The sequence below is a fragment of the Vigna unguiculata genome, chromosome 5, assembly GCF_037176805.1.
Source record: "Vigna unguiculata cultivar grain cowpea cultivar isolate G323 ecotype 2 chromosome 5, ASM3717680v1, whole genome shotgun sequence".
In the NCBI taxonomy this organism is placed as follows: domain Eukaryota; kingdom Viridiplantae; phylum Streptophyta; class Magnoliopsida; order Fabales; family Fabaceae; genus Vigna; species Vigna unguiculata.
In genome coordinates this window covers 23,624,615-23,696,703 of record NC_140796.1, presented here as the reverse complement: position 1 = coordinate 23,696,703, position 72,089 = coordinate 23,624,615, and the positions used below count along the sequence as shown (strand labels likewise).

The following is a 72,089-nucleotide window of genomic DNA, read 5'->3' as shown; positions in this document are numbered from 1 at the left end:
AAGTTGTCAAAAAAACAAAGACATTGGAAACTGAAATAATAGTTACACTTTTAATTTTATTTATCTTTTTAGAAATAAATGTCAAAACTTTTGAAGATGATTATCTAATATAATAATAATAACATCAGAACAAAAACTAAAAGTATATAACATTTTTGCCTAATTAAACTACCACATTTTTGCCTATCCATTTTTGCAATCCTACTTGGAACTCGGGGTCGCAGGTTTCTTAGTAGTTGTGCCAGCTTACTCCAGGTCATTTGTTCATGTTTTGTGTTGTTTCAACATCCACAACCTGTTGTAGTAGGTGATTGAGTCTAGTTGGCTCGTAGCAACTCTAACTCTCTCATTCAAAGGCTTTTCTCAAGTTAGTCTTGTATGGCTTGAGTACCACTTCACCTTCCATCATAGCAACCACTTTTCTCACTCAATTCCTTTTCAGCAAATCCAATTTGACCTACTAGCTACAGTACAACTAAGAAAGCAAGTTAGAATTTACCAAATCAAACTATGTTATGCATACAATTCACTAAAAAGAACTAAACATGCAAAAACAAGATTCAAGAGTGTTATGCATCTATGGATCAATTTTTAGACATCTCAAAGTCAGAACAAGTGTATTTTAATGTGCTAAAACTTTCCCAAAAGGTGCCATCTTATTTCGAATTGAAAATCAAAAAGTCAACTTTTTGTCAACTTTTAGTTAATTCTTGCACCAGATGGTCAACTCTGCCATTTGTGATCAATTAGGCTGAATTAGCTTTCTTCCATGGCTTTCCCTGGATACTTGCAACCTTCCTTGATCTTCATATCTGCATAGAACTTAAAAACCTTAAATGTGAATGTTAAGCACACCAAAGGATCAAGAGAAAACCACAATGCAATGCCTTTGGCACATTCTAGCGGTGCATGCTTAGTATTTTCAATGATTTCCTTGATAATTGCATATAGGTGTTTATGGATAATTTTTCTATATATGGATCCTCATTTGATGCATGTCTACATAGTTTGGATAGAGTGCATAACATATCCATTTGAAAATTGTGTGCAAGAGGCACGTTCTTTTTTTAGCCATGCAGGGTTCTACATGCGCTTTATTCAAGATTTCAGCAAGAAGGCCTTCTCGTTGTCCAAATTGATGCAAAAGGCCCTAACTACCACTCCTATTATTCAAACGCTTGATTGGATAACCTAATTTGAGTTTATGTGTGATGCATCCAATTATGCATTGGGGGGGTGGGTTCTCTTAGCTCAAAAGATTGACATGCAATCGAGAATGATATACTATGCCTCTAGGACTTTAGATGTTACCTAAGCAAACTACACAACCACGGAGTAAAAGCTTTTGGCCATTGTGTTTTCTCTTGATAAATTCTGATAATATTTTCTTGGTTCTCCAATTATTGTGTTTATTGACCACACAACTTTAAAGTACCTGTTGAAAAAGGTAGAATCCAAGCCTCGTCTGATTAGATGGATGTTATGGCTATAGGACTTTAACTTAGAGATTCGTTATAAGAGCGGAGCACAAAATTTGGTGGCAGACCACGTCAATCGGAATGAAAGGATTTTGGATGATGTTTCACTAATTTAGGATGACTTTCTCGATGAGAGTTTGTTTACCATTTCTAATTCTTTTCCCCTTTTGGTTTTCAAATATTGTTCATTATCTTGTTACTTCTATTTTCCCTTCCTAGCATCTAAAGCTCAAACTAACAAGATTAAGAGGAATGCTAAATGTTATGTATGGGATGACCCATATATTTGGAAGTTGTCTAGTGACCAAGTTATTAGAAGATGTATTCTAGACTATGAGATTGACTCGACCCTACAATTCTGTCACTCCTCCGCACCTAGCAGACACCTTGGCACTCAGAGGACCGCTCACAAAGTACTTAACTATGGTTTATATTGGCCTACCATATTCAAGTATGCATGGAAGGTTTGTAGCACTTATGAGCAATGTCAAAGAGTAGGTGGATCAATCTCTTGGAGACAATAGATGCCCTGACAACCTATGTTATTCTATCAAGTTTTTTATCTCTAGGGTATAGGTTTCATGTCTTTTCCCTGTCTCTTTTGGCTTCTCCTACATTCTGCTTGTTATTGATTATGTTTCAAAGTGGGTGGAAGCCAATGCCACCAAGACTAACGATGCTCGGGTTGTTATGGATTTTGTTAGATCCAACATATTTTGCAGGTTTGGAGTACCTAGAGCCATTGTTAGTGATTAGGATACCAACTTTTGTAACAGATCCATACAGGCTTTGCTCAAGAAGAATGGGGTTGTGCATAAGTTTTTTACACCCACCACTTTTAAACTAATGCTGCAAGCCGAGATTTCAAATAGAGAGATAAAGGCATCTTGGAAAAGATTGTGCAACAGATTGGAGGATGCTCTTTGGGCACATAAGACTGCTTACAAGGCACCCATAGGGATATCTCCTTATTTGGTTGTCTTTGTTAAAGAATGTCACATTCCTTTGGAGGGAGAGCACCAAGCTTATTAGGCATGAAGTCTTGCAATTTGTCTCTTGATCAAGCTAGGAAGAAAAGGAAGTTGAATTGAATGAATTGGATGAGATCCGTGTGGAAGCCTATAAGAACTCTAAGTTCTACAAGGAAAAGACCATGAAATTCCATGACAATTGATAGCTAGAAAGGAGTTTCTTGTTGGCCAAAAAGTGTTGTTGTATAATTCCAAAGTTGGTCTCATGGGTGTTAAGCTTTGGTCTAGGTGGATTGGCCCTTTTGTTGTATTTAATGTTTTTCCTTATGGTGCAATTGAGATCAAAAGTGCATCCACAAACCAGAGCTTCAAGATTTATTGGCACCGTATGAAGTAATTCTTCAACAATCCTTCTTTGGTGGATATGGTTGTGGGGGAGATCTCCTTGGTTTGCCCTACTTCTCTTCTTCCACCATGACCCATGGAGTTTTCTTTCTCCTTCCTCATTTTGGTTACACTTGTCCAATTACATATGTGGATTTTAATTGCCTGATTTTGTGTTTATGTCATATTGGGACAATGTCTAGTCTAAGTATGGGGGGTGGGGGAGACTATTTTGTGATGTAATTTTTTTGTTTTGTTTTAGGTTTGTCATGTAAATTTTTTGTTATTTTAGGTTTATGTTAATTTTTCATGAAGTTTTGTATTCTGTTTTAGGCACTTACTTCACTCTTGGAGGATATGAGTTGCTTGATGTTTTATATACTGAAATTCTTGTTTTCTACATGTCAAGATTTTTTTTTCAAATATATCTACCCTGTGTGAGGTTTTAAGCCACTCTTTGTTATTTCTTGTGTGTTATTTCTCTTGATTGCTTGCACAAAGGCCTTGGTTTGAATCTTTAGGATACTTCTTGATTCACATGCATGCTTGGAGATGATTTAGGCTATTTTTGTTCTGATGAGCCTATAGCCAAATGAGCCTACCTTGAACTATTCTGTTTAATAGCTCTTTTTTATCCTGTATGCATTATTTTATCATTTTTTTAGCTTATTATAAGCTCTTAGCCTAAAAAACCATGATTAATTCTACCTTAGGAAATTCTAGAGCTTTGGAATTGTTTTGGGAATGGATGCTCAATTAAATTTGGGGGTGTGCATAATGTGTTGGGTCTTGCTTTGCTCATTTGTGTATAATGGCAATGGAATTTGTTTGGAATTATAAAAAAGAAATAAAAAGAAAAAAATGAAAAAAGAAAAGAAAAATAATTTAGGTTTGGCCATTGTGTGAGGATTGAAATTGGAAGTAAGAGAGTTTGGGATTACTTTCATGCTTGATTTGGACTTATTCCCCATTTCTCCTATATATTCTTAGGTTCTTTAACTATTTAGTCATACATTCAACACCTTGTCCTTAATGCTATTACAACCTTTAGAAGTCCTGTTGATACCTATGTGTATGTGCTTTGCTTGTTGATTTTAAAGGCTTGCCAATTCTGTGTGATGCTTGTTTTTCATGGGTTCTTTGAGAGTAAAGAGTAGCCTAAACACTTTAGTGATACACTGAATATCTTGTGAGGTTTTGTTGTTTTCAATTCACCTTTTGAGCATATTTGAGTTACTTTCATGTTTTGAATTGCTTAGATAATGTTTATGGATATCTTGCTTCTTTGACTCTTTGTGTGTTGGATGTGTTCTATCTGTCTGTTTTGTGTTTGTTTGTTTTATGTCATGTGCATGTCTCTCTCTAATTTCTTTATGTTGTCGTTGCTTTGTTTCATGATTTTTCCCAAGAGTGCAAAAAGCTAAGTGTGGCGGTGCTTGATGGTACATTATTTTACCCTATTTTCTTACTTTGTTTTACCTTTCTCTAATTTTAGAACAACAACATTTTCTGCATTTTGTGGCCATTGGAGCACAACCCAACATAGGGTTTTCATTTTACCAACATTGAATCACGTTTTGGAGTTGGGTTCTCCTCTTATTTTCATTTAATCCTTCTTTCCTTACATTTATGTTGCATTTTCATGTCTTTTTGTGTTGCAAGCCCATTCCTATGACTATATCTAAACTTTTAATTGATTTTCTGAGGAGAATGCAATGAAACCTTTGAGGTTTTATTCATCTTTATACATCGGTTTGTTTGTTCTTCATCCTTTAAGCGATGCTTAATGACTAAATGAATTATGGGCAAGATTAATATTTAGAAAGTGTTACTATGTTTTTACAACTTTTGTTTCATGCTTAATGTTTCTGGGTTGTTGTGTTTGATGCTCTCACAAATACTTAATTAGTAGGGTTGATTAATTGTTGTATGCTTTCCTGAATTGCATAATGAAACGCATTTTAATATCTATTGTTGGTTAATTTTGAGTGGATTAAGAGCAAAAAAAAACAAGAATTTTGTGACCTGTGAAAGGTGGAGTTGCATTCAATTCAAGAAGTCAATGCATTTTTATTGGCTGGTTTACTAATTCTGAAGTTGCGTTTTTATTATTCTGTGAAATTGCCAAACCCCCTCCTTGTGTTATAATTGGAACCTTTGAATGATAACATCGGTCATTGTGAGACGACCTTGGGATAACTTCCTCAGTACTATATTTTAAATTGTTTATTTGTTCGTGTACGACCTCGATCATTTATCCTATTGGAGTGTAATGCTTTATATTGAATACAAATATGCTTTATTTGATTGTAAACGTGATGAATATAGTCTTCTTGGCTATTCAAATATGCCAAAGCCAATAAAGTATATAATCCTCATACATGTACTGCAGAAGAAGCCATACATGTGAAATTTAATGATTACAAGCTTGATAAGAAATTATCAGAGCTAGAAGAATGTTCTGGTTTTGACATGCAGGTTATAAAGAATACTACGAAAGAAAATACTATGGATGACCTTGTGTCGTACGCTCCCCCGTAGACTATTCCTCACCAGACGAAAAGGATGTCAATGTTGAAAATGACTCGTTAGAAGGCCACATGCTCTTGGTGAAGAGAAGGAGCCTTCCTCACACATAAAGAAATACCATCCAACTAAAGACATCCTAGGTGACCCCAAGAAAGGAGTCATAATAATGATATCTCAGATTGAGCCTAGAAATATGGATGAAGCATTACAAGATGAAAGTTAGATACAAGCTATGAAGGAGGAATTAGACAAATTCAAAAAGAATTATGTTTGGACATTGGTGAATGCTCCCTAAAATAAAAACATCATTTGAGCCAATTGGTGGAAACCTAATTTCTTGGTGCAACAAAAAGCAAGGAACAATTGCACTATCAACTACTGAAGTAGAATGCATATGAGTATCCAACTTTTGCTCTCAAATCCTATGGATAAAAAATCAATTAGAGGACTACAATTTTCACGAGAGTAAAATCAATTAGGAATCTTGTCTTGCATTATAGGTCAAAACACATTGAATTTAAGCACCACTTCATTAGAGATTATGTTCAAAAGTATATCTTTCGATTTAAAGTTTATCCCAACAATTTATCAATTAGCAGACATGTTTAAAAAATCTTCTAGGCATGACTCTAGTGAATGAATGATTAATGCAATGTGAAAGCAATAACAACATTTTAGTCTATTAAGTATATCTAGTATTAGCTTTTTAGACGCATATAACATATCAGAGGCATATAATTTGTTAGCATATATAGGTGCACAAGACGCATTTAATCACTAGACGCATATAAATTGCATTAAAAGATCACCTGCATATACAACTCTACTACATGCATTCTAAGGTAATTTTCGTAATCCCATGCATTTTAGTCAAGCAATATGCATATTTGGTTATGATATATACTAAATTTCTATTCGATATATATTTCTCACATTGGTTTGAAAAATTTCCTATATCATATTCCCTTTTTTTTAAAACGAAGTGTAGAAAGGTTCTGATTCATTTTCCATTCAGTTTGAATTGTTTATGTATTCCAAAAGATTGAAATGTTGAAAATTGGAAAATCTTTCTTAAAATATCTAAGTTATATCCTTTCCAAAATTCGAACGAATGTCTATTTATTCATATCATTGGTTCAAAGAAAGTCACACCTCTCCTCTTAATCTAGAAATTACTTGTGAAATTGAGTTCCAACACAAATATTGCTACTCTCATAAGAGAAAATCCTATGTGCCATGTCCTTATGACAAGCCCAAAAGAGTCTTAAGTCCTTTATTTCACAATATTTAGCACCTGAATTTGATTCATTTCCACTTAAATTTTTTAAACACCCCTTTTTGGCTAACTCTTCTGCTCCTTTGTAGAAGTTTAGTGCTTTGCTACTTTAAGTTGATTCTTCTAGTCAACATTGTTTCACTTTACTCGTCTGGTGGTGATGACATGCTCCCTAGCCATGGCCAAGCACAGTCAAGAAGAACTAGAGTCATTTATTCAAGGTGAAACAAAGTTCTTATTTTCTTGGCCATCATGGAGCATTTCTACTAGTGTAGGAATTTGTGGACCTTGTACTAAGGGTCAAGTAGTATACGATTTCCTTTTCTAGGCCTTTTATCATGGGTCAAGTAGTGTATGTTTTTGGTCAAACTTTGTCAACAAAAGTCAACACTTGTGGTTTACCCAAATTTATTCCTAGCTTATTTAATCATGAGTGATTAAGGTTTTTATCCTAGCTTGGTGGCTTAGGTGGAGGACGACGTATCACATGAGAAGTTGTGCCTATGTGGCACGCTCCTAATGGAGAGTATTTGCTATAGTTAGTGGCTTTGTGTCATGTTTCAATTGAGGAAGCTTTTTGCAAAGTAATTGCCACTTGGTACTATAAGAGTGAAGAGCTTTTCTATAAGTTATTGGCCACATGTCCTCCTCTCAATGGAAAGGATTTCTAGACTTGTATTCTTGTACCTTTGGTGGCCCAGGTGGGAATTTTAGAAATTTTGTGTCTAGGAATGTTTGGATACAACTTCACCTACAAATAAAGGTGTCTCCCCACATGTATTTTCACTTTGAGATTAGTAATGTTATGTTGCCAAATTAATTTGTGTCATTATACTTGTCTCTAAAGTCAAGGCTAGAGCATTTTATGTGGCCTCCTCTAGCCACTATTCTCTAGAGTTGGCCTAACCTCTTAAGAAAACCATCAAACACCTCCATCCTGACATAAACATCACCAAATTCGAGAGTCATTCCATCCGTCCAGCCATTGCTTTTGTGCCAATCCAATCTTCACAGCCTCACCTTTAAGCTTTGGCATAACCTTGTTTGAGGAGGAGTCTATCAAGTGGTCTTTCTTGTCTTCATTTATTATTTCATTCCTTCTTTGGATTTTTGCTTCGATCTTCACGCTTTAATTCATATATTATCGCTATAACGTAGAAGCGTGCAATTTGATAAGATCTTGAATATAATATAATCTTCATATCTTCTCCTTTGGAATTTATCTCTTTTGGATATATGTTGTATATCTTGTTTTGATTTTTTTCTCATTGCTACTTATTTATTTGAATCTTCTTCAAATGAATTTTTCAAATAATCTTCCTTAAAATCTTTTCAAATAATCTTCCTTATAATCTTTTATTTGTAATATTGACATGTTAAATCTTTTGTATGGTTGAATATATTCTTTGAAGCTGTAATATATTATTTCCTTCTTGAGATCAAAGATAATTTGATATATAAAGTATTGGTATTATCTTCTTTCCAACGGTTATAGTTTATCTATTAAAGGAAATATAGAAAATAGATTATGCAATATCTCAGTAGCAAAACATCGAATATAATCGAATGTAATTAAGATATGGTCAAGTATATGACTCATATATAACCAAAATAATTGTAATCATTTATAAAACTTTTCAATGATCGTTTGACAATTATTTTAATTTCAAAACATAATTTCTTTTATGGAATCCTTTAATTCAAATTTAATTATTAAAAGATAATTTTAAGTGTTGTGATTTCTTTCAATACTTTTGATTCCAAATAATTAGATAAAAATATTAATTCAAATATATTCAATCAATAATAAAATGAAAGAAATAACTTAGCTAAAATGATGTGGCTCTTTCAGACTCTTTTAACACATGTAGTCGTTTGACAACTTATGCGTTCATGAGTCGTCTAACGCCTTGGGTCATCTAACGCCTTAGGTCATCAAACACTTAGGTCGCCTAGTTCAGTCTTTGACTGAGCTCATCTATTCTTCTTTTAGACTTCTTTAATCCAATCTTTATATTTTGCTTTTTTTCACTAATTATGCTTTTGGCAAAACTTGCTTGAAGCTCATTAGCACACGTTAGATAATCAGTTATAAAATCAAAATTTATACAACATCTAATCAGTGTGTCATCTAATCTGTATATAGTATAATGGTTGCTTAATATGGTTTCTCTTAATCTAGTCCTTGTATAAGTATATTGCATAATTTAACACCTAGAGAGCTTTCATATGCAAGACAAAACATATTATGAATAATCACATATCTCTTCATTTTCCTATGTTGTTTGTTATCATCAAAATTAATAAGACATTTCTTCAAACAATATAGTGTTTTGTTATCATAAAAATAATTAGACATTCTTTCTAGAGGACTATCCTATATCGTCTAGTTTCAACACAAACAACTTGCCACAAGTTGCGCTACATTTCTCTTATTTCTAACCATTAGAAAGATCCCTTTAAGTCTTTATATATCTTAATCATGCTAGGATGTATGTTATGACAACTCTTGAGTCCTTCCTCACGAACAATCTTTTTCAACTCTTTATCAACTGGGATGCACACTCTTGCCTTAAATCTCAAGATTCTATCAACTCCTATAAAAAACAATTTTTGTTGATTATGTTCCCAATGCATCTACTACTTTGTTAAAACTAGCATCCATGATTTGTTTCTTCTTTACCAGTTCAAGAAACTCGTTAGTAATGGTTAGTTTCCAAGACTAATCCTCTCTTTAAAAAACTGGGTGCCTAGGTTCAAATCCATGAACTTCTCAAGCAGCTATGCTTTCTTAAGCATTATGAAAGATACTTGTATAACCTTCCTATATAGAGGGTCTTCCATTGTATTCTCACCGCCACTTAGATTCATAGTCATTTAAAAAATTCATCAAACTCATTTGCCTCTTGTTGAGCTCTTTCAGGTCAAGGTACTTGAGGATTTTATGATCATTGAACACCTAGAACTTGGACCCACACAAGTAATGCTTCCACATATTGAGAGTGAGAAACATAATTGCCAATTCTAGAGCATTCATGGGATAGTTCTTTTCATGCACCTTCACCTTTATGCACACTACAACTTTTCCTTGTTGTATTAACACACAACCCAGACCTTCCAACTTCTAAAATTGTCAACACTTGAGTACTAGTCATCCCTTTCTTCAACTCCTGAACACAACTCTCACACTTCTTTGTCCATGTGAAAGGTTGATCCTTGCGAGTTAGTTGTGTCAAGGGCGCCACAATCTTGGATAACCCTTTCGCAAACCTTCTTTAAACCTATCTAAACCCACAAATATCCTTAGATCCATGGTGACATATACCCAGCCATCCCATCTAATAAATAAGAGCTATCCAAAGAGCTAGAGCTTGGATGAAGATCTCAGTTGATAATAAAGTATAAGATTACAATTAGGTCATGTATTAGGCCATGCTTTCAATAAACATATGTCATAGTTGGCAGCATAATGAAAATGGATCATAAAATTCACATAACTATTGAATTAGATCCATTGAGGCCCAAATTCAATAGCTAAGCTGAGAGCTCCATGATACCATGCTTCACATTTAGCATATTTAGCACATGGTACAAAGGTGTGACTTGCCACATGGCTTGTGATGCATGAATCACAGAGAGGAAGTTAGCAAACATGTGCTGAAAATGCAAACTTCCCTTCCTTTCATTGGCCAAGCTTTTGGAGCTTTATTCTCCTATAAAATAAGGCCTCCCCATGTAGAAATCACTCTTCTGGTTAATGAATTATTGTTGAGACCACTCTAGAAAATTATACTTGAGAGTGAACATGGCTAGAGCTTCCTTAGGATCTTCTATAGCCACCTTTCCCCTTGGATTGGCCTCACCTTTGTAGGGTTCTTCCACCACCAGATCTGTTCACCATATTTATACTTGAGAGTGAACTTGGCTAGATCTCCTTCATCCAAGACCTCCTCCTAATTCAAGTTACACCATTATATTTAGTGCCTTAAATCCACAACAATATAATTGTCCAATTTTATTCCATTAACACATGTATAATTCCAATTAAAAGTCATAGGAACCTCACTCGCAATAGACTCAACTAAAATCACAAAACTGTAGCTATTCACGGCCCATCGCCTAGCGGCAAACAGGTGCTGCCAGGCGGTACATCAATATCTGGGAAAACACCCTGGTATTTCTACACCTACGAGAAACATAGTTTCCTAGAAATCGATCCAGCTATCCATATGCGTCAGAATCACACCAATTCACGATTGCCACATGTATACACATCCAATAATATCATACAATTGCAAAATCATCGTAATTGAACTTTGTTCATCAAATTCCAGATTATTCCCCCAAGCCTTAACATGAACTCTTCATGTTTGCACACCAATTAAATCATCATGAAATCATCAATCATAGTAATCATCAATAATTACATAGCATCACACATGCAAACATGAATATGGACTTTGCAAGAGACCCAAAATATCACAAATCCACCAAAACGCAGCAAAATTGAAACAATCGACATTGCGTCGTCGAGCAGATATTCATCACCGCCAGGCGATTCATAGTAGAACCTAGAAAATTGGGTCAAACAAGTTGTGTCGCTTAGTGAGTCTTCATTGCCGCCAGGTGATTTCTGGGCAGAAGCCCAGAAACTATGAAAAACAATATAAAAGAGAGGGATTTTCATGCAATTCTGCCATGGTAAAACACAACACACCCTATATGAATTAAAACAATTTAAAACAACTCCCGTTACCGAGATTTCTTACTTCAAATGCGCTCATATAATCTTTCTTGCACAAACCTCGATCTACCCTTGCTCTTTTAGCAATAAGACTTCCTCTCTAACCCTCTTGCACTCCTTAGATCATATTTCTAGTGCTCTCACAACTCACCCTACACCACCACACACTGTACAACTTTTCCTCACCACAATTCCTCCTTTTTCCTTTCTTTTTCCAGCTCTTAAAAATTCATAAAAAAAAATAAAATGACAATTTAATTGTAAGGTTAATGGCCAATTAACCTGATAGTTTCATCTCCACCAAACAATTAGCATTGCACCTCAAACATTCATGCATAGTTGCAAAACAATTAATTAATTATCACAATAATGGCTTACACAGGACTCAGACCCAAGTCCTCACAACATAACTAAGTACTCTCAACCACTTGAACTAGTATTATTCCTTATTATAATCGATCCAATTAATTGAATTAAATGTGCCCTCATTCCGCCTTTATTGGTAAATTAAATATTTATTTATATTTAATTTTTCTAGGTCTTACAAACAATATAATGGAGATATAAAACAAACCACGCTTATTTTTCAATTTTATCTTTTATATAAATATTATTTCTTTGAATTTAACTGTTCTTTTTAAAAAATAATTTCTTTTAATTGTAAAATACAAAATTAATAAAATCTATTTACAATAAATTTACAAAAACTATTTTAATTTTATAATTATAATAATAGGCACAATTATTTATTCTTTAATTATAATAACTTTATTAATTTATTTTTCAATTTTACACTTTGAATAAATGTTTTTTCTTTAATTACAATAATTATTTTATCAATTATTTCAAGTTATTGTTCCTTTAAATTTAATTTATTTTTAATTAACTATTTTTAATTATAAAGTTATGTATAAAATAAATAAAAACTATACACAATAAAATAAAAAACTATTTTTAATTTTTTTTTATTTTATAATTATACTAACAATAATAATAATAATAATTAATAATAATAATAATAATAATAAATAATAATAATAATAATGATAAGAATAATAATCTATGCTTATATATCAAGAAAATTCCCTTTTTTTCACATTTATTTTTCAATTTTTCCCTTTAAATAAATTTTTAAAATTAAAATAATTATTTTATCAATTTTACCTTTTAATTGATCGTTTCTTTAAAATTTAACTAATTTTCTCAATTTGGACAATTTTTTAAACTTATCCATTTTTTAATTATAGAACTACCTACAAAATAAATAAAAATCATTTACATTAAAGTGTTGAGAATAATCTAAGTGTGAGTCTAAGTCTCACCTCAACTAGAGATGACAAACTTATACACCATATAATATGAAAGACTCATAAATGTAATGTCTCAAAATTTTAAGTTAAAAGTAGTGTTAATCTCTTACAAAAGTTATACATCATGCGTACAACAACAATTTGATAAGTAAACGTCACCATACATTTGAGAGAAAATATAAATCTAAGGGGAGATTGTTCAGAATAATCCAAATGTGAGTCTAAGTCTCACAAATGTCACATCATTTAGACATAACAAAGTAATACACAATATAAGATTAAAGACCCATAAACCTAATGTCTCGAGGTTTTTGGTTAAAAGTGGTACCAATCCCTTATATGAAATAGATGATGGAAATTTCCAAAATATGTGATAGGTGGGATAATATGAGATATTCACATGATTAATTATTTCCATATATGTGGTCCATTTGTCAATTAATTTTATATTTTTTGTATAAATTTTGATACCATAATCCCATATAATTGGTAACAATTTATTATCACAATTACTCTGTGATGGGAAAGAGCTCTATAAATTTCACTTGTGCTTTGGGTCATCAAATATCCTTTCTTCTACAATATACCATATCATCAAAGTTTAGAGAGTGAGGGTTTTAAAATTAAAAAATACATTAAAAGACTATCGTGATAGTAGTAATGGTTAAAGGTTAGCCATTAATCCTTTTAGCACTTTAGCTCGATAATTGGCATCAGAGTAAGGTTAAATACATTTTCCTTGTCTTTAATCTGTCATAGTTATCCTTTTGGATTCTTTATTTGTGTTTGATGTCAGACCTAATATTATGGGTGTTGGGCGTTGTTGTTATGTGTATAAAATATTTCTAACCATCGGCAATGTGGCCCTTCGAGACTTTGCCATAATCACTCTAGGAGTCCAAAATTTGTTTTGTGTACTCATGTAGTGCAGAACGCTATCAATTACTTATGGCAATTGACAATATTTTTTGGATAGTCGGTGTGCAAATTATTTTGAAGTTGAAGATGAATCAAAAATGCACATTGTGTTTTGTTAAAATAATGACAAGTATATAATTTTGTTTTATATCCATATTTTAACGTGAAATATTTTCTTGTGTGATGTTTAAGTCGTGGCTTTTATTTGAATTACTATATGGGTTCATTAAGATGGACATATGATTGTTCCTTTTAAATATATTTGATAAAGATATCCTTCATATAAAATTAAAGAATTGTTTTTATAAGTTTATATACGCAATATATGTTTTTGTACGTACTATCGATTTTTGTACATAATATATGTTTTTATGTATAGTATAAGTGTTTTTGTAGTAATACATGTTCATATAAATTATATGTTGTATATTTAATTTATATAATTAATATTATTATTTATTTTACGTGCATTATAAATAATGTTGATGCAAATATTTATTTTAAATGTTTAAAATGCTTGGAAGGTGGATATAATAAATTAGAGAGTAGTCAGGACATCTCTGATTGATTTATATTTATAATAACATAACAAACATTAATTGTAATTAACTATATGTGATGTGATGAATTTTTACCCACATAATTTTCTTACATATATATGATTAAATAGGATTAAATATTGAATTATATTTCTCAAATTGCGCATGAAAATTGAGAAAATGAACATAGTCTATTAATTTTATCATTTTTGTTATATGATTATAATTGAGTAAGACTTTAACCCACATGGCAAGTTTTATGTCACTAGATTCATTCATTAAGACATGTTCACATTGGTAAAATATAATAGTTTTATCGTTTGGTTGAGTCTAATTGACTAAGATTTTATACCACAAGCAAGTTTTATGACATTATATTCAATCGTTAAGACGTGCATTTACATTGGTAAAACATAATAGTTTTATCATTTAGTTATATAAGTCTAATTGACTAGTAAGACTTTAGCCCACATGCAAATTTTATGTCATTAGATTCATTCATTAAGATGTGTTCCCATTAGTAAAACATAATAGTTTGATCATTTGGTATTTGGTTATATAAGTTTAATTTAGTAAGACTTTAGCTCACAGTCAAGTTTTATGTCATTAGATTCATTCATTATTACATTTTCGCATTGGTTTGGTAAAACATGTTATTTGTTATAGTCTCAAATTATGATGATGAATTTTTAAAACTTGCAATTTCTCAATCTATGAATATTTCAGATATTCATTATGGTATTGTCGAACTAAAAAGGATATAATTATAAGTTTTGGAAGGAGAAAGTTCTTCTCCATTTGGGTTTGATGGACATTGATTATGCTATTAGAACACTAAAATCACTATTATTATTGAGACCAATACTCTAAATGTTGTTGATCTCTATTAAAAGTGGGAGAGGTTAAACTGTCTCTTTGTGACATTAATAAAAACCAACTTTTTTGTTGGTATTCGGGGTTCTGTTGATCAGCATAACAATGTGAAATTTTTACTAAAGGTTATTATTGATGAACAATTCATCACATTTGATAATTCTCTTACCAACACTATTATCATGTATTTTTCATCCTTAAAGCTCACAAAGATTAAGGGAGTTTGTGATCACATCATGTGCATAAGGAACATCGTAACTCAACTGAAAGCCTTTAAGGTTACCATGTCTGATTCCCTTCTAGTACAATATATTTTGTATATTTTGCCCTATAAATATGCTCCTTTTAAAATTTCTTATAACACATATACCGATAAGTGGTTTGTTACACATTGTTGACCATGTGTGTTCAAGAAGAAGAAAGATTAGTAATAGAGGCAGACAAACTGGTAAACTTGAGTACTTCTCTTAAGAATAAGAAGAATCAAGTTAATCAAAAGGGAAAGATGTATGTTAGGCCAGTATAAAGAAGGAGTCCAAGTGTTTCTCCTCTAAAGAAAAGAAAGGAGACATGAAGAAGGTTTTCCCAAAGTTTAAGAATTGGCTAGAATCAATCCATATGGGAAAACACAAGTGATTATATAATTATAAACCATGTTTGTAATACCATATAGGGTATGCAAAACCTAAGGAGACCAACGAGAAGTGAACATTGCATCTAGGAAGCAAGATGAGTTCATATGTGGAGACCATTGGGACATGCAATTTAGTTTTAAGCAATGGTTTTATTTTGTGTTTAGAAAAGGTCTTCAATGTTCCTAGTTTTAGTAAAACTTAATTTCAATTTTGCGTTTTGCACTTTTGGGTGTTTCCCTTAATTTCATAAAATATGGTTTTACTTTTTTGAATAAAATGAAACTCAATGGTCTTTGTGAATTGTGTGATGGTCTTCACTCTATTAAATTACAAATTACACATAGTTCAATGCATCTTTCTATTGGGTTAAAACAATGTTTTGTGTATGAGAATTCTTCTATGTTATGGAACCAAAGATTGAACATATCTCCATTAAGAGAATCAATCGATTAATAAATCATGAAGCACTTAGTACTTTATATTTTGCTGATTTTTAGACTTGTGTGGATTGCATTAAGGGTAAGAAACTAAAAAGTTGAAAAAAGGGGTGCTAAAAAGAATTTAAACCTATTAGAAATAATTCATATATATATATATTTATGGAATATGAGATATTTCATCACCTTTATAAATGATTACTCACAGTATATGTATCTTTATTTACTTGGTTCTAAGGATGAAGCTTTAGATGCCTTTAAAGATTTTAAGACTGAAGTAGAGTTATAGTGCAGAAACTAACTTAAGATTGTGAGATTGGATAGAGGTGGAGAGTATTATAATGAGTGGACAAGCACTTGGTCCATTTGCAAAATTTTTTCAAGAACATGGGATTGTTGCCTGTTAGTGAAAAACCAACACGGTAAGTGCACCGGTCGCACATAGCAAGTAATAAGTATGTTATCGTTCTCTCCCAAGGGACTTGTGCAACACATGATAACTCTCGCAATTCACGACTCAATTAGATACAAAGTTTACACAAACAATATGGAAACTCTTTTTGTATTCTATGAAACAATTGGTGTGCAACAAGAAATTAACATAGTGTATTTACAATTTGTCAAGATTAGACTTCAAGCATTTCATTCTCATGAATTCTAAATCTCAATTCCATATTCATGTTAAAATCAATTCACAAGAATACTCAAATCCTATTCCTAGAGCTTTTGAGCCTGTGATTACTCATCAAGTTTCAATTCCTTGAATCCTCAACAAGTGAAATCATGCATTAGTTTCAAGAATCTAAGATTACTAATGAACCAAGTTCTATTCCTAGATACAAGCATCCATTAGGTATTTAATTTCAAATCTAGATTCTAAAGATGTTTCCCAACACCTTAAGAATCACAAATCAAGCATGGGAACAATCCACATCAAGCATTAAGCAAGGAAATCAAATACTAACATGAATTGGAAAAGCATATAAATTAACAACACAATTTTACACAAGAATTCAATGTTTTACATCTAATCTCAACAAATAGAAATTGCTCTCCATGGTGGAGAACCTAGGGTTTTACAAAATTGAAGAATAGGGAAGAAATTGAAACCATAAAGTAGAAACAATTCCTCTCCCAAGGTTCTTGAATATTGCTCCATGGTTCAATTGCGCCTCCCATTCGCATCTTCGCCTTCAATTTCGTAGCCCATCATCCTCTCCAACCCAAAAGGGGTAAAACCTCCATGGATGAAGAAGGAAACCCAAGAAGGAGAAGGGAGAGTTTCCCAACACCCCTAATAGCCTCCAAGAGTCTTTCCCAAGCACCCAAGGTGTTTCTATTCGTGAAAAATGAGGAATCCCCTAATACTCTCGTAGAAACATGATTAAATAACCATATTCGCGTATTGGGGTCGATATTCTCGCCCAGCGGCTTCACACTCGCCCAGCGAGGCCTAAAATCGACGTTCTCGGACATGCAACTCGCTGGGCGAGCCACATTTTCGCCCAGCGACTCGAATACTGCAGTTCTGGTTTGTCATTTTCGCCCAGCGAGCCACCAGCTCGCCCAGCGAGTGACCCTGGCGCCTAATGATCATTTTTTTTGCCTTCCAAGGGTTGTCCAAGGCAATATATACATATAAGTGAGTCCTTTCTCCATGTTTGCAGTGCTGGACTTGATCTCGGTGCCCCTCGACATGATTATTTGTGTAAAAGTTAATCTTTTATGTCCAATCATGCTTCTTTGAGCTTTAGCTTGTTTTCTTCCACCAGAATTGCTTCCTATTGTTTTATTTCACACACTCATAATAGAGATTAGAAGTAAAAAAAACATAAAACAACTAAAATACGAAACAATGTAAAAACAACATAAACTAGAGGATTAAACAAGATAAAAGTCATGTAGGAGTTGATTTTATTCACAAAACTTAACATCAATAAGAGGTAGAAAACAACGTTATCATTGCCCAAGACACTATGTCTAGTTCTTTGGATCATAATTGTGTGGCAAAAAGAAGAAATTGAAATTTAATGCATATGTTAAGAAGCATGAGAAGTCATGCAAAGCTTCCTAAATTCATGTAGGTTGAAGTACTTAAGATGGTTGTGTATATAGTGAATCGAGTTAAGGTTGTTTTAGGAACACCTTTTGAGCTATTCAAAGGTTGGAAACTCAATTTATGATATATATGCTTTACGGATGCCCATCTGAAGTGACATTTGATAACCCACAAGAAAGGAAAATAGAACATAAGACTATTAGTCGATATTTCATTTGATATGTAGAAAAGTCCAAAGGTTATGGTATTTTATTGCCCACCTTATAGCACTAGAATTGTGGTATCAAAGAATGTAAAATTTCTTGTAAATGACTTAATTAGTGAGAGTGATTTAATTCAAAATAATCATAATAAAGTTCAACTCTCGAAATCAAATGATAGACTAGTAGTCATTGATGCTCCTTTAGTTCAAGAGCGTGTTAGAGAACTAGCTATTTGAGTTCCACAAATTGTTGGAGATAGATCAAGTTGTTGAGAAACTAGTTGAACAACAAGTTTCTCATCAAGGTAGTAAAATAACATTAAGTGTATTTACAAGAATTAGTTAACATTGAAGCCAAAAATGATCTTGAACGGGAACAAATGAAGAATGTTTCATATGTTTCAGTTGTTGGAAGTCTAATGTATGCTCAGGTTTGCACTAGACCTAACATTTCACGATTGGAGTTTTGGAAAGATATTAGAGTAATTCAAGTATTGACCACTATAAACTTGCAAACAAGGTAATCATATATCTTCAAGGATCAAAGGATTTCATGCTCATATATAGACAAACTGGTAGTTTGGAGGTGATAGCTACTTCTATTTATATTTTTTTTTGGTTGCATTTATACCATAAAATTAACACTTGGCTATATTTTTATGCTAACTAGTGAAGTTATATTTTGGAACAGCAAAAAGCAGACCTTGATAGCTACTTCCACTATGGAGGCTAAGTTTGTGTCTCATTTTTACGAAACCTCACATTGCATATGGTTGAAGAGTTTTATATATGAGTTTAGAGTTGTGAATAATAATATAAGCGAAAGTCAGAGTAACCACATTGCCAAAATATCTAGCCATAAGAGAACGTGTTAAGGGGTTATTGAACACCTTAACACTGAGTTGATGATTGTCGATCCTTTAACCAAAGGCATGTCATTAAAGAATTTTAAGGATCATTTAGCGCAAATAGAACTTGGTTCCATGTTGTGACAATCATTAATTTTACTTTCATATCTTATTTTGGTTTTTTCTCATTTTATTGTGAACATATTTCTTTATTTTGAGAAATTTCATTTGACCTAGAATAAACATATGATTTATTCATCATAGTTAAGAGTCTTTGATGAGAGACTTTATATATTGTCATACAGGGGAGATAATACTCATTTTTGGAGGATCTGTCACCACCATGATCTTAGTATTTAGTTTCTTGTATTGATTGATAATGGGATAAATGTACAAAGTTGGAGAATAGTGGAAATTTTCCAAGTATGTGATACGTGGAACAATATAAGATATTCACATGGTTAATTATTTTCATAGATGAGATATTCACATGCTTAATTATTTCCAAAGATGTAATCCATTTGTCAATAAATTTATAATTTTTGTATACATTTTGATACTATAATGTCATATAATTGACAACAATTTATTATTAATTGGCAAAAATTTATTATTACAACTATTATGTGATGGGTAGAGAACTTTATTTATGAATTATTGGTGTTTTTTGTTTTAGATAATCAAATATACTCTCTTTTACACTATACTATACCATCTTTCAAAGTCTAGAGAACGAGGACTTCAAACCAAAAGTCACATTAAATATTCTCCTAAAAATAACAAAAGGTTAATATATTTTTTTTCTCCAATAGTTTTACATTAGAGTGAGATCATATATTTAATCAACTTATTTTCCTAATCAACTTTTTATTGACAAAGCTATTAATTTTATAATAATAATAATAATTTTAATTTGAGAAATATATATATATATATAAAGAGGTAGGTAAAAAAGTAAATGTAAGAAGATATTAAAATTGCTACATTAACGATTTAGAATATTTATTGGCACATTTTAAGCAAGGCACGACCTAATTTAGAACATCTTAACCGACTTTTTTTCCAACACACCAAACATTCCATGATTCTGATCGGTGCAGTTTCTTTGACGGTTTTCTATTTTCATATATTGAAAAACAATTAATTGTTAACTAATATATTAATATTTTAATTATATTTTTACTTTTAACATAAAATAAAAATAAATATTATATATTATTATACAATCAAAATAAGTTATAAAGTGAGTGTTTTTTTTACCGTTTTTCAAAATACGTGGATAAATATATGTTTCGTATCCGTATCTATATCTGTGCGAGTATCAATTATGCAAGTACTTGAATATTTTTCTAATATCCATGGATATCCGCGGATATTTACAAAAGAAATATTTAATATTTAATAAAAAAAATTTAACCATAAATTCAAATAAAAATACAATGTATTACCTTTATACATCTCAAACAAAATGAAAATAACTCATTTAAATTATGTTGAATGACAGTTTACAAATAAATAAAGATTTTTTAAAACCAATTGATAAAAAATATTTATTCAAAATCGACGTGTTAATGTTTTAATAATTTTTTTAATTTAAATTAAAGTATAACAGGTACGGGTATCTATGTGTACAAATACTATGATACCCGTACTCACCTAGTTAATATGTGGATATAAAAACCGTATATGTTATCTACGGGTATCCATTTTCAATATCCATTTTACCTATTGTGGGTTTTACCCATAAATACACGCAATTACGGTTTTTTTTTTTATATCTCTAGTTATTACTTAACTAAGTACCCTTATTGTGTTTTTTCTAAAGTTAAATATTTTTATTAAATAAATGCTCTATAATAAATTTTTTTATAAAGAAGAAATACTGGATTGGGTGAAAAGTGTTTATAAAAGACCTTAAATAAAACACGAAATAGTAAAAACTGAATTATACATATATAAAGGGAACCAAGAAGGATCTCCATTGAAAATGACTTTAGAGAACAATGGGCCTTGACATCCCAAGATTCTATATGGTTGTGAAAATAAAGAGAGAAAAGGTCTTTATTTAATCAATTTTTTTCCCTCTCATTATCTTGACATTCTCGATTTCCCAACTCCCCGTAAGAAAAAAATGGTTGGTACAAATTTTCTCAATTTCGTTGCTTTTAAATATTGTAGTATTTTAAATCTGCTTATCTTGCTAATCATTGATGTAGCAGCTATAAAACTATTTGTTCAATTTTCGTTGTTGAAAAATCTTCATTCATTGCTATAATAGCTCACTGGTTTACCCGCTTTCTTTTAATTTTTAAAAGAAACATAATATTCAAATAAGATATAGAAAGAAACATAACATATAAAATATAGCATATAATGTATGATTTCTTTTAAAAATATATTATTTTGTCTCCTGGTACTAATGTTATTATCAATCATTTTCGATCTAAAATGTTTGAAAAAACTATACCTCTTATACCAGTGCAGGAAAGGAATTTGGCAGTGGTTATTTTTAATATTCCGTACCGATTCCCGAACCGAAACATATTGGGACGAGGCCAAAAGGGGAGGGCTTTTGGCCTTGAGTGTGAACCGAAGCCATTGATCAACCTTCTACCTCGGTTCAACTTGAGCTGAAGCCATATATCTCCATGTTTCTACTTTGGTTCAAGCTGACCCGAAGCCACATATACAACCTTCTACTTCGGTTATCCTACAACCGAGGCCATATATGTCACTAAATTTTTAATTTATTTAAAAATTCGATGAGCTTTTGGCCTCTGTTTTGGTTTGAACCGAGGCCATATACCACCTTTTTGCCTTGGTTACGGTAAGAACCGAGGCTTAAGATACTATTTTTTTTAATATATTTTCTGTTTTATGGTTATTCCCACATTTAAACCTGCATAATTTTTTTCAGAAACCAGCACAAACCAGAACAAAATATTTTATAACACATCCACAATCCAAATGCATTTAAAAGACAATTACAAATCATTCACAATTCAAATACATGTCATAATCAATACTATTGTACATTTGAATTATATATTTTGCACATGCTATCCTACCAAACTTTATGGACTTCGCGGGAATTGGGGCAGGACTCTTGAATGTCTACAAAATAAGAGATTAAGTTAAGTTAGTATATAGAAAGGCAATATTGCAAAGTATTCGTTTTAATTCAAATATATATTACTGTTTCCCAATTAGTTGTAATACGAGCGCACACAACGGTTGTCCTCCATTGCATTATATAGTAACCGCACTCATATGAGTCGGTTTGTCTATTACACTACATCATATCAACAACGTTACAATTAATTAAAGAAGAAAATCAAGCAAAAAATTATAAATATATGGATAGAAATATCAAACCTGGAGGGAACACCATACAAGACATTTTGCCTTAGTCGTTGATCTCCCTAACATGTTATGTGCAACAATTGAACTATGATATAGGGAATAAGTTAGGATACTTTTATATAACATGTCATATTCATAAGAATATAATGAATAACATATCTAACATCCAAATAAGTGGCATAAAAAAATATAGACTCACATTAAAAATAAAGGTTAGAAGATTATGCACTTGCGAGTATGACAGTGAGCAACAATAAAGATACAGAAGGTGTTTTCGTGCCAATTAGGTGCACTACCAACTGCTAGCACTCCCAACTTGGTGCACACTACAACGTTTGAATAAATATCACCTACAAAATAGATAGCATTCCAATCCATTACAATAAACTACATGAACTTTCTCTTTCAACCATCTTTCATTTCACTAAATTGCCCAAAATATATAACATTCATGCCACCACATTCAATGCACACAAACAAAAAATAAACCCAATGAACATAGATAGTACTACGAAAAACAAAAATATCACATAATCACTCACTAGTGGAATCGAAATTCAGTAATATGCAGGAAATGAAAAAGTGGTCGAAGAAGCACCACGAATTTGAAGAGGACTCATTGCCGTCAAAGCCAAGAATACGAACAGAGTTGTTGCCACTGCACACCACTACATCGCGCAGAGCCACTACTATCGACGAAAAACCCACCACCAGAGTTGTCGCTGACGAGAGGAAGAACCACCCAACACCACAATGATGCTACCACCACAACCATCATCCACCGTCACGATGAAGAACCTGTTGTAGAGGGTGAGCCGAACGCGAAGTCGTAGCGTGGGGAGAAAAAGAAAGCATCGCGCGGGAGAGGAAGAAGACGAAGTCTGCACGAAAATGTTTCCCCAATAAATCCCTAAATTAAAATTTAGGCCTTGGTTCTAATTAATAACCGAAGCATATAACCTTAGGCCTCGGTTATAATTCCACCTAAGGCATATAAGGTGTAAGACCTGAGGAATTTAAATAATTAAATAAATAGTTAGTTAATAAATGCGAGTAGTGGAAGCCTTTATGAAATTACATGCTAACTGTCATGGTGTGGAAAAGTACTAGCTCAAATGGTAAAAAGTACTTAATTGTGTGAAAGGACTTGGGTTCGAATCCTATGTGTGCCAATTGGGGTTATTTAATTGTATTATTTTTCTATATAAAGATTGGAGTGTGATAAGAAAGTATAAAACTCTAAAATTATAGAAATTGTCACAAAACATTGATGGGTTTGAACCTTGGCTCAAGCAAAATTACTTTCTTTTTGCTAAAACTAATTTTTGGTATGAATGTGAAGAGCCTGAAAACCCTAGCTAATTGTGAGGATAGGAGGGACTGGGAAAACCATGATTTAATGGTCAATCAATAGCCCTTAAACCCTCTTTAAACTAATTTTCGTTTTGCTACCATTAAACCAAATTAAAGCATAGTTAAGGACTCCATTAAGGGTGAGAGAATGTTAGTGAGGCTACCATTGATGCATAAACTGAGGAGAGAACTTCCAGAATAGTCAAGAGCTATAGAGAGGGAGAGGAAGTGCTAAAAAGTAGGAGAACAAAGGGGACTAGTGTGGATCAAGGGAGAACTCAAAGTTTTGCAAATAGAGCAAGGAATCCAGGTTAGGGGAGTTCTTTCTATTGTTAAATTGTTATTTTCGCATAATCATGTATTGTATGGAAATGTTGAAGCATATATCTCTGCAAATTTGGAGTTCTTTTTGCATTTCTGGATTTTTCCAGAAATCGCCTAGCGGAACATGAATTATCGCCCGGTGACACATGTGTTTGAACCCAGTCTTTTGTGTTTCCCTATGAACCGCCTAGCGGTTGAGGGTGACCCGTCAGGCGACGTATATTGTGTTGCCCAACTTTTCCTATTTTGTTGGTTTGTCAGAGGTGTTGTGGTGTTCGAATTGGATTTCTGTTGTATGTATATGATTACAAATTATGAACTGAAATTATTTAATTGGTGGAAATTGCATTAAATCTTGAATGAATTTGGGATTAGGGTTCATGTTGGGGTTGGAAATAATTAAGCATGAATTATGTCTATGATCAATGCACTATTTTATGGAAATGATGTTAATATGAATAAAGTATGAAGCATGTAAGATGCGTGCATGTGAAATTATGTCAGTGTGAAAATGAGTAGGGTGATTGGAGTGCTTGGGAATCATGACTAGTTCGGGAGAAATCTGGGCAGAACCCAGATTTTCAAGCACCACCTGGTGGCGCTTGGACTGTCTCCAGGCAACACCTTAGTTCAGTAGATTATTTTGAGTTTTGTTGTGATGCACGTTATTGGGTGTTATGTTGGATAACTTGGTATGTATGATATGGATTAGTCGGGTAGTGAGGTGGAAGGAATATATGCATTAAACTAAATATGCATTAACTTGTGTATGGGTATGTGATAATTGGGATATATGCATTAAACTAAATAAATTCCTTTTGTTGAACATGATATGGATTGTATTTATTTGAAAGCAGTAATTAGGGCACCACGTGTTGTTGATTCAACTGATTAGGGGATGGTTAATTGGTAACATGATCAATGTGTAGTAGAATGTACCATAGTTGTTTAAGGGGATGATATCCTAATAATTGAGAAAATATGCTAAGTGAAGTGTGTGAAAGAGCAATTAAGTTATATAAATATGCTTGGATGACTGAGATTGATATATTCGAGGTGGTCTAGATTGTATGCTTCACTGGTTGTGTTTTTTAAACTGTATGTGCAATATTGACAATTTTTGTGACATGTTGTGTTTAATAGATGAAGGAGAGCATGACAGACATGATGATAATTGATTTGGGCATGAGTAAAATGTGTGTATTGTGTTTTTAGTCATAGTATTATGCATGGAATATCCCAATGGTGCTATGATTTTTGCGTATTGTGTGATTCGGGTCCCTTGGGACCTGTTTCATAGCCCAAAAACCAGTAGCATTGCGCTACTGGTATGGCACCTGGCGGTGCGGGGCGATCTGCCAGGTGATAGATATCCAAAACAGTGGTAATGGCCACTAGACGTGCATGGCGCCTAGCGGCAGGGTTGGTTCCGCCAAGCAGAAGTGGTATGACAAAATTCTTGGAAGGAGCTTGGCGCCAGGCGGTCTGAAGCCAAGTTCCACCTAGCAACACAAGAGGTGCGCCAGGCAGTTTTGGGTCCAAAGTTGGATCGCAATGGGATTTCTACACAGTTTTAGATGAAGGTCATGATACGATGGGGCTGGGGACCCAATTACGAGTGTAACTTGTATTGGGGTAACATGTGGCCACTCAAGGTTGTAGCCTAGTGGTTTAGGAAGTCAAGTAGAGTGTGCAAGATCGTGGCTCATATGGCGAGGTTCTGGAAGATTGCCCTCTTTAGTTCAACTGATTGAGTTTGGTAGTCTGGGGACAACTACGAACTTCGGTTCATTTTTGGGAACTCCACTTGATGTCGCGGATTGTGGTCGTGGCAATTTGATACGATGGACTATTAGGTGGTGGCCTGTAGTAGGAGGGGCAAGTAGACACTCGTGCAACAAAGATCAATCTGTGTACTCACTAAAGGCTATAGAATCAAGAGGCGTCCAATGTAAGGTTTGGAAGTTGAGAAACTGAGGAGTTAAGGATGCTAACACGAGTCATGGTTTTGATATTCTTTAATTATGCCATATTGTATTTGTATTTTCCGTGTGTTTGGCGATGGTCATGTAACTTGTTACATGGGAGCAAATGTTGATGCAGGTGAGCGTGTGGATGCTTAGAGACAGAGTGGGGGAACAACTATAAGAGTTTTACTAGTTTTCTTCATGGAAGTTTTATGGACTATTTTTGTAATGGCTTTGTAAACGCTTTATAATTGTAATAATTGAACGTCGTGGTTTTATTTTAATTTGGTGCGTTGAAACAAAGGATTTAAATTTTCCCGCATTTTGGGAAAGTACTTAATAATGAATGAGGTTTATTATTATAATTATTTCTTTTTATTTTAAATAAGTAATTTTCGGCTAGGATGTTACATAAGGTTCCCTTTTGGCCTCGTTTATTTTTTACTTGATGCCTATAACTTCCACCTGATTAATTAATAATAAAATTTGAATTTCTACATAGGTTTAGGCTTCGGTTATTTTTTAACCGGAGCCTATAGGTTTCCAGTTTCAGTTATATGCTTCAGTTTTCTTGCAACCGAAGCCTATAAATCCCATTTAATTGCAAAAATTACACCACATTTATATAGGTTTCGGGTATGCTGAACCGAGACCTAAAGGACGAGGTAAAAAGATATGCTTGCCTTATTTCATACGGAAAGATAATAAATTTGAGTTTCTTTTAACTGTTTATTGAGAAAAAATATTAGAAGAGAAAAATACGAAAACAAAAATAGAACATGTGTATAAGTTGAATTTAGACGAGACATAAATTGAAAATAAAAATTTAGAGAAATTATATGAAAGTTTAATACAAACTATAATTTACATATAAATTAATTTTATCACTTCTTGAGTAAACAATCTCATTTTTTTTTTTCACTTCTTTTGTATCGGTTCTTTTGAAAAAGCTTCCAAATATGCACTTTTCATGGGAGAACATATTTTGTAATTGTGAAACAGAACATAAATATAAATTATAATCATTTTGTTTTGTTTTGTTTTCATCAGCTATAATCATTTTGTGATTATATTATTTGATGAATTTAATATTATTAGTTAAATATATGGTTATATTTTACATACTTGTACATAAATAGGAGCGGATTATAGTTGTAGTTGGAGGGCCATGGTGCCCAATTTTTAAATTATATATAATATATATTAAGAATGGATGAAATTTAAATTAAGTAAATTTTTATTTATTTAGGGTTAAATATGTTTTTATCCCTCAAGTTTTAGTAAAATTTAAAATTAGTCCATATTCGAAACTTTTGACCAATTTAGTTATGCATATTTAGAAATGCGTGAGTTTAGTCCTTTTAATCAAATTTTGTTACGTTTATCTAACGTTTCAAGTACAGTTCATAATAGTATTTGAATTTTTTTACATCGTTTGACACATTTTTTATTCAATGTTAACTCAAATATTATCATAAAACGCGTTTGAAATATCAAATAAACTTGACAAAATTTGACTAAAAGGACTAAATCCACACATTTCTAAAGTTTGAGAACTAAATTAGGCTAAAGTTTCGAAGAGGGACTAATTCCAATTTTCAAATTAAGGGACCAAAAACATATTTAACCCTTTATTTTATAAAACACAATATTTAATGTTAATAAATAATAAAATATAAAATTAAATACAGTAAAGAAAAATAAATATTAAGATATTAATTAATTTCTCTTTTATTGTCTTTTGAGTTTTCATATATTGTACTTATTTTTTAATCTCACATGTTCTCGTTTGTTTACGATGAAAAATAAGAAGTTAGACACAAACTCATTATTTCTACTCTCACTTTTTATATCTTTTTTCATTATTGGAGAAAAAAATGTAACTCTCTCTTGTTTCACTTGATAGTAAAATATTAATTTAACCATTAGTATTTTTTTTAATCACATGAGTCATTTGTTTATTATTTTTTATAAATATAGAAGGAAAAACAATGTATTATGTGTTTTTTCATAGCTGATTTTTAATTGTGGCTTAATTATCATCTATTCATTTCTTAATAGTGATAAAAAGAAGTTACCTCTTTGAAATTGAAAATAAGATAGAACTTCAATTGTTCAATTAGATAAGTCTTTTTTGATGATCAAAAGAGTTATAGGTGAGAAGTTTTTGGAACATAATCTATGAAAAAAGTCCTAAAATATGAAAAAAATATTAGATGAGTGAAAGAAATGAAATTATACAAACTTATTTAAAATGGAGTTCATATCGAATACAACTTCAAAACTATCATTTTCTAAAGAGAAATCTCTAAAGAGATTTTAATATCAATATTAAATTACGTACTTTTGTTATGTTAGTGACAATTATTAAATATATAAATTTTGAATATATTATTTTGACCCTTCAATATCTTTTTTTGTCTAAATCCACCAAAAAAATCTTATATATTTTTCATCCTAAACACGTAAAATCTCTGGTTTTAATAAGTACTCTAATCAAAGGGGACAAGTGAGAAATAAATTATGTTACGATACTAAAATGATGTCTAACTTATCTTAAGCAAAAGTTAAATTATGGTACAAATTTCTTATGTACTTATAAGATTATTTATGCAATCTTCTTAGTTACAATAGTAGGATTTCAGAAGTTTTTTATTTAGAATATAACTACTTAAAAAAGGTAAGAGATTGAAACATAGTGTAGTATGTAATTATTTGAGTATTACTAAATTGATGATGGAGATAGTAATAAAAGAGAAAAAAAAGTGGTACACATGTGATAGATAATATATACCATGAGAAAGGAAAAGAAAGGTAAGAAGCAAAATGAGGAAAAAAAAAGGTAAAAATTAACTATAGTTCTGTCTTGAATTGATGGTATATGAGATCTTCTTTTTGGATATATATATATATATATATATATATATATATATATATATATATATATATATATATATATATATATATATATATATATATATATATATATATATATATTTCTATTAATTTCTTGAACAGATGAGTTGACGTGCTTTCGACAGCTCATCTACTTTGAGGAATTTTTCCAACCGTACTGAAAGTGAAGGTGACCAATTGTGAATTACATAGATTTTACAAATACAACCATTTTACAATTGTGAATATTAATAAAATATTGTATTAAATTATTGAATAAAAAGTTAAATAACAAGAAAACACATACATAAGTTATAAAACAAGAACAACGATTCTTCTCCATGAGTAATCCGGTCCGATATGATATTGAAAAGAGTTATTAATAAAGTTGTCATAATGGGTAATCCGGTTCGATCTGACTCAATCTATCACGGATTGATGATTTAGTGAGTCAATCCAATCTGACTCACTTTTTAGTGAGCCAAAACAATCCGAACCCGGTTTGCCCCACCACAGGTTGGCAGGTTAAACTGGTTTGCTCACTGATTCACTTAATTAAAAAAAAATACAATTTTTTATTTTTTTCAGTCAAAACTAAATTATAATTACAATTAAAATCTAAATAAACTTTAATACAATCCAAATACAAACCAAAATAAAAAAATGCAAATTATTTATGTGTTGGCTAAAATAAAAATCTAACATAACTCAAATGTAAAGCCTAACTTAATCAAAAACTCTTATGTATTCTTTTATCTGCGGGTTATTGAGCCTACCCGGCTCACCACAGGTTCAACCCGGATGGACCGAGTTCTAGATGAGTCAGGTCAAAAATCAACCTGTATTAAAATTTGTAAAAAAATTTCAATTAAACTCGACCCGAATCCATAATGAGTTGGATTGTCGCAGGTTCCGACTCTGAGAGCTATAATTCTTAAAGTAACACTTATCATAACATTATAGATGAAAAAAGATATGTAATAATTTTCATTCTAAACTAAGTACAGTTTTATTTGATTTTTTATTTATCACAGAAAACACATACATAAGTTATAGTAAAAGTTGAAGAAAAAATATGAAGATAGAAACAAGAACAATGATTCTTCTCCAGATAAAAAGAAAGTAGAGAAGTATGTGGCCAGTGATGAGCGAGAAGGTGTGAGTTTAATGGAGAAGGGTTTGAGAACATTGGTTGGTTGGTTTCCAACAAAGAAATTCATACTAAAGCAACGCGAGAGCCGAAGTCAATGAGGGAAACAACAAGAATGGGCCCAACTCAACAAGAATCTGGAACTTACATTGATCATTACGAATGGAAGAATGCTATACCCTACCAACAAACTCATCTGCAAGGTAGAGAGCAGAGGAAGCAAGCATGGCCAAAGATAAAGAAAAAGTAAAAGGGGAATCCCAAATTAATATACTGAATAATTCTTAGGGAATTGTCCGTTTATGCAAGTTGGGGCAATTCTTACCTCTACCCTTTCTCTATAAATACCATTCCACTCCACCTTTGACCTCAACTTCAACTCTTTCTTGAAAGTTATACATACATCACTATAAACAAATCATGGATTGCAGAATGGAGAGTGCAGAAACTCACAGGTTTTGTTTCTGACATCCATGCACACACACATCACATATACAAGCCTGCATGTGCATCTTAACTCTCTTAACTCATAGTTAAAACACACATGGATATGTGTAATATATAGCTTTTGTTACTGTAGGAATAAGTGTGCAGCATGCTTCAGACAGTTCAACAAACTGGAGCACCTTGTGGAGCACATGAGGATCTCATACCATTCGGTTCATGAACCAACCTGTGGCATTTGCAGGAAACACTGCAGGTCATTTGAGTCTCTAAGGGAACATCTTATAGGTAATAATAATCTTTCTTATTAATTGTTGAGCAAATTGAAGTTGATGGAGTTTCATATTTTTTGAATAGATAATGATCTATTGATTGATGATCATTGTGAATTTTTTATAAATCTGCTTTTCCAGGTCCATTGCCAAAGCAGGAATGCAGAGATATGTTTGCCTATAGAGGGTGCAAGTTTTGCTTGAAAGTCTTTGACAGCCCTAATTCTCGCAGGATTCACCAAGAAAAATGCCAACACTCTGGGACAAATGCTGTAAAACTTTTGACTTTGAATTTCCTGTTACATGATAAAAAAATATGTGCAGTTAATATACATGGAAACAAGAATTGTATATTTTTTATTATTAATGCTAAAAATTGAAAATGTTTTGGAATTATTCATTGCGAATTCCTAACTTTTGGTGCACATTATTACAGGGAATAATTGGTCGCTTTTCAAACTTGGGACTTCGTGATAATTTGGCCATTAGTGGTGGAGTAAGAGGACCACAAGTAGTTGCATTAGCATGTAAAATGGTTGGTGGTGGCAGTGATGGCTCACTAGATCTCTGTGGAAGAGTGTGCTTAATCGATGAGCATGAGAACATAATCTTCCATTCTTATGTGAAGCCACCAATTCCTGTCACAAACTACAGGTTGGACAATTAAACTTAGTTTTTGGAGAGTTTAACCTTATATATATATATAGCTGGTGTAGTGAATGGAGCTACTGATTCATTGACAGGTATGAGACCACAGGCATTAGACCAGAATACCTGAGGGATGCAATGCCAATGAAACAAGTTCAAAGGAGGATTCAAGACTTTCTTTGCAACGGTGAACCTATGTGGACAATTCGAGCAAGAGGAGGAAGAGCAAGGATTCTTGTGGGCCATGGTTTGGATCATGACCTTGAATGTCTGCAAATAGAATATCGAACAGAAAAGATAAGGTAAATCATTCAATTTCAAATTTAGGTTGTCTATCATACATATCTCAGTCAAACATTCTCTTCAGAAATACTTGTAACTTCATTTATGGTAAGTTAAATAACACTTTTCATTAGACCCTACGGGTTACAGTGACAAAGAAGACATCTTGTTCTTGTTGTATAACTTAATTTGTTGATTTGAAGTGCTTTAATCATCCCTGAAACTAATATATGGTGTAGAACAAGCACATATAGGTTTACTACTTTAACACTCATATTCAAATATTGACATAAAAGTCCTTATTGAATAATCAGGGACACTGCAAAATACCCTCCTCTGATGAAAACGAGCAAACTCAGCAACTCGCTCAAGTACTTAACACAAACATATCTTGGGCAAGTATCTTTTACAATTTTCTTACACAAGATGCAATTTTTATGGAGAATGTTTGAAGATTTTGAGGAACATATGCATGCAGGTATGACATTCAAGTTGGAATTCAGGATCCTTATGATGACTGTGTGGCAACTATGAGGCTCTACATGAGAATGAGATCCCAAATACACAGAACACAGGATTACCCTTTGGTGTCTGACCCACAGAACAGGAACAATTTTGCTTCGTGGAGGCAAAGTGAGCTTGAAAGAATGACTCCTGAACAAATGCTGGAAATATCAAGATCTGACTACTATTGCTGGTGCTTGGATTCCTTGTATCCCTGAATATGAGGAAGCAAGTACACAAAATCAGAACCTCATATGAACCACAGGGAATTGGTGAACACAATACCCATTCAACCGATATACATCAATAACTACGTACTAAAAGTAACAATAAAGTGCACCAAAGTTGTATCTTTCTACTAGTTAATAATACGCCACTTAAGCAGAAGCTAGCCTTACACTGCTGTCATAGTGCTAGCACCTTAGAGGCATTGATGTTATGCATGAATATACTTTATTAATACAAAGAATAATAGAGCTTTCATTACGGGTGCATTCTATTTAATTTTGTGTGCTTCTGTCTGATTACTCTTCTAACATCTCTACATAATAATGTAATAAACTAGACATTCTCCAGATATGTACTGATGAACAGCTAACTCCAATTCCAAAAATACAGTGAAATGTTTTCTCATTTTTTTTTCAACAAAAGAATTCCTATTTAGTTGTGTTTTTCAAAGTTTAAGAGATCATTAACTACTTGATTACTTTAAATAAAAATAAGATTAGAAGAATAAGAAATCTTCTAAATATTTTATTGAAGGGAGAAAAAGTCATTGCTTTTTTTTTTTTCAAATAGAAGTTAAATAACACTTAAAGGGAAATGGATGAAGTATTATTAACGCAAACATCTAGCACAAAGAATCCAAGGAACAATAAGGCCCTTTCTGAAGGCTTTTAGAGTTAATATGAGAACCAACATTCTTCACATATTCAATGGTAGTCAAAATCTCTAATGAGAGGGTCATATTTATACCAATATAAACTGAAAAGCTTCCAGGAAATTTGTCACTATAATTTTGAAAAGTATCACCACAGTCAATCGAACACCGATTACCACATGAAGCACCGACAACAGTATTACATTTGACACAAACATCTTTGGGAAAAGTTTCAATTAAATTCAATAACTCTTGGGTCTTTGTTTTAATTTCTTAATGTTATGCTTTCAAAATATATTTTTTTATGTGTACTAACTTTGATATGCTAAAATATATTAATTTTTTTAATATAATAAAATCAATATATTATAAAAATGCAACAGAAAAACAATATTAAAAAACTACAAAGAATCTGTACTCAATTATACAAAAGAATTTGTTACTGAAATCTCACAAAAGAGAATTTTTAAAGTTTAAGGCTTTACAATAGAAGGTGGCGAAACTTAAATACAAATTTTAGGAGAATCAAATTATATTCGTTATGTATAAATTTTTTTTAATTAAAAATAAAAATTTATTTTTTCACATCATTTTCTCTATTCAATATGACAATAATATATATGAAAAAGTAACATAAAGCTATCATAAACAATAATATGTTAAAACTTTAATCATAACATAAAGTTATCTTCAGTGAGAGTGTTTCTCTACGTTCTTTTAATAACTTAAAATCTTCAATAATTGAATCAAAATTGAAATTAGTTGCAATATCTCTTTCAATTTAGATTATCATAGTGCTTGCTAAAATTTCAGCCTCCATCTTATTTCTTAACCTGCTCTTGATTATTTTCATTGCAGAAAAAGATCTTTCAGTTGTAGTTGTAAAAACTGGAAGAGTCATGATAAGACGAAATAATCTATCAATCAAGTAGTAAACTTTAAAATTTGTGTTGTTGCCAAACATATACATAACTCTTGCATTGTTGATAAATTCTTCAAATTTGAATTTTGACGAGCATCAATAATGAAATGTTGAAGTTGAAATTCAAATTAATCTTCTCTTGCTCATTGAAATCCATGGGATAATATTTGTCTACAAGAGTGCAAATTTTATCAATATTAAAAGCTTTATAAGCATCTTTAGGATCCAAAACAAAGCTTAGAATTAAAAACTACATTACTTGGACATTAAATCTACAATTTAACTCTTATAATTGCTTATCAATGGTAACAAAGAATATTTCAACTCTCAAATAATGCTCCATTGTAATATGATCTTTTTGGTGATGAGAGCGTCCTTGCCTTGCTACATAAGAAGCCCCAAAATTAGGCACCTCAATGTCATATTTTTTGCAAAAAAAAGTCACATTTTTTAATAACTTATCCCAACCATTTTCTCTCATGTTTTGAATAAGTCCTTTTATAGAACAAACTAGACACATAACATTAATTATATCCTGAGATTGTTGTTGTAATGCTTGACAAAGAACATCTGTTATCCCCATAATTTCTCTCATCAAATACAAGATCAGTATAAACTCAAATGAGGTCAAGCTTTTGTAAGCATTATCAATATCACCACGTTGTGAATAAGTAGATCCATCAACAGTAATTTTTTCTAGAACTAAACACGTTGCATCATACATATTGATCAAGCTACAAATAGAAGATAAATGGGAGCTCCAACAGGTATCCCCAACTCCTTTTAAAGTACCAATTTGATTTGCCCCTTAACCATCTTCAAGATTGTCAATTTCTAACAAATATGCAATTTCATATAACTTGGCAGTTTGTAATTCATCATGATGTTTACTAGAAGAGCAAACAATATTGACAATAATAGTCAATTTTGAAAAGAATAAATGAATTGGAATAACTTCTCTTGATGCAACAACCAAGGCAAGTTGTAACCGACGAGTAAAACAATGAACATAATATGCATAAGGACAATCAGTCAAGAATAATGCTTGTAATCCATTCCATTCTCTTCTCATATTGCTAGCACCATCATACCCTTGACCACGGATATTAGAAACATTAAGATTATGTCGAAATAGTATAACACAATTCATTCTTCAAACTTATTGTTGTAATGTCTTTAACATGCACAATATCAAAAAATTGCTCTTGAATAAAACTATTTTTACCAGCGAATCTCAAAACAAGAGCCATTTGCTTTTTTTTTTATTCATCATGAGCTTCATCGATAACTATACAGAACTTGGACCCCAATTTCCTCACGAATATGATTTTTTACTTTACTAGAAAGAATATTCAATAACTCTTTTTGAATTGTATTTGAAGTATATTTGGAATTGTATGGAGCATTTTCCAACACAACTTTTGCAACTGCATCATTGTATGATGGAGTTTTATCATCTTAAGAAAATTACCTTGGTTCCTTGATTCAATAGTTTAATGATGACCTCTAAAAGCATAAGCTTGAAGTTATAAAAATCGAACTGTCTCAATTGAAGTCTTGAGACGTAACCAATTCTTCATAATTTGATCTAAGCTTTGCACTTCCAAAACATTCCTAATGTGGAAATTTTGATTTAACAAGTCTTGACAAGCAAACACTGCAATATTGTGTGGTGAACAAGGATCCTTCCCTATGTGGTTAAGGAAAGCACAATTTGTTCCATTGTTAACTTTCCTCTAACTTTTAAAATCTATAAAAAAAAACACTCAAAAAGTTAAAACATGTTGATGACAATCAACTCATTGCTTATTAGAATTCAATGAAAATCAACTCAATTACCTGTAATAATGAAAACATTTGAGTTAGGCCGTCCACTTGGTTTTTTTACTAAAAAGATAGCACGAAAAGCAATATTGCAGCATATTTTAATGCTAAATACTCTAACCATGAAGAAAATAAGTTAAACCATGTGTACTGAAATCTTCTTGGATGATCATCTTTACCAAACAACGGATAATTTTCTAAATGCATTTGATATGGACCCTATTTTAGATAAGCCCTTCATACCTCATCAATTTGATTTGGTGGGTATTGCCAAATTTGAAGATGTTTCCCCAGATCACATTCTAAAGTATTTTCAAATTCATTATATGTAACATTAGGAACCTTAGAGAGTTGTTTTTTCATTTTCTTCAATTTTTGGATTCTCATGAAGTTTCTCAATTTTAGATGACGTAGATGCATTTTTTTCATCTTCATCACAAGCCTTACTCTTTACCATAATTTTTCTAATATAAAATTTTCACCTCTCACCTATTTACCAAAAGATAAAATTATGAATACCTCAAATTAAATTGTAATAGCAAGACTCAATATTTTAAGAAAAATAATAACTTCTAAATGATTAGCTTCCCTTACCTTAGAGTAGATTCCTAATCTTGCTCTTCTGTTCCACAACTTCAAAACCTAAAATAGTTTTATCTACACAAAGAAGAGTTTGATCAACAATTAGAGCATGATTTTATGATCTCTAACAGATAGAGATTTTCTTAGAGCGTAGAAAAGCCTCATACAAGAGAAAAACATATTGCTTCGAACAAAAAAAAAGGATAAAAAGTGAACTTACTCAAAGGAAGAAATTGTTCAGTCTAAAATGTTCCTTAACTCCTCAATTTTCGTGGTGCAATTTGATTTTGAAAATAATAAGGTATAATATATTCCTATTAATAAGTTTATATATTAATATCAATATCAATAATATATTTAATTATTAATAATTTAACATATATATTTATTAGAATTTTGTGTTAGATAAAAATAATTTAACATATATATTGGTTAGATTTTTTTGTTAGATAAGAAATACATTAATATGTTAATCAATTTTCATTTTCTATTGGATGACTTGGATAATTGTAACGTCCCATTTAATTAAGAATCCTAAGTAAAGGAAGCGTCACACAGAATAACATAGTAGTGCAGTCTTGGAGTATAAACACTACTCCTTACAATATCCAAGGAAATCTAAGAAAAGATTCAAGGCACACCACGATACCAGATACAAAGCGAAAAAAAATAGATTGACAATAAATCAAATAAATTCCAAGATAAGACAATACATGGGCCTTAATGAGTTTCAGGCCTCCTGCTACTCTCACCACCAGAGTCAGTACACTCTATGTGAGACTAACTGACTCTTTAGAGTGTGAGGATGCAACCTTACCTTGAATCCTTACTGAATTATATAGATGGGGCACCACCATGAACTCCCACTAACAGGGGTCATGGAATTACGTCCCGACTAACTAAGGCACCACCATGAAGTCTCACCTAGAGGCTCATGGAATTATGTCCTAACCAAACCAAACCATGCTTCCAACAATCAATATAGAATCCTTTATCATGCCAAAACCATGCCACTTTGATAACCAACGATCCTATACAAGCCACATGCCAAGTTCACATTAAACTTATCATTCACAACCATAAACCATTTCACTCATGCATATATATTCACCTCATGCTCTTAACACAATAGTCCAATCAACCATGTGCCAAACATCCAAGACAGAGAAGAAATCAAAACAAGAACGCATTCTCGCACAACTCTCGCTTAGGCTGAAGGTTCTCACTCAGGCGAGAGGCTTCTCTCGCTCAAACGAGCTCCCTTTGCTTAGTCGAGGGCTCGAGGAGTGGGAATAGTAGCTTCCTGCGAGATCTCGCTAAGGCGAGCCCTCCTTGCTTGAGCAAGACTTCATCTCGCTCAAAATGGGAACTCACCGCTTAAGCGACCTCTCGAGCAAGAAACCTGGGTGAACCTCTGTTAGTCTCACATAGGCGAGACAAGCTCGCTTAGGTGATATTATCAGTTCTCGCCACTATTCGTACCTACATCAGCCATACTTGCACACCCAAAACACAGAACATAACATTTTATTTAACCTCAACAACATACACTTCATACAAGTTCGAGGCAAATCAAAAATAGGCAGCAAACTAGAGATTTCGAGGAACCCTAACTTCCTTACCTGAAAAGAGCTAGCAAGCTACTTCGACGCCTAAGCCCACAACCATAGCAGCTCCAAGAGTAGATTTAAGAGCTGAAAATACTGACCTAGAAAGAAAAAAAATTTAAACTCGGGAATCTCTGTTGGCCCACAAAGAATAGAGTGGAAGGAAAGAGTATAAGGGTTAGGGGTCAACTTACGTGAAGTAGAACGAGCTTGAGTGGACTTGACAGTAGCGGAGATCAAACCATAGCAGAGCTCTGGGGAGGAAAAAGGAGAGTAAGGTACGAGCTGTTTTGCAAGAATGACAAAAGTGAAAGGGGTTTGGCTGCCTTAGGGGCCTTGTACACCCTATGGGCCAACCCTTAGGCCCATTAGATTGGGGCAGCCCTTAAAAGAAAGGGTTAGAATATAAATGGCCTTACTATAACATTCTCTTACTTTTAGGTTGCTTATTGCAGATACATTTATTTTTTTATCATAATTTTATTCATTAATTTATACTCAATTATATTTATTTTATTTATAATGAAACATTAAAATACGATATTTCTTATACAATTATATAGTTTATACTCTATCTTAGAAATAATCTCGTGCGTTGCACGGATCAAAAAAACTAGTAAGAGTACATAATCAACAATAATTAAAGAAAAATATAAATTAATTTTTTTAAGCAATAACCAAGGGAAGATAACATTGTTATAATATTAATATGAATTTGACTAAACAAATTACAAGTATGTTGAAATTAAATAGAATCATTCATATCACTATAAGAATATTATTATTTATCTTATTTTTACTTTACTATTCTTCTTGTTCACTGAATATTGAAATTTGTTCAAGTCCTTTGACATATACATATCTTCCTTTTCCTTCTTTTTTGTTTACAATTCAGGACTTTCAAAGGATAAGATGTAACACGACAATCCTTCCCGAAGTCTCAATTTAATCTTATGCACCTTATATTTTTTCTAACCTTCGTCCTTTGTACTTAAACATGTTTTCCTAAAACTCAAAAAACTGAAAAATATATACATTTTAGCCAATCACTAGTGTAAATATGTTAATTGTTTTAGTATAATGAATTTAAAAATATAAATAAATATAGTATAAATATTAATATTATATTATCATTAATAATTTATATATATTTCATAAATTTTTTATTAAAATAATTATGATATGACATTTTATTCTAGTAAATAATTATTTTTGACACACATTTTATCGCTTTGAATAAAGTTGTTGTGATAAATTAAAAAATTGTCACCAATAATATATAACTAGAGACAAATTTTATATTTATCACTATATATTATAATTGTATGATGACAAAATTATTCTTAACATATGAAAGATAAACTATACATTCAAATTTAAAATAAGAAAAATTAAATATTTTTTTCTACAGATACATTTTACAAATTTTATATTAAAAATACTATGATATGACATTTTATTTTAATAAATAATTTTTTTGAAATATATATTATATCACTTTTAATAAAATTGTTGTGATAAATTAAAAACTTGTCATAAATCATATATAAATAGTGACAAATTTTATATTTATCATTATTGCAATTGTATGATAACAAAAATATCCTTAACATAACATATAAAATATAAATCACATATATTCAAATCTAAAACAAGAAAAAATAATTAGTTTTTTTATAAATATATATATATATATATATATATATATGAATTTTTTATTAAATATATAAAATGAATTTTGTAACAAGTTATTATCCAAAAATAATTTAACAGTCTAATAATCAAGAATTTGTTACAAATAATAAATAACTATTGATTATAAATATTTAATAGATTTTATATGAATTAAATATTCTTATTATAAAAAAAACAGTTTTATTATGTAACAATTTTGAATAATTATTTGTAACATTTTTTTTTAACATAACTATTGTAACAATTTTTTAATTTTATCATTATTATACTCAGTATCTGTGATAAATTAAAAATTAGTCACATTATTATACTTAGTATCTGTGATAAATTAAAAATTAGTCACAATTAATATATAAATTGTGACAAAGTTTATATTCGTTACTTAATTTATGTTACAAAAATTTATATTTGTTGCAGTGAATGCACACTAAATTTACATAATTATATGTACTTTTTTTTCAAAAAAATAAATTATGATATCTGACTAATCAAACAACACCCTTCATTTCTTGAATATTTGTATAGGACAATTTTTGAAGTGCACACAGAGAATAAAACTATGCTTGAGTTATGGTTAGAAACACGCCTGCCTAATGTCAATTGGGGGCTCAGAGAACGTTCCAGAAAGAATTTTTTTTGCAATCAAGAGGTTTGCGGCTTGAGAGTAGTGAATGCCATCCCAGCTAATGAGTTGAGATGAATCTTTGCATGCATTTCCATAAAATGTTTCATTTTCTGTGCTTTTCTTCCCACAAGTTATCTGGTAACCATGGTAACTACCACAGCAAAACTTCATAGGATTGACAAAACCTGCTAAAAAGAATGCTATAAGTTAATTATCCAAAGCCAAAACGAGAGAATGTAATCAATCCACTTAAACACTTTTGTGTGCATAAAGATCACCTAGCTTCCTTGCATTACTGATAAGTTCATATTTTGCTTTATACACATCAACATAAGTGAATTTGGCCAGAGGAAGATTTGTTCTCAATTGAGATGTTAGGACCTTGAGTTGGCTATTAAATTCTTGAGCAATCTCATTTGAGGTTTGACACAACCATTAGCATCGAGGTTACCCTGCTTTGACTCATAAGAAAGGAAATTGAAGGGCAAACACCCAATGGGGCCTGTGTTGTGAATCCAGAATAGTCTTGCTCCCTCATTGTATAATTGCTATAACATCATACTTAACAAGTATTAACTTCAAAGAATAAATTGCAATATGAATTTTCTCACCAAGGCGTTAGTTTCTTTACCTGTATTAATTGTGAAAAATTCCTCAAGATATTAGGAATAGATTCTCGAACTTGTTCCTCTGACGTGTGCTGAAAACCATATGCAAGATCGTTTTGTCCAATGTCAAAAGTATATAAGGCTCTAGAGAAGTCATTAGGCCTTGGAATATTGTTTTTAAAAGAGAGTTCTGTTCCTGACATATCACACAACACAAGGTTTTGTAAAAAAGAATTAATTATATTATTAATACACCCTAATGCTAGAGACGTCATCAGGTCTTGGAAGATATGTTATCAAACTAACATATGCATTGTCAATATGTGCTTCTAATGCTAGACTTCATTGTATATTAATTTAAATTTTCATTCAAATTAAATTGTGATTGGTTGATGAGTAATTCGAAAGGCAAAGCACAATTAATATTAAAAAAAGTTGAAGAGATGGTTTCTAACAGTCTAAGTTAAGAAAAGGAAATACATATACACTGGACAATTTCTAGGTATTGTCCAATACAGAGCATTATAAAGTTTTTAGCCATAACTTCAATATACAATTCATTGGTAATACCACTCTTAATGAGTATTATAATTCTAGTGTACTCATGAATGTATATCATTTTAAGAATTTTTGTCTAGTGTATTTAATAAGTATGATGAAAACATGAAAGTAAGGATAGAGAAAATATTAGATTAATAAACAATCCATTAACTAACTTTGTTATATGTAATATATTTATATGCATTCTTATATTTACAAATCTTTCTTAGTGATGAAGACCTATGTTATGTTGATATCAAACTTTTGGCATAAAGCGAAGGTGGTAAAATAGAAGGAAAAAATGACTTCAAGGATGATACGGCTGTTATGGAATTTAACGGTAAAACTCCACATTTCTTCGAGGGAAGGGAAAAAAAAAAACCTCCACAACCACAATGGTCTCCAAAATATTCTCTGCCTTATTCATAACGAAAACCATATATAGATATATGGCCAAGGAAAGAGACAACATTGAGTAATTTCTAAAATAGCAAAACAAATAAATCTCAACATAATAAAGCAAATCCTAACAGAATCAATTCATTTTGTAGCCCTTAAATTTTAGAGGGGCCTGACGGTTTCTAGAAGGATTTCTCTTCAGCTTTGGCTTGGCTTTTCCAATTGTGTCCTCCACTTCACTTGGGTTGGGCTGTATTTTCTCATCCCCCAATTTATGGCCCATAACATCTTCTTTCCCCTGCACAAACACCATGTCCTCAAGGTGTAATGTTGGATAAGCAGATTAAAGCTCCTGGAAATCTTCCCATGTGGCATCCTCTGGAAAGAGACCGTCCCACTGCACTAACACACATTGTGAAGAATTATCACCCACTGCCACTATAGCCAAGGGTTGAACAATAGGTTGAGTAGTGATGGTGCAAGGAGGTAATGATAAAAGGAGTTGTGCCAGTGAAAGGTTTCAGCAGAGAAGCATGAAAAACAGGGTGAAGTTTAGCTGCAGGTGGTAGAGCAAGGCGAAAAGCTACATCTCCAATACACTCTATGATTTCAAAGGGCCCATAATAACGCTTAGAAAGTTTTTGTATTCATGGTTCTAATAATGAATGTTGTCGGTATGGTCGAAGCTTAACCATCACGTGATCACCAAGCTTGATGGGGCAGGAATATGCTTCTGGTCAACAACATGCTTCATCACCTCTTGGGCCTTTAACAACTTTGCACGTAATTTGTTTAAAATTTCATCACGACAAGCCAATTCAACATCAACAGCATCAAGCTTTGAGTTTCCCATGCAGTAACTAGGAACGGTAGGAGGAGGTTTACCAAACATAACCTCAAAAGGAGAAAGCCCGGTGGATGAATGAATAGAGGTGTTATAACATCATTTTGCCCTTAAAAGAAACTTGCCCCACGAAGTTGGTTTGCAATGAGCAAAGGACCACAGATATTGTTGAAGGACTTTATTGAGGATTTCAGTTTGGCCATCACTTTGGGGATGGTAAGCCGTGGACATCTTTAGCTTAGTACCATTGAGACGAAATAGTTCTTGCCAAAAGCCACTCATGAAAATGGCATCTCTATCTAAGATAATTCTTTTCGACAGTCCATGCAACTTACAAACCATATTGGCAAATAATTCAGCTACCGTGAAAGCGATATAGCTAGAAGGAAGCACACCAAAATGTCCCGCTTTGGAGAACCTATCAAGAACAACAAAATGGTAGTATGACCCTTGTAAAGGGGTAGCCCAACAATAAAATCAAGAGCAATGTCTTCCCATATGCCATTAGGAGTGGGAATGGGTTGCAAAAGACCATAAGGAGCATGATTCGGAGCCTTCATCTATTGACAAGTCATGCAAGATTTTACAGGCCAATGGAAATTCTCATGGAGCCGTTGAAATGTTTTATGAAATTCAAAATGGCTACCCAAGGGGATGCTATGGTACTCTTCAAGCAACAAGGACTTAAAGGTAGTGTCGTCACCAATATATATTTTTCCTTTATACAATAGCAAACCATCTATAATGGAAACCTTTCATGAGAAGTGGGATCAGTAAAAACTTCGGAGTACAATTGCTTTAGTTGGGAACAAGAATCATAAGAAGCCTTGAGCTTGTGAATAAATTCATAATGAAGGACAATAAGGGCAGCAAGGAGACCTTCGTTAAACTAACGAGACAAGGCATCAGCAGTACAATTAGAGGAGCCAGGTTTGTATTTTATCTCATAATCAAACCCCAATAGTTTGCACAAATAATGTTGTTGCTTCGGAGTTTGGATCACCTGTGTCAGAAGTTCTTTTAAGCTCTTTTGATCTGTAAAAATGATAAACTTGCGGCCTAGTAAATAATGTCGCCATTTTTTAACAGCTTCAACAATGGCGTGTAAATTTCGAACGTAAGTAGAAGCATTTCGCATCCTATCACAAAATTTCTTGTTGTGAAACAAATTGGATGACCCTTCTAAAGAAGTACAACACCCATGCCCCTTCCAGACGCATCCATTTCTAATTGAAAAGGGATCTCAAAGTTAGGTAGAGCAAGAACAAGGGCTTCAGTCATGGTTTTCTTCAAGTCATCAAAGGCTTGTTACTCCACTAGAGTCCAATGAAAGGCGTCTTTCTTCAATAAATTAGTCAGAGGTGAAGCAATGGTAGCATATCCTTTTTTAAAGCAGTAGTAGTATCCTGTCAAACCGAGAAACCCACGCAGTTGTTTCACGCCATGAGGGACTAGCCACTCTTGCATTGCCAAAATCTTGTCATTCTCTGGTTCCACACCCTGTTCCATAATTATATAGCCTAGATAGACAACATTGTTTTGTGCTAAAACGCACTTGGATCTTTTTAGAAAGAATTTGTTATCTAATAAGCATTGAAAAACAAGTTCCAAATGGCTTATATGTTCATGTAAACTTTTATTGTAAACTAAGATATCATCAAAGAAGATAATAAGAAACTTATGAAGATGAGGGCGAAACAGCTTATGCATAGTGCTCTGAAAAGTCGAAGGAGCATTGCATAGTCCAAATGGCATGACAGTGAACTCATAATGGCCTTCATGAGTTCGAAAGGCAGTTTTATAAGATTCCCCTAGAAACGTACGAATTTGGTGATAACTAGAACGAAGATCCAGCTTAGAAAACCACTTACCACAAAAAAATTCATTGAGAAGTTCATCCACGATAGGAATTGGAAAACAGTCCTTGTTTGTGACTGCATTCAACGCGTGATAATCCATACAAAATCACCATGTTCCATCTTTCTTACGCACGAGCAATGCTAGGGAAGAAAAAAAGCTCAAACTCTTCTGGATTACACTAGAATGTAACATCTCTTCAACCTGTTTCTCAATCTCCTGTTTCTGAAATTGCGGGTATCGATAATGTCGCACATTGACGGGATTTGTTCCTTCCAACAATGGAATTTTGTGATCAGTAGTTCTTAAGGGAGGAATAACGATGAAGCGGAGACTCAATTTCTGGAAGAATAGACTCTGTTTCTCCATCCCTAAAAGACGAAGGTTGGGCCTGAATATGATAATATTCACTAATTGAATGAGTGACTTGAAGTCGTTTAAGTTGTTGGGATGAAATTTCATGGGCTTTAGGCCTTGGAATTCCATGGAGTTGCACCACCTGGCCCTCTCTTTTGAACCTCATAATTAACTTATCAAAATTAGTAAGTATTGGACCTAGACTTTTCAACCACTACACTCCCGGAACTAAATTCGCACCTGTTATAGGCAAGACAAAGAGGTCTTCAGTGAACAAGTGAGGCCCAATGTGGATTTGCACCTCTTTACACAACTTGGAGCATTGTAACTCCTCCCCATTACCCACTTGAACAGAGAAACCTTGGGCTGGGATAATGTCGAGATTTAAAAACTTCACCAATCGTTCCTGCAAAAAGTTTTGTGTATTCCCACTATTTATCAAAATGGACAATTGGGCCTTGCCAATCTGGCCCAATACAGCCAGCGTTTGAGGAACCAAATGGCCCATGAGGGCGTGAAGGCTAATTTGGGCTAGGGAAGAATCCAATGGGTTTTCGGGTTTGGTTATGATTGGATTCTCATCAGATAATAACTCTTGAAACTCCTCATCAACCCTTGATGGAGGTTTTAGAGTTAGGAGAACCATGCACTGACGTTTGCAACGATGACCTCTAGCATACTTATCATCACAGTAATAGCATAAGCTTTTTTCACGTCTGGCCTAAATTTCTTCGACGGTCATGCTCTTGAGGATTGGGGAATGATTAGTAGTAGCAAAGTTGGTTGTGTGAGATTAGGAGAAAGGGTTTGTGTTTTGGTTTAGGGTGGTTTTCTATAGGGTGTTAAGGATGGAGGTTGAGGTGTAGGATTTGTAAGGCTTGGACTGTGTTTGGGATTTGGGTTTCGGTTGGGCATCTTCGAATTTGGCCACATAAATCTTGGCCAAATTAATAGCATCGATGAGTGTCGCCAGTTGACGAAAGCGCACCTCCCGCTGTAACTCAGGTTGAAGCTTAAAAATGAAACAACTAAGGTAGAAACTCACAGGGAGATCAGTGATTCAATTAGCGAGACCTTCAAACTGTTGTTGATATTCACGAATCGAAGAAGTTTAGGTAAGTTTAAACAATGCACTGGCAGGATCCTCAAATCGTGATAGGGCAAAGCGAGATTGAATCGCCTTAAACAGTGCATCTCAATCCTTAATCTGATTATTCGCCACCATCCAATAATACTAGCTAAGAGCTTCTCCCTCCATGTTTTCGCTATTAGTGTTTTGCGATATTAGTGTTTTGCGATACTCAAAATACTGTGTGATCTTGAAGATCCACCTTAAAGGGTCGTTCCCATCAAAACGAGGTATCTCTAATTTCATATAGTGTTTGGATGCATGTGTGGAAGAAGGTGAACCAGGATTTTCGATTTTGCTTTCCAAGAGCGTGAATCTGTCCTCCAGGCACTGGTATTCACGTTGAAAGGTAAGATGGTTTTCAACCAGTTTAGAAAGTTGAGTGTCACTAGAAGAAGCAAAAGAAGGAGCCATGGTTACTCTCAATGAAAGCACCAATGATACGGTTGTTATGCAATTTAACAGTAAAACTCTACCTTTCTTTGAGGGAAGGGGAAAAAAACCTCCACAACTACAATGGTCTCTAAAATATTCTCTGCCTTATTCATAACAGAAACCATATATATATATATATATATATATATATATATATATATATATATATATATATATATATATATATATATATATATATATATATGGCCAAGGAAAGAGACAACATTGAGTAATTTCTAAAACAACAAAACAAATAAATCTCAATAGAATAAAGTAAATCCTAACAGAATCAATTCATTTTGTAATCCTTAAATTTCAGAGGGGCCTGACGATTTTTAGAAGGATTTCTCTTCAGCTTTGGCTTGGCTTTTCCAATTGTGTCCTTCACTTCACTTGGGTTGGGCTCTATTTCTCATCCCTTAATTTATGGCCCATAACAAAGGGTTAGTGGTAACCAATCAAGAAATATCACAAATACTTAAGTTAAATTCTAATTCAATAAGAAAGACTTGATTATCCTTTTTATTTCGATCTTTAATTTAAATTTCCTTTTTTTTTTTTTTTGCCTTGAAGTTAAATTAATATACTGTTGTACTTAATATGTTATAATCAAATTACAACATCTATTATCTAAAATCTAGTTTTGTTAACTTTATATGTTTATTGATGATGATTAAGGATTGTTATAGTTATGTTACAACCTTTTATATATATATATATATATATATATATATATATATATATATATATATAACACTTAAATTTAATTGGTTTTTTTATTTTTAAAGACTTTGTAAGTCAATATCAAAATTAATGTAAATATTTAACGACTTCTTTAATTAAACAAAGGCATACTACTTAACTTTTTGTAGTAAATGATTGTTTCACTCTCACACATGGAAAGTTAAAAAATTCAATTAAAAATTATTTAGTTACTACATGGAAAGTAAACACTACATGAAAAAAATTCTTAAATAGCAATTTTAGAGATGAAAAATAATTAGTTACTATAGTGACTAATTTACATACCAATTTATAAACTTAAAATTATTGGTATCAAAGATAATCTCTATTATGAATAAAAGATTGTAATTGACTTGTGAATTAGATAGACTCTAAATTGGTTACCAGCATTAGCTACCAAGATTTTGCTTCCAAAGGAATTAGAGTCTAAATTAGTTTCTAATTAATTAGTGACCAATATAGACACTAATTCCTTTGGTAGTCGGACAACTAATGTTAGACACAAAACAATTATAATTTTTTATTCCTAATAGAGACTATTTTAGATATCAATAATTTTATGTTTATAAATTGGTATCTAAATTAGTCACTATAGTGACTCATTATTTCTTTTGTCTCTAAATTTGGTTGATATTTAAGAATTTTCTTGTAGTGATAGTTTCACCTTTAAGTATCTAAATTGTTTTGTCTTTGAATGTGTCTCTCACACTCATTGTGACCAAGTGGCTTAGGTAGATGGTCGAGACAGATCGTCTTAGGCAGAAGGCTGAAGGTCGAGACATGCCAATGTAGACGGGAGGTCGTGATAGGTTGGTCAATACAGAAGGTCTAGACCTAGGCCAACGATAAAGACAGGTGGGTCTAGTCTGAAAGTTGGTTCAAGATGAAGTTTTAGTTTTCATACTAATTGTTGCTTATGTGTCCAATAATATATTTAAAATTTTAATATTTTTTTCATGTTTAAAGAAAGCCAATTAGTTGGTCTTAGCTCATAGGACTCTTTTGGGCATTTTGTCTTGTGGGTTTTTCTGGCACCAACTCATACGGGTCAGGGTCCAATCTTATGGACTAGGCCAAATTGATAACTTTATAGAAGAATCTTTAAAATATTTTCTCTTATAGCATACTTTTTACACCTTTATGAAAAAGTTGTTAATGGTTATGATATATAATATTTTTTTACCATTTACTTTATGTTCAAACTTGTTAAAATATGTAACTCATACTACTTAATGTTGGTAGCCTATAAGAACATGATAACAACATGAGTTAGTGGAATAAACATCATTAAAATAACTAAATATTTAATATGACACTAATAAGGTAATAAGGTTGTTGCTTCAAGTTAATCTAGGTTCATCTAGGTAAAAGCTTATTAAAATATTATAAATTGACTTTATGAGGAATAAATTGGTCATTCATTGCACATTTATTAAACCTTCAATATGTTTTGCTAACTTGAGTGTTAGATTCAGAGAAATGCGAAAGAGATATTCTAACATGTCCTAAAATTCAAAGAAACAAGCAAGCAAGCATGAGAGAGTAAATTGAAGAAAGCATCTCAATCTTATAAAGTAATTTCAATCCTTGTAAGAACATTTGGTACCTATCATAGGACTGCAACAATTGTATATTGTTACGACTAGTTGATCCATTATACCCTATTAGAAGGTTTAAATAAGACTTTTATGTGAATTTGATTATAACAAAGACTATTAAGTAATAAAAATCATTGGTATCAATTCTCTAACTTGTTTAGTTGTGCAATTGAAAGTAGTAAAGATAATAATGTTCTCATCAAGATTTATGAAAAGACTGGACAACTACAAGACATTGTTTGATCGTGTATCGCATATCGTCTAACATGTTCTTTACTATGTTATGTAAAATTATTGAAGTTGTAATGATAATTAGATAAATAACAAAATTAAAATAATTATTAACATATAACTTATCTTTAAATTAAATCTTTCAATGTCTCTAAAAATAATCAAGGAAACAAATAATCTTATACAATTATATATGATTATGTTTAATTGTTGTAGATGCATATACCGTTTGAAAAGTTTTATTTTGTAGAGATATTTGAACGTTGGAGAAAAAAGATCAAACCTTCGGTGTTCTTTGATATCAATATGAGAGATGAGCCCGTCCGGGTCGTTAGGCTCATCCGGGTCATTAAGCTCGTCTGGGTCGTCATGCTCATCCGGTTCGTTTGTCCGTCCGGATGGTCAGGCCTGGTCGGATAGTCGAGTCCAACCGGATCCTTGGGCTCGTTCGGATCGTAGGGCATGATCGAATCGTTAGACCCATTTGGGTCGTCAGACCCGTTCGGGTCGTTGGACCCGTCTGGGTTGTCGAGCTTGTCAGGGTCATCGGGCAGGTCCGGGTCGTTGGGCCTATTTGGGTCTTCGTGCCTTTCTGAGTCGTTGGGCATGTGCCATAGATAAAAATATATTTTAAAAAATAATATATTTTTCATGTTGAAGATGAAAGCCCATATGGATTAACCCTGACCCACAGGATCTTTATAGGATTTTTGGTCCTGTGAACTTTTTTGATGAAGACTTTTTTTTAATGTGAACCTTTTTTACCCTAGTTCACATGGGCCAGGATCGAGTTATGTGAACTGGACCAAATTGACACCTCTAATCACACTAAATAAAGTTCCTGTCAGCAGGGACACGGTAGGAGTGCTAACAAACACTTTTTATGGCACACTTTATACTGTTGGCGATAAAATCATGAAAAGGATATGAAATAAGAAGTAAAACCAAAAGACATGTGATTCTTAAATTCTGACCAATCTAAAGTGTTTGTAGAAAATGTCTTTCTAGTGGTGTCCTTTCTCTCCGACCATTCTGCTTTGAAAAAGTGAGTTTCTCAATAATGCAACCTAGTTTATTATTTTAGTACTTTATTAAATCCTAAATAATGGAGAATCAATCTATCACGGACTAAGTCGGAAAAAAAGAGTGAAGAAAGAAAAACTAACTGTTGTTAACCAAAGGGTGATAGAAGAGGATTCTGGTGCGGGATTTGAACTGTATGAACTGTGATATTTGAAGGCCAAGATGGAAAGGACTATAACCACCTGGAAGAATCGACGAGCCTCCAGTGGCAAAGTTGGCTCCATGCCTGTAATTGGATCCAACCGGGTTCAAATAAGCACTCAGGTATGGTACCTTTAATTCTTCAGCTGCATAGAAAGGTTCGTAAACCAAACTAAAATTTAGTACATAGTGTGAGTGGTTCATGTTGTGAATGAGTGAAGGGTGATTAAAGAGTGTTTTTGGCTTACTAATGAAATCAATTATGAGACGGCCATCACAAGCTCTTCCGGAGAGGCTTCCCAAGAAGTTTTGTCCATTGGGAGGAAGCACAACGGTGAATGCAGCAGAAATGGCTCCGGTGTCTGAGTTTGAGTCGCCAAAGTTGAAAATTGCTGGGTACTCACAACGCTTTGACCCTTGCACAACCCAACATGAACTCAACACACCAACAAAACTCAAACAAACACATTTCAGTGCAAACATCATCAGCATCCTCGATGGCCTCACGCGTATATGGGAGGAAAACTTATCCTAGCTACTCAGACACTGAAAAAAGTACCTTCCAAGTATTTTATTTTAAAGGTGTGTTTGTTTTTATCTCTATTTTACTTATAGAGTTGGTACAGCATACATTTTTTAACCAAGTTCAATTTATAAATACTCAATGATTTCTATAAATAAATAATACAAAATGGAAGCAACACAAACAAACAGAGTTTATACACGTGTTATAACCACGATTTAAAAAAAAAACAAAAAACAAAAATAAAACATAACTTATCTCAAAGAGGAAAAATAACAATAAAAATTCTCTTAACACCCTTTAATGACTATTTAACAATTTTTAAAAAGAATAAAATAATTTTAATAAAAGTTAATTTTTATATTTTTAGAATAAAAAGAAAGTGAATAATAACAAAAAAATAAATTAATCTCAAAATACGGGTATCCGAAAAATAAATAGCTATGGTGACCTTTTCGAATTCAAACATGTACCTCCACAAAATGTAGTACACGAGGCCTCTTCAAATTCTAAGAGCTTTCCTCCGACGTCTCTCTGTACTCTTTTAATCTTTGCTAAAATGGTGCATCAATTGTTGGTAAAAAGATTTGAACTTTCTGAAACTCTAGGATTTTTTTCCATTTCTAATATCCTACTTTGAAATTTCTCTGCACCACACACAGTTATGTTTTTAGATTTCAAATTTGAAATTCTAACTTTCCCAAGCTATTAGATTTCTTTATATGCTTCATGCGCCTTACAATTTGTAATTCTCTGTACTATGTTAATCTCTCCCTTACTGTCCAGCATCTCAACTTTCAAGATTTGCTAAAATGGTACATCATTTGCTTGTCAAAAGCTTTGAATTTTTTGAAACACTAATATTCTTTCCCATTTCTAAAAACCTACTTCGAAATTTCACATAAAATAATAATATTTTAACTCATTTTTAATTTACTGTTCCAATCATTTTTAGATTGTTAAATTACGTCATTAATAAAAAATTAAAACAGATAATTAAAGGGTAATTGAAGTAACAGGCTAAAAATGGGTCAAAATTTCACTATCCTCCTTTTGATATAGTTCAAGAGGTTTACAATTTGTAATTTGTAATTCCTATATCCAAAATCTCCATGATACCAAGTGACTTCCCAATCCTTCAACGACGACACCCGGTGTTCTTGCTCATTGTCAACCATCTTCATAACAACCTCTCCTGTGCCAACCAATGAGTATGAGTCAAACTTCCCTCACCGTGATAAATGAAATAAAGTTAATAAAATTAAAAAGTGTATTTAAGTTTTAAAATATTTCAAATATTTTTTTATTCTCTTTTATTGAAATTCTAACAAAATATTTGTTTATACTTAAATAAAATTATAGTACACAAGTTGAATGAAATTGCATAGGAAAAATATTAAATTAATAATAATTTAGATTTAGACATTTGAAATTGAAGCTTATTGAATAGTGCAAACAAAATTTCTGATAATGACACTAAATTATTATATTATAGTAAATGAAATGTTTTTATACAATTGTGGTGGTAAAATTACATTTATAGAAAATAAAAATAATTATATGAAAAATCATCAAAATAGTTTTTTACGTGATAAAAATAAAGATATGAAAAAAATAATCAAATATGCGTCCTAAAAACAATTTGATACAAAGAAAAAATAATGTATAATTGAGGGTATTATAAGGTGGAAACTACCTCGAAGATTTGAGAAATATTTTCAAATGTATAATTGAGTGTATTATAGGTGGAAACTCTCTTGGAGATTTGAGAAATTTGTTCAAATATCAAAGTAGTCGAATAGTTGAGGGATAATGAAAATTATTGGTTTAATTATGCTGGTCCCCATTTTTATAACAAAATATCGATTTGGTCCCTCTATTTTTTCTTATCTCAATTTGGTTCCTATTTTGAAAAATTTGATCCAATCAAGTCATTTCCATTAGTGGTACAGTAACAGCATTAAATGGGATGTCACATGTCAGTTCCTTGATTTTTTGAATTTTTTGAATTATTTATTTATTTTTTTGAATTTTTTTAAAAAAATAAAAAAATTTGCCACGTATCAAGCTATCATCGTGCCACGTGAAAATGATAGAGTGATGTGACAATGACAATGTCATGTATCACTTGTATGTCAGGTGTCATTTCCACATTCTCAATTTGGTACTTTATTTTAATTCTTGTCTCAATTTAATTCCAATTTTTGTAAAAATGAAGCAATTTTGTCTCTCTTCAAATTGAAACCAAATTTAATTTCTATATAAATATACACAAATATTTCTATCAAAATTAATATTTCTAGTAAATATTTTTAACAAAATTAAGTTTACTTAAATTTATATTTTACATTGAACTTTATTTAAAATTGTTTTAAAGTTGTTAATAGAAAAAAAAATTCATAAATTATATTGATATTTTATTACATTGTACTTTAACATTATTTTTTTATTTGAATTTATATTTCAAATAATTGTATATTTTTAAAATGTGTAAAGTTCAATAATTTCTACACAAATGTTTGAGTTGGTGTAAAAATAACAATTATAAAGTTTTAAAATAATTTTAACTAGTTCATGTAACAATAAAAAACAAATAAATTTAAAATTTGAAAACAATTTTAAGTAAAGTTGAATGTGAAACACAAATTTAAATAAATTTAGTTATGTTAAAAATATATAATAAAAATATCAATTTGAATAAAAATATCAAATTTAATAAAAATTAATTTTTGTTTCAATTTGGAAAGGGATGAAATTGCACAACTTTTTTAAAAAATGGAACTGAATTAAGACAAAAATTTAAATACAGGTACCAAATTGAGAATGAGGAAATGACATCTACCGTAATACTGACACGTGGCATTGTCACTGCCACATCACCATGTCACTGTCACGTGGCACCACGACAGTTGACATGTGACAAATTATTTATTTTTAAAAAAAATAAAAAAAATAAAAAATCTAGGAACTGACACGTGACATCTTATATCTTATTTAACGTTGTTATTATACCACTAACGGAAAGGACTTGATTGCATCAAATTTCTCAAAACAAGGACCAAATTGAGATAAGAAAAAATAAAGGGACCAAATTTATATTTTACTACGAAAATGGGGACTAAAGACATAATTAAACCAAAATTATTTTAGTTAAAAAAAAGCTTTTAATAAATAAATGATTAAAGAGAATAAAAAAAATATTCTTTTAATATTACTTAGTAAATAAAGGGTTTATGTGACTGAACAATTGAAATTGAAAATCAAACATTCTCATGGAAACGGTAAACAATAAATAAAAACATTAAAAAGGAGTAGAAATAATCAAATGTGAGACATGAATATTTAATTCAATGGAATTGATAATACACCATATTTGAACATAACTACAAAAAGGAAAAAAAAAGTTTGTAATCAAGTAAGAGGGAAAATACTTTGAAGATATGACTGAATTTTTTGCACATAGAACAAGCCAAAAAATTAGAATAGAAAAAAAAGTATTTAGCAAAAGAAAAAAAAAAGTTATGAAATTTAAGACTAAGAAAGTATCGCTCACTCACTCACTCACTCTTGCCTCTTGCAAGAGTTATAACTATGTCATGGTTGGGTAACACCCCTGCCAAAGAGTATGATAGGGTCAATATTTTATTTCTACGAGGTTCGATCTCTTACTGAAACTCTAGAAAAGAACCTCATTCGCCTCTCACAACTAAGTATCTTTCTCTATGTAGGCCTATTACTTAGCAAAGTTTGAATAATCCCAATTCAACTATGTTGTCAATACACTTTGCGCATTACCACACATAATATTATTCTACCTTAGGAATCACTACATTCTCAATCCACATAATTCATGCCCAAACACATTATACAACATATATGTTAAAGACAAGACTTACACATTCATAAGTAAGATACTCGCCCAACGAATGAATGTCTCACTTAGTGAATATCCACTGAAGTGATACTCGCCCAACAAATACATTACCCGCTTAGCGAAAATATGCTATTGATACTCTTTTTCACATATAACTCCTCCACTCAGCGAAGTACAACATCGCCCAATGAAAAAATATTAGGACTAAATTCTTAAAAATTCGCCCAACGAGTCAAGCACACACCTTGCTCTTGAGTTTTTGCTATTTTTATTTTGGCTCAACAACTCTTTTTCTTACTCAACAAACCTACCTCCCGACACTAACTAGCACATTCAGTGAGAGGCATTTTGCCTACCAAGTAAAGTGTTGGAGCTCTTTTGAATACAAATTATGCATCTTGCTCAATGAGCCACATGTTCCTAACTAATCAATCTAGGCATTTCACTAAATTCTCATAAGAAAAACACACATTATAATTCTATCAATGCCTTAGTCAAATTTAGCCAGGTCATGCAACCCATCAAATACCTACTAAAATTAATACAATCATTTATATACAAACATCAATTTTAAACCAGATTTCAGCACAATAAACCATCTTATTTCTTAATCATACAATTTAATATCTAAAATGTTTAAATCTAAACTAGTTGCTTCCCTTACCAAGTGTAGAAAAATCCCCGACTCAAAGTTGCTCTTAGAGCTATAGTTCTCGTAGGATGGTGTAACTATCTACCCAAATATCAAAGCATATATCTAAGCATATCATAATGATCACAACTAAATAAAGGTTCACTTTGAGCTATTTTGAGTCACATGTATGAATCCTAGAACCACGTGTGCCCCAAAATGCTAAACTAACTCAAAATAGAACAAAAAATGAACTTACTTTATTTTATATTTTGATAAGTCATAAGTGTAGATCTTTGATCATCAAACAGATGAGAGACGAGCTCCAAAAGTTAGAGAGAAGGCGGAGGAAACTTTAGAAAAAGTCTTTTAGAGAGATAATGGTTTTTATAATATGAAACTCAATTAATGTAAAATATATTTATAGTTGAACTTTTTATGAATATATAATTGAGTGTCATCTTTAAAACACTACTACTCTTAAATTATTTTCTAGGTCCTTACATATATGCACACTCAGTTAATGTAGAAAATCCAATCAAAATGAGAACGAATTCAAATAATACCCACATGAACGAATTCATTTGTTATCCCTACTAGCTTGAGACAATCATAGGACACAAAAGATTCAAGGGTTAGTTTAGGACAAAATTATTTGAAATGGAATGATTGGTAGAATGAGTGCCTAGTGAGCATAAGTTTTGCCCATGATTTTTTTAAAATTATTTTCAATCTTTAAATTGTTGATGAGCTTGAGTGGACAAAGGAAAATTGAGTATTCTTTTTCGCTTAAAAAATTCTAGAATCAAGCATTGAATATATGAGAACCTAGAAAAAGATTTAGGATCAATGGTTGTCTTAAAAGAGTAAGAATACTATAATATTTTAATAACAAACGTTCAAACTATTAATAAATTTATAATAAAGAAAGTTCATTTATTTAAAAATACCATATATCTAAATCTTCTCTCTAGATTTTCTCTTTGCCATCTCTTTTCACTTCTGACCCTAATCTTCATTTGAAGATAAGAAATTGTAGAATTATTCCTTGCGAAGAGCTCTATAAAACCATCTAATCAAAGATTTAAATAGATTAAGTTCTTGCTTTGCACCTTTTAGGCATTTTAGCTCTTGAGTTTCATGTGAGCTTTAGGGCGGTGTATGTTACTCAAGATTGCTTTTAGTGAACTTGTATTGTTCTAAGATCATAATGTCATGCTTAATACTCTAATTGGGATCTTGAATGGGTGTTTAAGTAATCTTGTGGATATATGGCTCTAGAGAGCAATAGTGTGAGAAAAGGGGATTTTCTTTGTTTCAAGTAAGGGAAGTTAATTTCAATGTCTTGTGCTTTGAATTATGTTTTAATTAGTTAATAAATGAGTAATTGAATCTAAATTGTTGGATTATTGAGTAGATTTGGGATGAAGATGTAAATTGAAATGGGATGTTTGCATATTTTGATGTGTAGATGTAAAAGTTTTAATTAATGAGTTTAATGGACCAAAATTGGTATGTTAATGTGTTGATTTAAGCATGAGATAGTGTATTTAGGTGATTCGTATTGTCTAAAAATGAAGATTTTGCATTATGCAAACTTGCTCGACGAGCCCTCCTTTCATTGGGCAAGTGCCAAATTCGAGTTTGGTAGAGAGTCAGGGGAGACCTGCTCACTGGGATAGTAGACTCTCGTTGAGCTATGGTCAAATTTGAGTTTAGTTTGGAGATGAGGCCTCAATAGACAACTCTACTCTCGCTAGGTGAATAAATTTATATTTTTGTTCCAGTGTTTAGGTCGTTGGGCGAGACTTTTACTTGTTGAGCAAGGATCCCACCATGGAAATCATTGAGCGAGGTCTTGTTGGACGAGTCTGCTAGTATCATGCATGATTTTGTGGTTCAGAATTTGATGATAATTTGGAAATTTTGGTTTGATGGAAAAGATAATAGGTTTATGTAAGGGCAGTGGTTTAATGGAATATTAAAGTGAAGATTTTGTTTGAATTGTTTGATTATTTATTGTTTTGGGATTTGGCTTCTAAGGAAGAAATGTAAATCCTTTCTAGTTTAGTTTTATGCATTGACTTGGGATACATGTTGGTCATAAGTTATCATTTACTTTAATAGGCTTTCGAACTCATATAGAATGTCGTAGTCTAGGTGGTGAGAACTGAAGGAGGTTATTATAGCGAGATTATGGGTGGGACCCCTAGTCTAGTGATGTCATAAGTTAACTTACCATGTCCAAAAGAATTTGATTCAAGTTGGTTAGGCCAAGTGGAGCTAGGGCCTTCATCATAATCCCTTTTTATGACAAATGTAAGGTTTCTTGTGTCCAAGTCAATGCATAAATTCTAATAAAGAGTTTAGAATTATATATTATGCTTGTTGTTGGTTTATTTAGAGATAGAATCATTGTTTTGTGTAGAAATTGATAAGGACTACTTTATTTATTAGATATAGAATATATATGGATTGGAAATTTTTAAATTACCTTACGTTTTCTCTAGTTATATGTATTGCTTGTGCTATTCTTTTTGCAATGATCACTATATTGATGTAAGTAGAAGAATCTATAAGTGAAAAAGATGATAAACTAGGAGGAAGTTATGGTGGAAGTTTGTGATGTTTTGTGTATTATATATGAACCTTTCAGTTTTTATCATAGTTCAAGTTATATAACTACTTGATTTCTTCAAGTTACGATCCTTATAATACACTAAGGACTATAATTACACTTCATACATGTGCTTTTATATATATATATATATATATATATATATATATATATATATATATATATATATATATATATATATATATATATATATATATTCTTACATCTTTTTTATCAGATTTGCTAGTTACTTAATAATTTGTAGGACCCGTTAAAGATGATTTCATTTTTAGGGTTGTTACATAATACATTCTTTGTTAAAGTTATAGTAATTATATTACTATATTTTCTCTTAATTAAGTTATGAGTCTTTAAATTTAAATATTTTAAATTTAGTTTTTATTAAAAAAAGTTATATTAATTTTTGAATTTTTTTTAATTGAACATTTATTTTTTAAATCTTTTATTAATTAAATGATTCATCTATTATTTTAGAATTAATAAAACACTTAATTAAGTTATGAGTCTTTAAATTTAAATATTTTAAATATTTTATATATTTTAAATTTAGTTTTTATGAAAAAAAGTTATATTAATTCTTGAAATTTTTTTAATTGAACATTTATTTTTTAAATCTTTTATTAATTAAATGATTCATCTATTATTTTAGAAATAAAACAATATTATAGTTTTAATATTGTTATATTAATTATAAAACCTTATTTTATAATTAATAAAATATTATTATAGTTTTAAGATAACAAGAGAATAATCATTGACAAAAAAAAGTTAAATAATAAAAACTGAATTGAAAAATATGAAAATTTACAGAAAAAATTTAATTAAAAAAATACGCAAATCTGACAAAAAAAGTGAAAACATATGCCGCATATATTTTTAATATTGTTTTGTACTTTTAAGGTTGTGTAAATAACTCTAAAATAAACTTAGATAGAATTAACAATGAAGTTTGAAGAAATAAAAAATAAAATTATAATTTATATTGTCTACAAATAAAATTCTTAAAAAGTACGAATTTTACAATATTGTTCTGTTCAAAATTATAGATATATAAAGAAATAAAAAAGTTATTTATTTTATATTTTCTTGTTATTATAGATGCCCATACTTATTTTATAGCATTTATTCTGTAATAACATAGATCACATTTATCACAACTTTTAACTTATTTTATATTTATCGGCTTTTTTTAACTTATCTTATATTTTATAGCTTTTCTAAGATATTACAACTTTTAACTTATATTTATCGTTTTCTTCACTTATATTTATAGATATTTTTTGAAGATCCTCCGATAAAGATCAAATCAAATTATAAACTTATCTTATATTTATAATATTTTTAAGATCCCACGTAAGATTAAAGATAAAATTAAATGATAGTATAGAAGTAAAAATAAACCTGATCTTACTGATCTGATCTGAGTTAGATTTAAACTTCTTACCTTAATATTTTCATCAATGAAAAATGTCAGAGAAATTATCAATATATCATTTTCATCCATATTCTTCTCAACATTTGTACCATTTTAGATAATGATACATGAAGAAACTGTCACACGTAAGAATAATAAGCATGTATAGTGTCTCGATAAACAAGGAAAAATAGCAAACTACAGAATATATATGCTCCGGAATGAAATATTCAAATGCTAAAAAAGAAATGACAAAGAATGCTGATTTACGGAATTAAAAATAGCACTGGAAACAATTATAAGAACATAACATAAAATGCTATGGTTTATGAACTTAAATCATTTATGAAGACCCGTAATCCATTTAAGTAAATTACTTGGGCCAACATTTGAAAGCTAGTACTACATACATGTCAATTTATACTCTGACTAGGATTGTATAATACGAAGAATAACAGAATGAGGCAAAAGGGTAGGCCTGCAGAAACATAGGCAAGTTTAGTAGTGTGCACTAAATATGCCAAGACATACCCAGCGTGTGATCACTCTTTGGTGTGACCAAATTTTGTATGGCCTCAGTAAGTACAACAACTGCAATTCTGTACAATATAGAATTTGCGTGAAACTATTTGGGGGCCAATGTGATCGGACTGATAGAAAAAGCAATACAACGAGCTGCTTTTGCCAGCATAAACCGCTCCTTTTCATTCAAAGGCCTTTCAATCACCTTGACAACGTTAGCATCCTAGAACATCAAAGATCAGGCAGTGATTAAATGATTAACTTTTGCTGTAAAAAATACATGACATACGAATTCTACCTAAGCTTTTACTTAACACACAAATGCAGCAACAGTGAAGAAATATAGGAAATGCAGGCTGCTCTCACAATCAAGTATTAGAAGATATAAGCAAAAGCAGAAATCAAATTTTTAATCTGCGAAAGATAATTTCTTTAGATCAGCTAAGCTGCAGTTGCCAGTGCCTAAATAATTGCACAAGAAAAATTGTACTATAGGAAGCGTATCATATAGAATGATATGTAGATAAATCAAAATGCAAAACACAAATATTAATTGGAAACATACTTTCAGCTGGTGCTGAACAGAAGGCCGAACATTGGCAGTTTCACCAATCACGATTATATTGTTAACGTTTCCCCTGTCATCCCTTTCTGCTGGTGAAGCAGTTGAATGTTTCCATTGTCCATTTACAATGAACTTGTAGTAATACCTGATAGAAAGGAATCATGACACATTCAAGTGCAACAAAATCATTAAATCGTCAAAAAATCTAGGAAACAGTTTTATGCTTCTGATACAAAAATCATACAACAAAAGAATAAAACAAATGGCATTGGTTAGAATATTAAAAAATTACTCGCTAGGAATCTTAGCCAATTCGGTCATCAAGTTTGAGAGAAAAATGATATACTTAATCTACAGAAAGAAAAAGGAAAAAATTATTTTGACACCACCTTCTAAAAATACGTCCACTCAAGATTTGTGATTAATAATAAAATATTAAACTAAAATATAAATTAAATTGTTGAATAAAAAATTATTATAAAGAGTTGTTAAGACGGAGTAAGAGTTTAAAGGTTTGTAAAGTATCACCGCTCAAGAAAAAATATAGTAAATTTAGCACATACTTTCCTTGTGGAAGTTTAACTTCTACTTCATGTCTTGATCCACCTTGGAACTTTGCCTTTAGTGGTTCTTTCCAATTTCCGGTAAAGTCTCCAACCAAAGTTACATCCTCACCCTGAAACATTAAGACCAAAAGGACAATTAAGGTTGAAACTATGATAATTCTAAATAACAATGGAGATGATTTAATCTCTCGAACCTTTTTAAGAATCAACAGATAAATTAGCCCCAGAGCCACATTGAGAGCTATATTACAAGTTTATGACCTCATGGAATGAACATTCCACTCAAATACAGGAATATAGAACAGAAAGGATTAAAATTAACTACCATTAATCAAATCTACTCATAGTATAACAGAAAAAAACTTTTAACTCAAGAATCAAATGATAAATTAGCAACAAAAAAGCAATGGAAATATAACTTCATACCTCATGACCATTCCACACAAATGTGACAGCATGTGTAGGAGGTCCATCATGTTTGCCATTTTCAACCATGGCTATAAGATCCCAAGTAGCCCATGCAATTGCCGGCCTGCAGTTTGATGAAATGATTTTTCTAAGTGAGAAAGTATATCAAACCAAATTTCTATTTCAAACTAAAAAGCATAACAATTTCACTAGCATTTCCTACAGCATACTCAATTTGCTAAAACTACTACCATCACTAATAATTCACAATCTTTAGTATCTTCACAAATAACCCATAAGCATTAGGCATGCAAACAGAATAGATCAGAACAATTTATCTGGTTTCGTTCTGCTAAAAGGTGAAACCAAAATGTACCACTTTTGTAGACTTAAGTCTTGTCTTTTTCTCTTCATAAAATACATAAAGCAGAGAGCCATATGTCATGTTCCATCCCATTCTAAACACTGTCTTGTTATCTTTTTCCAGTCCACACAAATAGTGGCCACTGAAAGAAACCCAAAATGAATGTCTAAAATAGACCATTAAGAAAACATAAAGATATTCTGAGATGCTACCACAAGAAATTCACTAATATTAGAAAAGTACATATAAATCATAGAAAATGGTGGATAACATATAAGCTTCCCAACGAGCTCAGCTGAAAGCTAATAATTAGTTTAAATTCTTCGGTCTCAGACAGAACTCACAGATAATTATGTCCCATGCCCCAAAAGAAAGAGAAACTTTGCATAATTACCCTTTGTTTATAGATTGCATGTAAAATATAAACGTGTTTACATGAATACAAAGCATGATCTCGTGTCCTCTTTAACAGAATCAAATGAACAGTCTTAAAGTGTTTGAAGTTTGGCAAGGTGAACCTGTCAGGTCTGCAATTGTGCATCCCAGTGACCCAAGTATGCGCTGCATGAAGGGAAACATCCGTCATCCAATGTAGGTAGGCAATCACACAAGCAGGAGACTGATCAAATCCAGAAGTGCAAGTAACAAAAACACGAAGATTCTTCCTTAGCAAACGTAGTAGAAGCCCCACACAAAATGGGAGTTTTTTCCTCATATCATAAGAATCTCCCTCCCTACAAACAGAATTAAAGAAGGCTCAAATAAAACCACAAATCATAGTCTAAGAGGAAGCCAAACTAGAGTCATCAGAACTTTGAATGTCATTTCCCCATGAACCTTAATTTTCTTCAATTGACTTAAGGGTCACTGTATGACCAATAATGCTCGATATATTCATCTTTTGGTAACTCACAGCATAAAGTAACAATAAGATGGGAAAAGGGTGACAAATGAAGTGAAAAGAAAATAAAAATGGAAAATGAAGGTAAGACAGTCTGAGCAAGTACAACAGAACGAAGAGATGTGTAAAGTAGAGTCTAAAGACTTGTTTGAGAAAGTACTTGAGTTTGAGCATAGAGATGCTTGTGATAGATTGCTGAAGGGTTGAGAAGTGAGGACTAGGAATACCTCTCGCTGTATCTTTCTATGGTCTTGGTGGAAATTTTGGCTGTCAGTGACTAGATGCAACCTTACCCTGTAGGGTGAGCTATTATCAATACATGATCTTCCTCTATAGTAGAGGTAACTACACTTACTCTCAGCTAATAAGGCTTAGATGAAGAAAACTCTTGAAATTATAAAACAAGGGTGTTTATTTATAAGCATTAATTGCCAAAAAGCCCTTAGCTTCTTATTTTAAGAAGCTGATCAACAAATTGGCAACTAACTACTACCATTTTTTTAGAAATAATACAAAAACTAACTTTGCAAACAGACCCCTAGTACTACTTATTACCATTATTCCTCCCATCCAAAAGGACTTGTCCTCAAGGCCTTGTAGCACTCCAATTAAAATCTGGAAATTGGTGTAGCATAGTGTGTAGTTCCTACCAAAGTGCATCTTCAGAGTTGGTATGCTGCAATTCAATGAGCACCTCAATTGCCCTTTTTCTTCATTCTTCTATCTAAAACCACCAATGGCTATAGCTCCATCTCACCATCTTCATTGTATACAACTAGAAGCTCTTGCGTTATGGAATGATTACCATGATTGTTTCTTCAGTAATGGCACATGAAAAACATCATGTATTCTTGTGCCAACAGGCATCTGAAGTTTCAAGCCACCTTGCCAACTCTCTCCAACCTGCTAAAAGGGCCATAAAATCTGGCAGCTGACTTGTGGAATGATGTATTTGCCAAACTTTATTGCTTAAGTCTCCACATTGAAACTCCTTGTCTACCAACCTGAGATCAGAACACTTTTTCATCCTCTCTTGGGCTTTGTATAAATTCTCTTGCAAAAGTTTGGCAATCTGCTTTGTTCTCACTGTCTAAGCAACTGCTTTGACTAATGGAACTTCGTGCAATGCAACATTAGGCATTGATGGAGGATTGCCTTATAAAGGTTCAAATGGGGACATCCTGGTTGTTGTGTGGAATTTAGTATTGTACCATAACTCTACTGAAGAAAGATGATCTATCCACCTCTTTGGTAAGTCACCAGCTACACATCTAAGATATCCCTCTAAGACTGTATAAAGCTTTAAGTTGCCCCTTCGATTGAGGGTGGAAAGCAGTGGACCGCAACAATTTGACCTTATGTTGCTTGATCAATTTAGTCCAGAATGCATTCATAAAATACTATCTCTTTCAGAAATTCTCATATGGCCAACCACGTAGTTCAACAGTATAGAAAAATACCTGTCCAACTTTAGCTGCTCCAAAAGGATGAGCTAATGGTGTAAATGGGCATACTTTGTGAATCGGTCACAAGCCACAAAGATAATTGTCATGCCATTAGTCTTGGGAAGACCCACAATAAAATCCATTGAAATGGATTTCCAAGCTCTCTCTGGAATAGAAAATGACTAAAGTAACCTGGCAAGCATTATACACTCATGTACTCATTGTTTAACTTCTTTCTACAAGCCTTTCCAATAAAACTGATCTTTTATTCTTTTGTAAGTTAGGTTGTCTCCTGAATGTCCACCCATCACCATGTCATGAAAATGGTGCAGTATTTTTCTTTTCATGTTCTGATCTGCACCAATTACAACTTTACATTTTATTCTTAAAATTAATCCATCAAAGGTGTAGTGCTTATATGATCCTTGATGCAACCTTATTGTATCTACTATCTTCTGCAATTTTGGATCTGATCTCCATGCATCTTAGGCCTCCATTAGCAACTGAGGAGTAACGTGAAAGATTGCAGCTAAACTACCTTCTTGTTGCTGTCGTGACAGTGCAACTGCCACTACATTGTCTGTTTCCACTATGAAAGTTGACCAAACTCTGGTAAAGCCAATACAAGAGCTGATGTTAATCAACCTTTAGTGGTTGGGCAATTTTTCCATAATTGTGAATCAACCTTCTGTAATAACCTGATATGCCCAAAAGTCCGTCGAAGCCCATGACAGTCATAGGTCTTGGCCATTGTTGAAAGGCTTGAATTTTACTGAAGAAATCAAATGGCCCAAGTAATCAACTTTTGTTGTTGCAAAGGTGCACTTTTAATAGTTAAGAACCAAATTGTGGCCTTGGAAGATTTGGAGGGTGGTGTGTAAGCATCAAAGATGATCTGCGCATGTCTTTGTGTAGACTAAAATGTAAAAAAAAAAAAAACACCAAAATGAACTTCCTTATATACCGTGAAGAGATCATTCATCAAGTGTCGAAGATATCATCATCCAGTTTTGAAATGTGGTTGGTGCGTTGCACAATCCAAAAGATAAGATCACCCATTCATAGTGTACATTGTGAGTTCTGAAGGCTGTTGTATGGATATCTGCCTATGCCATCCTTACTTGGTTATAACCACTTTTTAGATATAGTTTAGAGAAATATCTTGCACCATGCAACTCATCCAATAAATCTCCTATAGAAGGTATAGGAAACCTGTTTTTCATTGTCGAAGCATTCAGTTTTCTGAAGTTAGTGCAACATCTTCAAGAACCACCCTTTTTCTTGACTAACACTAATGGAGATGCATAACAGCTTCTACTTTCTCTGATAACAGCTTCTACTTCCATTTCTTATTTTTGAGCATGGGGATGCCTGAATTGTTTTAAATAGAATGGTTTTTTGTACACCAAATAAATTCGATGACCATACCACTACGAGGAAATTGGTGAAAAACTTTATCTACTGCATCATTTTAGCTGAATGGTCCTTCAAGTGCAAGTAACACAGCTTGACATTGAGCTGGTTTAAGCTTACCTGTCAATTCACAAATACAAATATCAGAGGAAGGATGTTCACATTGTAGACAAACCAATTTTCCTTCATTGTCAATTTGCCACAATTCCAGCTGATCTCTCCCAAAGTTTTAAACCATTGCATTCCAAGTAGTACACCAAAAGAGTGCTAGGTATCAACAAAAAATCAGCGTGAAAAATATGATCACTAATTTTCCATTCTATTTGAGGACAGCTCTGAATTATGACTCAATCTTTATCTTATGCGACCATCACAGGGAAGTTTCTTATGCTTTGAATTATGACTAACTATTTCAGTTTCTTGTTCTTCTTTTGAATCTGATGTTAATTCCACAGTCATTTGTTCTTGCGGAATAAAGATTGCATTTAACTTTCCCCACATGTACACCTTTGTTTATGATCTCTGTCTCACTTATAACCACAGAATCGACATAAACCCTTTACAATCCTGTCATTGATTTGTTTTCTAGAGAGAGTTCCCAGTTGGTACGCGAGAATCTATCATTGAGGTTGAAGTGGTAGAACGTGGATCTTTCCTATAACTTGAAGCACCTCACCTTGTAATCTTGCAATTCAAATTGCTTCTTGAACCGATGTTAGTCTATTAACTCTTATTGATTTTTCTAACTCAATGGTTAATCCAGAAAGAAAGAAACTCAATGCTAATTCTTCAATTATAGCCAACCTAGTTAACAACGTGTCATATTTTTCAAGAGACAAGTAGAGGCCCTTCTTGTCACAATCTTGCAGTATTGGATCATCAATTGCCGCCGTATCAAATTGGCTCCCTGCATCCTGAAAGATATGTTGCCAAGAGTTTTCTTTATTGTTGATGTTTTGCATGTAATGGCTTTGGCAAGAAAAAGCCTTGCACTCCATAGATAACAACCATAAACGATTTTGTTATTCGTCCGAAGTTCTTTCCAGTTCAAAGAATTGTTTTGCCTTCACTTTTCAGTCACGAAAGTTAGAACTATCGCAGGAAGGAAATGGAATATTCACCCGCTCAACCACCAGAGCAACCATTTCAGAATATTCCCAGAAAGTTAGAACTATCGCAGGAAGGAAATGGAATTTTCACCCGCTCAACCACCAGAGCAACCATTTCAGACTATTCCCAGTGAGGTTCTTCCTCTTGTGGTCCATTAAAAAATGCTATCGCCGTTGTGAGGCCTTCAATAGACTTCTGCACCATCTCCAATGGGTGACGCACTGATTCTTGATGACTATAGAAGTTCTTCTCATAAGAATCCATACGGGTCTGAAGCTCTTTGGGGTCACCATCGTAACCCAACAAAACTGATACCAATTGTAATAATGGTAACTACACTCACTCTTGGCTAACAAAACTGATACCAATTGTAATAATGGTACTTACACTCTTAGCTAACAAAAAATGATAAGAATTGTAATAATGGTAACTACACTCACTCTTAGCTAACAAGAATTCAGAGGGAAACAACTCTTAAAATTGTAATTATGATCCCCTGCACCCCAATTACACAAAAGTGTTTATTTATAAATCTCGACCCACAAAAATCCCCTAGCTTCTTATTTTAAGAAGTTGATCAACAAATTGGCAACTAATGACTACTATCCTTTTTAGAGATAATATGAAAACTAACTTTGGTTACGGGCACCTAATGCTACTCATTACATCAACTGTCCATCAATTTATCTATTTTTTTCTAATCTAAGGAGGGTTTAATTTGTAAAATTTCCAGGAAAGACAAATTCTTGAGAGTTCTTTCTAATGTATCACCTTAGCCGTAATATGATAATTTTTTATTATAAAACTTACATTTCTTTGCATAGTATATTAAAGGTTTTCTAAATAAAATCCATTAAAAATATTTTTAAAAAGGGTTAAATATGTTTTTGGTGCCTTAACTTTCAGTGAATATTGAAATTAGTCCCTCTTAGAAACTTTAGCCTAATTTAGTGCTCAAACTTTAGAAATACGCAGATTTAGTCCTTTTAGCCAAATTTTGTTAAGTTTATGTGACATTTCAAACGCGTTTTATGATAATATTTAACTTAACATTAAAGCCAAAATGTGTCAAAAAGTGTAAACAATTCAAATACTATCATGAAATGTGCTTGAAACATTAGATAAATGTAACAAAATTTGGTTAAAGGATTAAACCTATGCATTTTTAAAGATGAAGAACTAAATTGGTGAAAAGTTTTAAAAAGGGAGTAATTTCAAATTTCACTAAAACATGAAGGACAAAAAACATATTTAACCCTTTTAAAAACAAAAAAACATAATTGAATCCTTGTCTCATGTTTTATATTCCTCTTTTTCATAAATTACTTTGAGTGCATTTGGAAGAACTTATCAACCGCCTATTTGGACTTATCTTGTGATATAAGTACTTATCTAGACATTTAGAGAGGTTATAAAAATAGTTTTGATATGTTCATATGCTATTTTCATTAATTTCAATCATGAAATAGTTTAAATCTTATATGGAAAAAAAAGTAACTTATAGCAATTATCTTTTCTGATATTAAAAAAAGAAAAAAAATTACATCATACGTAAGTATTCATAAAGTACTTAATTAAGTTATTTTATGGAGATGTCCTAAAACAAGACAAATTACCATTATTACATAAATTCTGAAAAATTTAAATGAACGTATATTACCGAATAGGATAGTTGATCATGAGAATATTATTCCTTTGACAAGATTCATTGATTGATTTTGCATTGATTCCCCAATTTTCGGCTTCAGTTCCACTTTGGAAGTTCAGAACAGCAGTGATTCCCTGCAGCAGAAATATTCCTACTATAATGACAAGAATATAATGCTTGATATAAAAGGAAAACTTCGCACAGAAGTTATTACAGTACGAAAGAAATAACTTTTAGGGTAATTAAGAACACAAAAAGATAGAACTCACTGTTAGCTTAGGAGATGGTAATAGTAACTAACTAAACAGAAAGAACTGTGGCACATTTCAGAATCCAAAATTTTCTTGCCACAACATACCTTTGACTAAAAATACTTCAGCACACTGCTGTAATAAATTAAATGCCAAATATTGGTTGATATTTGATAGGTACTGAAATGTTTTCCTATTGAACACATTCAAGTTTCACAACTGAAGATTGAATTAAGCAATTCATTTGCACATTGATTATAAGGCCTTAAACAAGGATTAGAGAGGCTTTTATGAAGTTAAGGTGACAATGTCCATACCTCAACTTTTGACAAGGTCTCTACATCATCTTCTGTTTGTATACAGGATCCCACATAAATTTGCTCTGTAATCTAATAATTTATAACATATCAATATTTTATAAGTATTATAGAAACTGAGCCATTAAAAAAAAAAATTGTAATAAAGACATTGAAATGAATGACATACCTTACTATAACGCATACCAAGAGAGTGGTTATAATACATCTCATCCTTGGAACGATCTAGAGCCTGAATATACTCCTCAAGTGGGAAACTTCCATGACCCCAATCTCCATCTCCACACACTTCTTCAGTAAAAACACAAGCAATTTGTGGTGTGTGTTCAGTAAAGAAGTTTCTCTCACCATGGGTGATGGTACGTTGATTTTGGTTGCCCAATAACTTGTTTGCATTTGGTTTGAGAAACTTTGAGTTGAACATCAAAAATCCCGAATTCGTGCTGCTCTCACTAGATGATTGTAAATTTGATGCCAATAGGGTCTTGTTCCATGTGACAATAGGAACTCGCCCTCTATTAAACACTGTCTCAAAATCATTCATCTTGTGCAGAAGTTGAATAGGAAAAGGAGATGTGGGCCTCTCAAGTACCAAACTAAAAGAATTTGTTTGCTCATTTAGCACCTTCCTGAGGAAACCAAAAGACTGAAAAAAATAAAAACAACACACTGATGAACATAATACATTGTGATGGTCACTGAAAAAGTATCTTCACTCCTTTTTAAGGCATCTTAGAACTGATTTCTAGTAGAGAAAAAGGGTACAATAGTAATAATATCATATTGAGATAGAATTGAGAATAGTCTCTTTCAAATTAACAGAAAAAAAATAACCCAAGAAGCTGAAACTGAAACTAAAGCGTCCATGACATTATGCTAATCCCACCAGTAAGCACTTAGGCGTCACGAACCACCACTTGGGTTATCAAGTGAATGCTCGTGAATGGTTATACCAAGGTTTTCATAAACCTTCAGCGACCATGATTTTGGTCAGTGTCAAGGATTTTGGACTCATCGTGACTACAAACAAATTACATTTGTCTGCAATTTCCCAGAGTTTCAAGGATCACAACAGATTGCAAGGAAACTATATAACTGCATCCACAATTTCAAAATTAAGTTATTCATAGAATAAATCACATTGGCATCCCATAGGTTTTTTTCAGAATGCACATAACTCAATTGCTTGTTTAATAATTACAATAATGTGTCTCTTACAGGTACACCAAACCACACGATGTAATATTTTTCCAACAATTAAGGAATTCGAGCAATGTAAAAGTGGGGGCGGTGTACTGTTTTTGAAACAATAAAAGGTAATTGTGTACAGATAAAGAAAAGAGGAGTATAGTGTGCAATCTGAAAAACACCCAAGGTGTCTGCCTTTACTCCAATACCTGGAATCGAATGAAATTGTTCTTGTTGGACAAAAACAAAACAGAAAATGAAGGGAAGGGAAATTTTAATCGAAGTTAACACTTTCCTTCATTACGAAAAGATACAAAAGATTTTACTGTGTGAAATTTTACGCCACGTATTTACACTTTAGTTTTATAAAAAACAGAAAATGAAGGGAAGGGAAAGTTTTATCGAAGTTAACACTATCCTACATTATGAAAACATATTACTGCCTGAAATTTTATCGCCATGTATTTTACACTTTTAGTTTTATAGTCACATTACTGTAATATTATAATTACAGTCATCTAAATTTAACGGTTTCCAAACATGTGCTAGAGCAAAATCAGGAGGCATACTGCGTATTTCCAACGTCTTTAATCTCAACGAGAGTGTTCTGAGACGAATCGCCAGCTTTCTTCAAAGTATCACCCACCATAATTATCCTGGATCTCTCTGCATTACCCTACCATCAGAAAAAATGAATTAACAAATAAATGTAGATATGGATTAAATGATTTTAGGATATATCGGTCCAAATTTTGGAGGTAACAAAAACTTATTTAATCCCAAAAATACAATTGTTTTGTTGAAACAGATCCTAACGTGATTGGGACAGAGCGAGGTAACAATGAATGGAGGGTACCCCTTTGGTGAGAGAGTGGACGATGATTTTGCCATCAGCGGTTAGCGCGAATCGAATGCCGAGGGGCTTCTCGAGAGTGACAAGGTACTCGTTGAGGTTCATCTTGTATGAGGAGTTGCCGGACGCAGCGAAAACCCTAAGGTTGAGGGTTCCAACGTTGGAGCGAACAAGGTACACCTGGTTGTTTCTGTTGCTGTAGAGGATGCGAGAGGAGGAACAAGCGTTGGAGCTGCTCAGGAACAGCGAAGGAGGGTAGTGAGGGCGCGTGCCAAATTGCAGTGGAAGCATGGTGGATGTTGAGGCTATGGCGGAGAAGATTGAATTGAAGGTAAGATTGGTTTATGGTTACGGAAACAGAGCATGTGAAGTGAGAAGTGCGTTTTTCTCTTCCTATTATTATTCTGTTTAAGAATTTAGAACGTTTTACGGAAGATGGCACGGGTCAGGGTAAGGGAATGGGAGGTGCACGTGGCGATTGCGTGGGACACACTTTCTAAACTTTACATGCCACGGATGAATCCAACTATATCTCTCTTCTGAAGATTTTTGGCGCCTTTCAAAATGGACGGTGCCGCCGTTGAAGATATTTTCTTGATTTTCTTGTACCTTTCACTACAAAAACATTATCCGAAGAAATTATTTCTGTTCCTGCAGAAGAACAAATAAGATAAGTTAGGCACGAGTATCACCTTACCCTGTAGTCCGTTATCTCTTCAGTAGGCCTCTTTCCATTTGATACATGTCGGCTTGAACCCAGGAGGGATTACCTGCAGAAGAATCTCCGAAGCTCAAGTAAGTTAAAGCTCTCAAAGAGTCAAATCAGCAATTAATGAATGCGTACCTTTAAATGATGGGGTCCACGTGTATTTATAGAATATTAATGACGTTTGACCATTGCATGGGCTGGGTTTTGACTTGGGCCATGAGTGGGCCTAGGCCCCAAAACAGG

At 32.3% G+C, this 72,089-nt stretch overlaps 2 protein-coding genes and 2 pseudogenes across 4 annotated transcripts; 2 read left to right on the top strand and 2 right to left on the bottom strand.

Annotated features, from left to right (window-relative positions):
- Positions 1–15,658, top strand: part of LOC146886255 (uncharacterized) — an 18,493-nt pseudogene extending 2,835 nt beyond the window's left edge.
- Positions 15,659–30,367: 14,709 nt separating this feature from the next.
- Positions 30,368–32,909, top strand: LOC114186216 (uncharacterized). Its single transcript, XM_028074257.2, has 7 exons — positions 30,368–30,710; positions 30,836–30,987; positions 31,113–31,243; positions 31,408–31,625; positions 31,715–31,921; positions 32,216–32,296; positions 32,380–32,909. The coding sequence occupies exons 1-7, from the start codon at positions 30,676–30,678 to the stop codon at positions 32,621–32,623; spliced, it is 1,068 nt and encodes a 355-aa protein (XP_027930058.1). The 5' UTR covers positions 30,368–30,675; the 3' UTR covers positions 32,624–32,909.
- Positions 32,910–40,400: 7,491 nt separating this feature from the next.
- LOC114185811 (GDSL esterase/lipase At3g27950-like) lies at positions 40,401–51,097 on the bottom strand (annotated as a pseudogene). The gene is made up of 6 exons (XR_014995355.1): positions 50,755–51,097; positions 50,548–50,652; positions 49,566–49,874; positions 41,172–41,344; positions 40,819–41,088; positions 40,401–40,725 (listed from the first exon to the last, which is right to left on the bottom strand). The product of XR_014995355.1 is annotated as a GDSL esterase/lipase At3g27950-like (transcript).
- An 8,754-nt stretch (positions 51,098–59,851) lies between these two features.
- Positions 59,852–71,552, bottom strand: LOC114185376 (phosphoglucan phosphatase LSF1, chloroplastic). 2 transcript variants are annotated; one of them, XM_028073068.2, is made up of 10 exons: positions 71,141–71,545; positions 70,854–70,960; positions 69,266–69,725; positions 69,097–69,168; positions 68,541–68,662; positions 62,530–62,745; positions 61,666–61,771; positions 61,237–61,349; positions 60,674–60,818; positions 59,852–60,331 (listed from the first exon to the last, which is right to left on the bottom strand). In XM_028073068.2, the coding sequence occupies exons 1-10, from the start codon at positions 71,426–71,428 to the stop codon at positions 60,212–60,214; spliced, it is 1,749 nt and encodes a 582-aa protein (XP_027928869.1). In that variant the 5' UTR covers positions 71,429–71,545; the 3' UTR covers positions 59,852–60,211. The 2 variants fall into 2 exon arrangements, 1 of the variants encoding a protein (XP_027928869.1); XR_003604786.2 differs by lacking the exon at positions 59,852–60,331 and adding an exon at positions 62,024–62,153 and having other exon boundaries at positions 60,676–60,818; positions 71,141–71,552.
- Between the last annotated feature and the right edge of the window lie 537 nt (positions 71,553–72,089).

What these genes read in the sequence shown, in the direction of transcription:
- LOC114186216 (XM_028074257.2), top strand. Translation starts at nt 30,676, where the DNA reads ATGGATTGCAGAATGGAGAGTGCAGAAACTCACAG. An exon ending in ATTCCTGTCACAAACTACAG is followed by an intron (nt 31,626 to 31,714) that starts GTTGGACAATTA and finishes ATTCATTGACAG; the next exon opens with GTATGAGACCACAGGCATTA. An exon ending in TATCGAACAGAAAAGATAAG is followed by an intron (nt 31,922 to 32,215) that starts GTAAATCATTCA and finishes TTGAATAATCAG; the next exon opens with GGACACTGCAAAATACCCTC.
- LOC114185376 (XM_028073068.2), bottom strand. Translation starts at nt 71,428, where the DNA reads ATGCTTCCACTGCAATTTGGCACGCGCCCTCACTACCCTCCTTCGCTG. An exon ending in TTGGTATGCGTTATAGTAAG is followed by an intron (nt 69,169 to 69,265) that starts GTATGTCATTCA and finishes ATAAATTATTAG; the next exon opens with ATTACAGAGCAAATTTATGT. An exon ending in GTTAAACTTCCACAAGGAAA is followed by an intron (nt 60,819 to 61,236) that starts GTATGTGCTAAA and finishes CCTTTCTATCAG; the next exon opens with GTATTACTACAAGTTCATTG.